Consider the following 72,089-nt stretch of genomic DNA (forward strand, 5'->3'; position numbering starts at 1 on the left):
AATCAGCAAACCTGTTTTTATCATGTTGTGTTTGACAGATGATGACAAAACTACACATACACAGTACTTTGTCTTACTTACACATGTGAAAATCTGTTATAACGATCAATTATTATGTTATTTCATTGCTGAACACACTCAACATGAAGAGAGAATATTTAAGCTGCACTTTGATAAAACCTCAACAATCTACACAGACGAAACTTTCCTGTAAATGGACATTTTTCCATCCTAAATATCCTATTTTTCTATGGCCGGCAAAGACAGCTTTGTTGCATAATACATCAACCATTGCCCTATATGTACCGCACTGGAGGGCAGTATTTTCAAACGCGGGTAAGCACTTTGTATGCCAACATGCGAATGCGATCAGTACTCGAACTCCACGCTTTGAGGTTATACATTTATTTATTTATTTCGCCTTCCATAAATGTGCTCCTTCATCTTGTATTGCAGGGACATAATATTATTTTTTCCCCCTCCTGTGCAGATTTTTTTTTCCAAACCTCCTGCACTTTTTTTGATGATGCATTGGGTCTAAAGTTGCATCTCGCACACTCAGTAATGGTTGGGATTCGAGAGGGCTCCACCTGTGCTTTTTTTCTCTGCGCAAGAGAAGATGAGAGGAGAGGCGAGGGGGAAGCAGAGATGGAGGGAGCGAGGGAAGGGTGGAAAGATAATCCAGTTAGGTGTAGCGCGGTGGAGAGAGTGAGAGAGAAAGTGAGAGAGAGAGAGAGAGAGAGAGAGTGAGAGACTGTGGCATTAGCGATGGCGCAGCGAGGCCCCAGGGCCAGAGGCTCTCTAGCCACTCCAGGCGGCTTAGGCAGCGCTAAGGAGATGAGGGTGCCGCGGCGGACCTCGTTACACAAATTAGATGGATCAGGAAGTAAACACAACTGGCTTTTATTTGATCCTGCTCTGCACATGGAGGGGTGGGGGTTTGGAGGTGGCTGGTGGTTATGCGGTTGGAGTTGTGGAGGACGTGGGGGTGGGGTAGAGTTCAGAGTGGAGAAGGTGGGGTGGGAATTCCGCCTTTAATTACTTCATGGGTCAGTTCTTCTGTGGTTGGTGTCAAAATCCAACACTTCTGATCTGAGGGGAGCAAGGAAGGTAGAGCAAGAGAGAGAGGGGGGAGAGAGAGACAGAGAGGGGGAAGAGAGAGAGAGAGAGAAGGGGAGGCTGTGGTGGTGAGGTTGTCAAGAACGTGCAAGGGCACTGGGGATGACACAGATTTGATGCGGAGTGGCAGTGACCTCAAATGACCTTTCTGTAAAGGCTGGAATGCGAGGAGAAAAGTGGTTCGAAAATGGCGCTCAGACTCAGATACTCAGATACTGAGGTAAAACAAGCACTTATCATTTTATTAAGATTCTCTTTTGAATGGAGGTGATTGCAAGAACTCGAACCATGTTGGGAGATGTGCGGGGAAATGTAGAACAGCGCGAGTAATCACGGAATGCCTTTCAGACATCTCGGCTTGGGTTACTTTTCCTGTGTGGCAATAAAACAAAGGTGTTAGATTTGTTCTCAAATCCAGGATTAAAACTACCGCATGCGCTGGCTATAATGAAATAAACAAAGAACACTCGATACTTCCTTCACCGCATGCTCTTGTGTCTAGGCCAAGGAAATGCACATAATAAAACAAACAAACACCTTTTCCGTTCTAAAATGGGGTGTGGATGTTTACAATGACGGGTGTCTCTGGAATATCTCGTATTAAAATCAGGGAAGGCTCTGAGGGCAGAACCTCCCTGACTATTCCCAGTCAGATCGACATTCCCAGTGTTGCTTCTTTGACTTGGGAATGACCAAAAAGACAGATGGTTTTAGTTATGACTACAGTTATAGAATGTCACAGTTTGAAACTCTACATTCACTTTTTTTTATTCATTTTATCCCGAGCTATTTTCGGGGTGGCTATGTTTTGGTTGCCTGCTGTTGTGTCTGGTGGTGTGTGTATCTGTGTGTGTGTGTTGTGAGTGAGGGAGTGTGTGTGTGTGTGTTTTGACTGCGGGAGTGTGTGTGTGTGTGTGTGTGTGTGTGTGTGTTGTGAGGGAGTGTGTGTGTTGTGAGTGCGGGAGTGTGTGTGTGTGTGTGTGTGTGTGTGTGTGTGTGTGTGTGTGTCAGCACTACTGATGGCCCTCCATTCATCAAGCTGGGTGACTGCTGGATAGCGCAGCTTCAGAGCCCAGCTGAGGGTCCCCTACTAATGCCGCATTAGGAGAGGATAGGCTCGGACACACTCCATCTCCTTCCTCACAGCGGGCCCTGTGTGTGTGTGTGTGTGTGTGTGTGAGATAGGAGGCCACAGGTCTGCTATGTACCAAACACACACAAATACACACACACACACACACACACACACACACACTCACTCACACACAAACACAGACACACACAAATGCATGACACACACACACACACACACTCAGACACAGAGCATTATGGTTAAGCCATTGAAGGGGAGAGCAAAAATGTTACATGTGCCCACTGGTCTGGAAGGGAAGCACAGACGCTTCCACACCGCTGGCCCCATCTATGTAAAAAGCATTTGATGTCGATAAAAATGACCTCCTATTCTTTTTGGGCGCTGGGATCTGCGCTGGATGTTCACTTTGGCACGCTAGCGCACTAGATGAGGTGGAACCCTGCTCAGGGTAGTAGTGCTGTAATGCACTCAAGTTATTTTTTTCTGTTAGCTGGATCCCACCAAACACAAAACAACAGTCCAAGGACAACAGCAACCTGTGTGCGCTAGTACAAGTGCTACTGAACACAGCAGTGCAGCTGCATGGAATATGAAATATGCCTCTCAAATATGTCTTGCACACAGATAAGCTTCGATGCCAAAATGCCAAAATCATACCAAAACAACCCAGCCTACGAAACTGCCTGCAAAATATCCAGGCTCCCACCTGATATGAACGGTTTGGCCTATAACAGATACAACTTGGAGGGAGAAGGGTATGCCACAGTATCTCAGTGTCATGAAGAAATTACCAATGCCATCGTCCCTCTACAGCAGCCTCCTCTGTCTCTGGTTTGAGAGGAACATGCAGTCTCCTGAAGCACACTACAGGGCTTTCATTTCACTCTTCCTTCGCTCTGTTCCATTAGTACGACTGTGGGCTGCCTGCCCACCTCAAATGGATTATGTGTGTGTGTGTGTGTGTGTGTGTGTGTGTGTGTGTGCTTGTGTGTGTGTGTGTATGCTGAATCGTATAGGTGCACATGTATGTGTGTGTGTGTGTGAATGTGTCTGTTCACCTGTGTGTGTGTGTGTGTGTGTGTGTGTGTGTGCGAGTGTGTGTGCATGTTCTATGTCTGTATGCGTGCACATGTGTGTATCTGTGAGTGTGTGTGTACATGTGTGTTTGTGTGTGTACATGTATCTGTTCATGTGTGTGTGGTGGCAGAGAGAGAGAGAGAGAGAGAGAGAGAGGTGGTGGTGGTGGTCCTCTCTCTAGCCAGATTGAGGGTGATTTGTTGAAAGTGAATATGTGTACATGTGTGTGTGTGTGTGTGTGTGTGTGTGTGTGTGTGTGTGTGTGTGTGTATGTGTGTGGTGTCTCAGAGTAGAGAGTGGTGGCGTTGGTGGTGGTGGTCCTTTCTCCAGCCAGATTGAGGGTGATTTGTTCTAAGTGAATATGTTTCACTTCCCCCTCAGTGAAGCAGCCATGCCCCCGGGTCCCTATTTACTCCTGATTTGTGGGCTGGCTCTGTCAAGCCCAGCATGGCTCAGCTGGGAAGACACGGAGAGACCTCCTGAAACTGCACACAAACACACACACATACACGCACACACTTACACATATGCACAAACACACTCACACACTCACTCACTCACTCACTCACATGCATGCATTCAGACAAACACATAAAGACACTATTTATTGACACACACATGTACATTTAGGACACTGACAAAATGCAAACATTACACCGACGATTCCAATATGTGTGTTTGTGTGAGTGGATGACTTAAGTATACACATACACATGTATGTTTGAATATATGTGTGAATGTGTAAGAGTAAGAATGTGTGCATTTCTATATACAGTTTGTATGTGTGTCAGGGATGGGTGTGAGGATTGAGGGGTGGGTAGCCACTACATCTCTTCATGCGTGTGTGTTTTGTATGTGCATCAGGTCCTGTGAGAGTATGCAAGTGTCTGTGGGTTTGAAACATATCTGCTGTCCTTCCATTAAAGAAAAAGGATAATGCTAGCTGGCTTGGTAGTTCCACATTTGTGGAGTAAAACCAACAATTAACAGCAAAAAAAAAAAACATGAAGAGAACTGCCAGACTGCTAGAGCAGAAGTTTTGTGACAGACGGCAGCCATTTTGGGTTTCAATTAGGTGTAAAGCCACATACATTCAGTCGATATCTGCCTGTATGTTCTTTAACAAAGTACCACGTGGAGAGGTCTGTTTGAGTGTTGGAGAAGTTTGTTTTCTTTTTTAAAAGAGAAAGCGAGGAGAAAGAGAGAGAGAGAGAGCGGGAGCGAAAGGTACAAACAGATGGAGCTCCCTAAGGCAATGGCTTTTAAGCCCTGGTCTCTTGGGGCCACTGGGATTTTCATTTCAATGGACCCTAAATATTCATCACTTTCCACTCCGCACTCTACCTTTTCACCCTTATGGGCCCTGTTTGAGGCCTGCTACCAGAGGGAAGAAAGAGAGAGAGAGAGAGAGAGAGAGAGAGAAAGCGAGGGAGAGGAGAGAGAGAGATTCAGCCCCTTTTAGCCTTATGGGTCCTGTTTGAGGCTTGCAACTGCAGGGAAGGGGGAGAGGGAGAAAGAGAGAGTATGAGAGAGGGACAGAGAGAGAGAGAGAGAGCGAAAGAGAGAATATGAGTGGACCATTGAACAGCAGATACAACAACGTGCCATTGTTTCAACGGCTCCTCCATTCAATCAAATATGGGGAGTCTCTTTCAAGCGGGTCCCGCTTTGGCCGTTAACGCACTCCTAATTTCCCTCTCAGCTGCTCTCCGTAACACAACGTCAAGAGAAGCCCTTGACATCTACGGATTAACATACATTACTGGGGTTAAATGGAAACAAAATCATTGTGGTTAAACTGAAGAGGCATGTGGCCCATTCAACCACCCACTCCAAGCCCTGAATGGGACACATTGGTGTTGTCTATATGGCAAAGCCTCAGTAAAAGGAGTATCCTCAGAAAAGGGGTATCTCCGAGAAAAAAAGCACGAGGGACTAATGGGGCAGTTTTTTCCACGGATGAAGTCTTTTTCAAATAACATTTTTCTCTTTCCTTCATTTCATCTAGTTTTGAACAATGTTACACTTTAATTCACATTCAACACTGTCTCATAAAAAAAAATAAAAATAATAATCATCCTCCTAAATGAATAACAGGCAGGGACAGAGGATATAGGGACAGACAGGAATATTGTGGGAAACAGGTTGGATCATGGGAAAAAATGTGGAGCGGGTCTCCTGTTCCCTTCCTGGTCTCCCCACCCCTCCCCCCTGCCCTGGGCAGATTATCCTGTCTGACCTTGACACTTGCAGATATTAATCCCCCCCCCCCTCCCCACCTCAATGGAGTCTAGGTGAGCTGCCTAACAATATATATTACTGGCTAATCTCCTTTTTTCTTTTGGGGGGGGGGGGGGGGGGGGTTGTTGAATGGAGGGGAGGGGGTGGGGTCTGGTTGGATGGCGCTGAAATTTTGGATGGCTCAGCAGCCCCTACCCAGATGCTTGACAGCCGTAAGTCATTACAGAGGCCCTCCATATGTGAAGTTTGGAGGGCCATAAAGATGGATTACCGAGCTCCCCGGCTGAAAAATAACACCTAGCATACGGCTCAGCATAGGCATGCAAACACCATTAGGGCCCCGTATGCAAACAGCGTCACATAAATCTAATGAAGGGCTCTGATGTGCCGCTATCGGGCATCCGCCGAGCACGGTGACTGCGGCAAACAGTGGCACAACAGCAACAGCAGGCGTGTAAGCGTCTTCAAATGCGTGTCTCACTTATTTGTTGTACACATTGACAAATGCGTGCACAGACACACACACACACACGTACACGCATACACACAGAAAGATGAGAAAGAGAGGATGTGAGTGATTTTTACGGTGAACATCAAGCATGCATCAGGCTTGTAGCCATTGTGTGTGTGTGTGTGTGGAGGACATCAATAATTGTGCATGTCTGCTGAGCACCGGGCTGAGCTCACACTGAGCGAGGGCCTACTGAAGTCAGCTTAGTCCCAGACAGACAGACAGACAGATAGACAAACACAAAGTCCCAGACAGACAGACAGACAGACAGACAGACAGACTCGGCCGACACGACCCGTCAGCGCACTCACTGCTCGTCCTCCTCGACCCCGGCTTCTCCTCTCATGAAGCCTCGGCGCTCGGCCGTCTGTCTCTCACCCTGCCAGTCCTCTGAGGATCTGACGACTGGAGCACAGACAGCTCCGCCGTATAAATATTTAAGTCTGTTTAAATTAGCACAGCCATTCCTGTATGAAAAAATCCTCTGGTGCCTCTATTAATTCACACGGGCTGAAGAAGAAGAAGAAGAAGAAGAAGAAGAAGCCAGTCCACGTGACAAATCTTCAGATGACCTTGTGGAAGCCGGGCACATAGGGCCTGAGTGATGTCATCATGAGGGGTCATCATAGTCATTTGGAGATGAGTAAATAGATGGTGACAACAAGCTCCCCTCACTTAATACTGTGGGATCAGGGGGGCACAAACAGCATTATTTACTTTTCCTAATTACATGATAAGGGTCATTTTGCCAAAATGTTGTCCAGTTTTTTGAGAGTAAGTAGTAATATGCTAACGCATTCTCCGCATATGTGGTCATGCATTTACTTGTCTTGTCACCTCGCCCCTGTCCACTGCCATTATATGTGCTCCCAGTATTTTTACACTGAGTTCATGATGTATAGACAGTCCTAGTGGTGACATGCAGTAGTTACTCTGCATAATAATGTGTCTGCTGCTTTACAAAAACAAGTCCTCATGAGATAAAGACACTTTTATCTCCCAGGTTTCACCGCTGGCATGCCTTACCTATGCGTATGTCAGCTGGCAGACAGACAACAAACAACCAACACACACACACTCACTCAATATTGAATTAGCCGTGTGTCTTAACAATGCCATAACATATGGTTGAGAAGGAGGTGGATGGGGGTTATAGGAGTGTATGTGTGTGCGTGTGTGCATGTGTGTGTGTGTGTGTGTGTGTGTGTAGCGGTGGAGGGTAGGTTGTGTTGGGGGTGTTGAAGGACAGGAGTGATGGGAGAAAGGGCTCCCGTCTTCTGGATGCCGCTCAGCCTTGTCAGGCAGGCGTTGATGCTGATGAGAGCAAACTGAAGAAGAGAGATGGGGGGGGGGGGGGGGGGGGAGAGGAGACGCCTCAGTCCAGTCACCTCCAGTCCGCCATCCGTCGTTACGCCTGCTCAGCTTTTGATCATCAGCGCGCTGCTTGAGCTCTCTATCTGCCACACTCCCCCTATCTCTCCCTCTTTCTCTCTCTCTCTCTGAGCCGTCAAACACATGGACAGACACGCTGCGGCTGCCATGCAGAGTGACACACAGAGACACACACACACACACACACACACACACACACACACTGTTCCAGCTCTCTGTCCTCCCTCTCTTCTATCTCACTGACCTGGCACCACTCGACAACATTCTTTCTTCTTCTTCTTCTTCTTCTTCTTCATTTTTGTATTCATGTCTGCTACTGACAGAAGGGGAGAAGGAAACATACGCTGTGGTAATGACTTGAGTGTTCACACTCAACCTTGAGAGACAGACAGAAAGCGAGGGACAGCGAGGGAGAGAGAGAGAGAGAGAGACAAATGGAGAGAGACAGTGGTAATGAGAGGCAGACAGAAAGAGGGAGAGAGAGGGAGACAGATAGAGAGAGAGACAGAGAGAGGGAGTAGGATATGGCAGAGGCCGTGGCCTTGACACCTGAGCACATGTGGAGAGCGAGTAGGCCTCTGTGGAGCAATATGTTCCTCATTAGATAAGATCAGAACTACACAGGATCACCTGACTGAATGGATGAATGAATGAGTGCTTGGACGGCTAAATAAACCCATGAAAAAAAAAAGAAACGACACACTATTTTGGGGTTGGCCTGCATGGTGCGAACCATTGACCTTTGCTCTGTAACCTTATCAGGCTGACATCATGGCTGTGACTCGGCAGCCACTGTCTTCACAAGGTGCCGTGGTGAAGAGGGAGCAGATGGTTAGTCATGCCCAGGGTGGGCCGGTAATATCTCAGCTTTTTGAAGCGGCCGCAGAAGACAAAAGAGGTTTTTACCGCAGTCAGAAGTGTAACAATTAGATGAGGGTGATCTGTGAGAACGCTCCCATTGTGCAGGACTTGGGTGACAGTACATCACCTGTGTCATTCCATCACAGTCCCCCACATGGATCCAAACGTATGCGTGAGATACTCCACAAAGAAAAGCAATTTCCTGTCAGGCCAATTATGTGTCGTTTGAAGTGCTCGTTTTTTTTTTTAAATTGCATCAGGAGTTTCTGAAGACTCAAAATGAAATGTTGACATAAGAATTCAGCCCTTTTTTTGTTTGCATTAGTTCATTTGTTTTTTCTCCTCCTCCACCCTTCACAGGCAGTTACTGAGAAAGATCTCCTCAGTTAGAACTCGTAAAATGCACAGCTTTGTGATCAGTGGCTGGCGTCCCCTCTTTGGTTCCCCTAGTAAATGCTTGGGATTTTTGACTGATCCGGGATTATTCTGATGAAACCCCCTCAGGAACCTCCGACTGATCCTTCTGTAAACACGGTTAGCTAAAAATCATGCCAACCTTATTAACCCATCATATTACCCTGTTTGTACAACCATACCATTAGCATCAACAACAGTTTCTTATCCAGCTGAGTGTTATGTACCCCGACAAAAGGCTTCATTCAACAATTTCTAAGTGCCGCAATTTACTAAATTACCAGAAATCGCCCCCTGAGCCTTTCTTGACTCCTGCTTCTCACTCTCTTTTTCTAAAGCCCCCTGTTTGGGTTTGTTGTCAAAATATTTGCGCAACGATAGCCATCTGACCGACAGTAATCTATATCAGATTTGATTTGGGGCTCGTTGATCGTTGTCTGTTACGTAATAAGGCTGAAGCCAGTATTCTGCAGAGGCAGAGAAGGAGAGGGGATGAGCAAAGGGCAAGATAGGCAGTAGCAGGGCCAAACTCCTGGTGGTAAATTATAGCTTATGAGTGAGTGAATGAGTGAGAGTTTAAATGACCCATCTTAGGTTAATATACTAGCAATGTCCAGAAAAGGTCTGACAATAGTCTGAGCTGACCTCACAGCCTTATTCTTGGACTATATTAGTAACAAAGATCTTTTAAAGTGCATAGATTTGGAAGTATGGAATTTGACTGAAACAGCTTTTTTAATCAAATATATCAAAAGTATTAAAGAACAATACATATTTCCCAGTCAGAAACAAACCCAATCATATGGGACGGTGAGCGCATGTTTAAGCGGGAGCTAAGCACACAGTGGTTTGGTTTGTCGGCGAGCATTAGAGAGAATAGCACAGAGATAATGAGCTGGTATATGTGGAGAAGATCAATAGCAGAATATGCAGTGTGGGACTACAGCATAGGCGGTAACTGGGGAATTGACAATGCTGTACACACACACACACACACACACAAAAGAAGAAAAGGGACTCCACAAAACCGCCTATTTCATTGAATATATATGTATGAAAAAGAATATATATGCATGAAAATGCGTGTGTATTAGGGGCTAATGCTACATTTCCAATTGATATATAATAGCCAGTTCATCCATATGGATATGCAGCTGACTGGCCAGGTAAAATCACCTGCACTGGGGGTATTTAAGGTTCATCAAACAGGGAGAGTGAGGTGAAAACAATGGGCTTGGGTCCAATCAACCTGATCCTTCCGGCACTTTCTCAACCTCCCGGCAGGAAGCCCCTGTGCTGAGTATCCACGGAAACGGCGGTGTGACAACACTCGGGTCACATGACCCGGCTTTACGGCAGATGAGGAAGTGTTGACAGGAGACACCCTCCTCCTCCTCTTCCTCCTCCACGTCCCACGAAAGCCAATACCTTGTGAAACTCGTTGCTGTTGGATGTTCACCCTCCTCATTTTGATTCATTAATGGGTGGGGATGGGGGGGGGGGGGGGGGGGGGGGGGGGGGGGGTTGGTTGGGGGGGGGGGGGGAATATAGACAGAAAGCTAAATATATGCTCTTTTTGAGTGGAAGAAAAAAGAGAGAGCGAGAAAGAAAAGGGGGCGGGGGGAGGATGGACTCCTGTCCTGGAGCCATTTTTTCTCCCCCAGTGGTGCGAGTCCTCCTCTGGTCCCAGCGGTCTGTGGAAGTGGAATCCCAGCCCAAAGCCATGCCCCCAGACACACACACAATGATGAGTAGCAGCCAGGCAGGCTTACCCACCAGGCCCCAGGGAATACACACACACACACACACACACACACACACACACACACACACACACCACCCAAACTGACATTTAAACACAAACATAGACCTGGTGGTGGCAGAAGCCAGCACTGGAGCAGTGCTTGCAGACACAGAGTGACAGTGAGAGGGGCAGTCTGACTGTCTGCTGATGGAGAGAGGTGCGGAGGATCGGGGCTTCTGAGTGTGCAAAGTCAAATATACATACTCTCTTAAATGTAAATATAGTATCTCTCCCCCTCTCTCTGCGTCAAATACACACACTCTGACATGCGCATTAACACGCACACTTAAACACACCCACACAGACATCCATTGTGTATCTTTAACACACACACACAGACACACCCTTATACACACAAACTGACAAACACACACCCACATACACTTATACTGTGTGTCTTTAACATGCACACACACACACACACACACTTATACACACAAACTTACACCCACACAGGGATCATGTATCTTTAACACACACACACACAGACATCATGTCCTTTTAACACACACGCACACACACACACACACACACACACAGATAGCCATAACACACAGCCCATCTCACCTCACCTCTGCTCTGCTCTGGCCGCCTCTCTCGCCTTTCGGGCACACACCTGCTACTACACCCAGAGGCTGCGGGGGACCCCCAAAAAGGCTCCTGGGACGCCCGTCCGCCTTCGCATAGCTGTCACTCAAAGGCCTTTTTGTCACGGAGATGCCAATATGGCTAACCAATACACAGCAGGCATTAAAAAACAGCACCCTAGCCACTGCAATTAATTTCTAATATTGCGCATAGGATGCTGGCTTATCACTGGCAGTCAATTTTCAGTTGCTAATGAGATTGGAACAACACTGTCAGTCAAGACTGGTGCATCTCTCAGTGCTAAATAATTCCCATTATTTTGCCTTTCCTAATCTAATCATTCGTTTACTAATATGAAATGCTATTAGGTTGAATAAATGGCAGCCATCTTTAATTACCTATGGCGGTATAATAGTCTGTTTCACTGGAAAATAAACAGTCGTTACATATTAAGGTCTATAAATGGATTGATTAAAACACAGCAGAGTTTAATTTTAATGTGACGGAAATGAGCTTTTAGTGCATTTATTTTTCAGGCCATACCTGTCAAAGTCTAAGTACATGCTATTTGTTGATTCTGGATGTCATAACTATCAATCCATAAGTCACCTGCTCCATTTAGCAGTGGATACTGAATGATACAGCTATTGTTCCACACCAGCAGTATGGTTGCTCTTTAAACCATTACACAAGAGGGCCTTTTTTAGACATTATTTTGTCACTGATCCACAGTGCTCTAACTACCGAAGTGTTAATTAACACTTATACTACACTTGTCATAAGTGCACAGGCAAAAGCATGGCCACAGGAGCCACTGGAGAGGTCAGTGTGAGTATGTCACCTTGAGGGTAGGTGAGGCTCGACTGGGGAGAGGTGGTGTGTGTGTGTGTGTGTGTGTGTGTTTGTGCTGTGGAGATGGCCAGGAGAGGGCAGGCACACTTTGTTTCACCTCATTTGAATTTCATTTGGTGCGAACAAGTCTCTCCATTCAATATCGAGCAACAATAATGCACAGATGAGTGTGTATGTCGGAGAGAGAGAGAGAGGAGGGGGGGGGTGTAGGTGTGTGTGTTTGGGGTTGTGAATGACTGTAGGTGTGAGTGCCGGTGATAGGGTGAGAGAATGTGTATGTCTTTGTGAAAGAGAGACAAACACACTATGAATGTGTGAGTGCATGTGTAAGTGTGTGGCTAAGAGAAAGACAGAGAGCAAGAGAGAGAAAGAGAGAGAAATAACGCTAGAGAGAGAGAGACAGAGTGTGTGATTGAGGAGAAAGAGGTGAGCATTTAGGCCATCCATTTAAGGGCAGAGACTAACTAGGCCCTCCACTGTGACACAATTAGCACTGTGGGTTTGGTGCCATAAACATGCAGTGATAATACTGATACCTGCTAAAGAGTGATGTTTAGTAAGCTAAACACGGAAACCACACTGCCTTTGCAGAGCATAACCTGACCCAGTTTCCCTGAGCAATATGTCTGACTTTACTGAAGAAACAAAAACAATATCTCACAGTAAGACTACAGGCTGTTTGAGCTTTGCCAGAATTGTAACCCATAAGCAATGTGGTTTTTGGTTTTGCTACATAGTTTAGCTTGCAAACTGTGATAGTGTAAACTGTTTCAGAAGTGTATGGAGGGTATGATGTGATTAATAGATTTTGAAGTCACACTGACAGACTAGGACACACACACACACACACACACACACACACACACACACACACACACACAGATATTGGGTGTTGGTGGTACAGGGGTTAGTGTTGCAGTAAACTCTTGTAACCAAGCTGTTTTTGTAAGTCGCTTTGGATAAAAGTGTGAGCTTAGTACTTTACCTTCCACACAAATATACAGATTTACAGACACACACATACAGGGTTACAGGATACGGCTAATTCCTTCTCCAAATACACTAATACACAAACACACACACACACACAAAAGATGTGTATCTTATCCTATCACAATATTGTCCCCTCTCTCTACAACTACCTTCAGCCATCTATTCCTGTTGGCTTCAGTGATGGACAAACCTCACTCTCTGCTAGGACGACTGTGTGTGTGAGTGTCTGTGTATGTGAGTGTGTGTGTGTGTGTGTGTGTGTACGCATGTGGCACCAAGCCAGGCTCTGCTGTCTTCCCAATGCTAGATATGCCATGCTGGGCGAAGGCACTCAGCCAACATGTATGCTAACACTGTCAGCACCTCTCGTGTCCACTCCTGATGCGTTAACCTTGCTGTGACATGACTGTCTGTCTGTTTGAAGGGTGTGTGTGTGTGTGTGTGAATTTGTACATGTGTGCTTTGGATCTTTGTGCGAAGATATATTGTGGGAGTGGGTATGTGTGTGTATTGTATATGTGCTTGAGTGTGTAATTGGCCCTGTTTTTCTTTCTGTCTCTGGTTGTGAGTGCGGTGTGTATGTGTGTGTGTCTGTGTTTGTATGCATGTGTGTGTGTGTGTGTGTGTGTGTGTGTATGCATGTGTGTGCACAAAGAGGACATATGAGGATAAGCCATGTAGCCATCCAGCTGAGACCACACTCTCAGCAGCACTGGTTTCTCTCAGAGCCAGAAGCACACTTTATTAGATATTGATTTGAATCCCTTCTCTTTAATCTAATCCAAGCGAGGAGTCTTTTCTTTCCAGTGCCTTCCAGACCCCATCAACACAACAAAACACTCCACCCAACACCGCCCTTTTTACCCCCCCATACTAATCCACAGTAACAAGCCAATAACAGGCTAGCGCTAACCGCTAACAGCCAGCCGCTAATCGCTAACAGGGTGATGAAATGCAAATGGGCAGTAATGAATACATTGGAAGCCGCTGGAGGGAGCCAGGTCGGCCGCAACGGATCCCTTGATCCCCCGATCACCCTCTCTTAACTGTATCCTCTGGCTCGCCACTGGGTCAGCCTGACACCCAGGGACTACCCAGGGCTCTGGCAAAAGGCATGCCCAGTGGGGATGATGCCTGGCTGGGGGGACCATTGCCACTGCCACCCCTGATGACTGGGGCCTTACTAGCTCCAACAGGTCCATTAATTACTCCCAACCCTTAGAGGAAATTCAGAGGCAAATTTAATAATAGGATGGGGGGATATGGGGGGTGTTTTGGTGGAAGTGAGGGGGATGGGAGCTCAGCTGTCCATACACCCATGTGTTACTTCTGCCTAGATACAAAATGAGTGAAGGGGTGGGGGGTGGGTGGTCTCCAAGCTTGTTAGCCGTCCTCAGCTGATGGTTGTTCAGAAACAAGGTCAAGGTGCTTTTAAAGTCACACAAAAGGAAGTAGTGTGTGTGACTTCGCCTTTTGAGCACCTCAATCTCAGAGGAGGCAGGGTCCCTGCCACAATCCAAATAGCAGAGCCTTCAGTAGGAGGTCCGTTAACTTTCTATTGGAAATCGTAATGAAGCATTTAAGATATAGAGAGTGGTTTTAATATAGCTCAATTAAAAGAATAATTGCCTAGGCGTAATGGCTTACATGCACTTAAGCCATATGGCTCTTTTACAATGATACAAAATAAACTAGATGCTACAATGCAGGGAGATCTCATTGGTTATGTTTCCAAGCCTACATACTCACTTCAAAAAACAATCCCAGTGTGGTTAGATAAATCACCATTAACCACAACTGAAGAGCAGTCCTCCTTGTGGCTCTAGTCTATTTTTTATTTTCAAAGCACCTTCTCCTCAGGATTCGCACCTCGTTTAGATGCTTCAGTCGATAGACATGCCGTTAGCCTGATGGCTAGGCTAACCGAATTAACCAAGCGTGAGTTAGCGAGTTTACAGTTCTGTGGCCCACTTCTCTCGCTCTTTCTTGTCGACAGCTGAGCTCACCGGTGCTCTCTCTCTCTCTCTCCCTCTCTCTTTTTCCCCTCTCGTCTCCCAGGGTTCTAGCTGAGCTCCTCCACAAGGTATTGCAGACTATCAAAGTGCGGCTCTTTAAGTTTTGTATCTTGCAGGTTCTCTTTGTTCTCCTTTCCCCGACTCTCCTGGGTCCAGTGAATGGAGTCTCAGGGAGCCGTGCATAGCTGTGGGCGAAACTGAAGCAATCTTTAGGGAAAAGGATGCTTTCAAATTGAAGGGAGCGGATGGCCAGAAGAGGGAGGAGGGGCATTTAGTGGTTGGAGTGATATGAGAGGTGTTCTTCAGGAGGAGAGGGGGTAAAAAGAGTGAAACCCAGTCGAGTGCGGTCATTAGAATTCTGTTCTGTAATGTCTTATATTACACACCACAACACCTCCCCCCACCGCCGACATACACAGAATTAGAGATGGTCACAGTCACACAACACAAGGGTTAGCACATCTATGACGAAATATAAAGTACAGTCGAAAGTACACACTATACACACATACATACACACAGGTTTTTTTTTTATTAACATGCACATACATATACACACAGATACACGCACACACACACACACAGAAAAATACACACATTGCCACCACCACCCAAAAAAATTCCAGACCTCAAAGCCTTTGGGATGATTTGATTTGCAGTGATATCTGAAAACGGCCTCATCGTGCTAACAAGATTAAGCTGAGCTCTTGTCTGTTTCTTGCACTGCAAATTTGCGAGGTGATTAAAACTGTCTCTCTGCTGGAGCAAGAGCTGGCCAGTGGGATGGTTGCCAGGTAACAAGACATGACTCCTGTTTGATATCGCTACATAGGCAAAAGGCTCGCCGCGGAACTCTCTCACCCTGGCAAAGAGGCAACAAAAGAACATGCATGTTTCCCTGTATCCCTGTCTGGCCTGCACACGACACACACTCAAACAAAGCAGTCAAGCCAGACAGGGTTATGGAAAAACGGGGGGAAATTAAGTTGGACTTCAAATGAATGCCTTGAAAGCATGCAAATTTATATAATTACCAAGGCCCGCCGAGGAGCTTTATGTTTGGTTTGAAGGAATTCAGACGTGGGTTTACAAATACAGAGGCTTAAGTCCCAAATAGGATGCCTAACGTAGTCATCAGAGAGAGCCCCTACATGCGGGATACACTTACCCAAAAACTTAATGTTTACCAGAGGAAAAGCTTGGTATTAATCCTTCATTCCTACGCCATATTTATTCAATTGGATTATGCATGCACATGACGGCTAATGAGGACTTAAAAATGCAATTATTGCTTAAGCAAAAAAATGCGTCTTTTTGATAAATGTTTCTATTAGCTAATAAATGGAGAATCAACAGACTTAGAAAACTGCTTTATTCAGGGCTTGAAATTAGCCCATCAATCATCTGGGAGTTTGTTAACTATTTTTCTAGACTCTTCCACCACACCCTCACCCCCCTCCCTTATCCACACTTCCTCACTGGAGGTCTGGAAATATGCAAAAATCATTACAGAAGGGAAGACAGGGGAAAAAAAGAAACAAAGGACAAATTGGGTGCGATAACACTGCCACAACGCTCAGGATGTAAAATATCAAATGAGATTCTTAGGATTTTTTCTCAGGATTCGTTTTTTAAACAAAGAAGGAAACGAAGGTATTCTCAGGTCTGGGGAGGACTGAAGAGTGCGCGGACAATCATTATCAATCATGTTCATTATTCATAAAGGCAGGACACAGGTCAGAGGATGGCGATCGGGACAAGGTTAATCAAGACTTTCTGGGGTCAGTGTGTATCAACAATAGCTTTGTATTTTTCATGAGCTTATTGATTATATTCTCACAAGTATGAATGTGACATGATGGGGTCTTCAGTGGTTAAAATTGCTGCATTGATTCCAGCCAGCTGTCCTTATAACAGGAATCCCCATAAGCAGCGTTTAATAAAGTTGCCAATGGTTCCTTTATAGTAGCAGAGACAATAATGTCAGGCATCACTCACTGAGGTAGATGTGTGATAAATTAGTCAACATATGATGGTCTTTAGAGAACATTATAAGCCTTTTTGGAGTTACCATAAAATATGTATTTGAAGGAGATGTTTTATGTTTATGTTTAATGTTATTTATTGGATCATGATTCACTGAAATTTATAATTCCATCAACCCACCAAGTTTGGAATGTACTGGATTCTATTAACTATACCTTGGGCATCACCTGAATGTAAACTACAGTATTGCCATTAAAACAAAGCATCAGAATCAATTCAGCAGCTATTGCAGAAACATAATGCATATTTATCACCTTATTGTTGGCTATTTCTGGTCAAGGAAAAACTACTAACAGCCTAAAACAAATGACACACAGCCTCCCATCTGATTTAATCTTATATAAAACATCGCCTCAAATACTATTCATCGAGATGGGCTTGACAAACACTTAACCGCTGTTAGATTTCAATCAACAACCTCATTCACCACTCCGCTGCCTGCTCTACCCCTTGGCCAGAGCCTGAGCTAGTGTCAATAGCTGATTGAGAGCCTGTGCTTTTCCTCTGGCCATCCCTGTGCCCCCACCCCTGCCGCCCTGTGAGCTCACGTGAGCCCGTGCGTTACAACGCCGCGACACCATGCCGCTGCTGCTCTTGGCTCACTACAAGCGTTCTAATTGGCTCCCAAATCGTGTTTTTATTTTGCTACTGAGTTTTTGAAATATAATCAGTTTGCCTAATTTTATTGCGTTTCCTAATGATGCTTGCCTTGAGCAATTGTACTGTGTTCCTTAGCAAACAGCCCATGTCAAGCAGCTAGATTAATCTTGATTACTTTAGCCCTTGATGAAGTAGGGCTACAATAATGCTCTAATTGGGGAATATTGCGGCGTTAGAAAAGAGTGATAGATAGACAGAGAGATAGATGTTTGGGTCCCGCTCCTGTGGTAATTGTCATACTATTTATGTGATTAGAGTGCATGAATGGCACAATGGTGGGCAAAATATAGAAACAAACAAATAAACACAGATTGATGGGCCATTCCATTACCTGGTTATTTCAGCCCACTCAAGGCCTGGCACTCTGCCTGCGCTGCCTGTCTGGCCCAATCAAACCGTTAAGGCCTAAAGAGCCAACAGTCCCAATGAGCTAAAACAAGCGGTCTGTCTGTTACTTACGGCGACAGTGTCACGAGAGTCGTTATTTATTTATCCCCTGCTTACCATTGTGGCAGGCTGGATTAACATTTATTTACAGCTATAAGCACAGAGGATTCATACACAGCAGATGTGAGCTTTGTGAACCTGTGGAGATTTTAAAAGGTGGAAGGCATATGAAAAGGACGGCATGATCAAATGGATCAAATACACACTGATTGGATGGCCGCCTGTGGAGGTGTTCAACAGCAAGTAGACATATGCTGAGGCTGGTGTTTTTTCTCTCTCTCCCTCCGTCTCTCTCTCTCTCTCTCTCGCCGTCTCTTTTTGCTTTTTGTGCTGACTATCTCTCCGATGCCTCGGAGGTTTGCTGAGTTTCATTTCGTTGCTGTTGGGGGGGATCCTGAACCCCTCTGACTGTTAGCGTTATGTGGAGTGTGTGTCTGTGTAACTTCCGAGTGTGTGAGAGTGTGAGTGTGTGTATATGTGTGTGTGTGTGTGTGTGTTTGTCTGTCTAAATGTGGAGACAGGCAGTGCCCTACAGATGCCCTCTAAGGAGCAGAGCAGAGGCTGTGACCACCACCCCACCCCACCCCACCCACCCCTCGCCTCAGTCAGCACAATGACTCAATTTGACATCAGACATAGCACATCTAAGGAGCCTCATCTCTAGTTTCTCACCTCTGCGTCGTCACCTTTTCCCTCACGTACTGCAAATGACCAAACGCCACCACGATGTGGTCTCGTCAAGAAGACACAAGGTAAATGGTATAAGGTGTTATGGTATACAGTATGTTCCTGAACAGTACAATATTGAAAGGTCATCATTAAATAAAATTACATATTTGTATGTACTTTGAATATTATGCTGTAAAGTGGTACACTCTGATTTTTGAACACCATTTGTTTTTTTTCACATATATCTTTAAGTAAGGGTGTTTCAAACATAGTGAAAACAGCAACATACAGCGACACCAAACAGATCACATAAGCACGGCATCATATTTCACATGAAATCCTAAAACCAACCCATTCTGTATGTTTACTCTCTATATGACACATCCCAAGATGTCAGTGTTGTTTTAAAATATATTTGCACCATACTGTGTGTAGTTTTTTTTTTTTGGGGGGGGGGGGGAGGAGGAAAAGAAACAAGAAAAGAAAAAAAAGATTGCAGCATTATTTTGGTTCCACTAACTGTGGGTGGGTGAGGCAGTGTTCCCCTGGTGCTGTGGCTGAGGGAGCCTGTGTGCGCGGCTGGGCATACGAAGCGACTGTAAATACGGCCGCTTGTCACAATAATGACAGAGTCGGCTCCATTCTGTTCTTTTGAGTTTATTTCTTTGATTTGCCACCGCAGACTTTGGCCCGGGCCGATCTCCAAGGTTACTGTCAGGATGAATTTGATGTCCTTGGCTTTTGTGTCTTTCTGCAGGGCTGTCACATTCGCTCAACTCTGAGTCCTGTACCAGCCGAGACCTCTGGCATACTGTGTATTAATAGAATATTGATACAGCCAAAATAGTGTGTGTGTGTGTGTGTGTGTGTGTGTGTGTGCTACTGGTGATTTCCTTTTTTGAGTTTTGTAATTTTTCTTTTCTTCTCTTCACTTTCCTCTTTTTTTTTTACGGAAAATCATTGTATCACTGCTCCTGTGATCAAGAACGGTTTAATTAGCCATTTTCTACTACCTTGGTGTCTCGTTAAATTAATTATTAATTAAGCAAAATATAGGCGGGTTTAATGCCTCAATTATCTGAGAGGCTTTATTATGGCAAAAGGGGTTGAGCTGCTAAAAGATGGGTATAACGATGCTTCTTCTTCTCTCTCTCTCTTTGTCTCCCTCTTTCTTTCTCTCTCCCTTCGTCTCTTCCCTAATATGTCTCTCTTTTATTTACTCTAAATATGTGCGCCACCAATGCAAGTAGCTTCTTGCCTCTTGGAAATTTTTGGCGAGGCAGTAAAAAACTGAAGTGACTGTGGTTGCTCTGCCACTAAAGAACTGGGACCACATCCAATGTTTGGCTTAGCGATCCTGAGGACACGTCTTGGCACGGTGTGCCATCTCTCCGCTCAAGTAATATTATGTGGGGCGACGCCTCGTGCTGATACCTGCTTCCTTTATTCATGACCCCTCCCCAGAGGAATCTTTGTTTGGGTTATGTTGTGTGTTGTGTCTTCATAAGCATTGTTGCAACGCAACACCACTGCATGCTACAGTGACTGCCTGCTAACACCAATCTATGGCAAAGATAGCTGGCAATTACCAAAAAAAAATCATCAAAGTAGCAGATCTGGGGAAAAAAATGAATGAAATAACGTAAACAGACCCATGAGACAGATAAAACAGCCCTTAAGAGACAAGTGCAGGGAGAATCCAGAGTTCTTTCGACAGAGCCTCTCCCCTCAGTTGCACAGAGGGCCTATGACAAATGGCAATTTATGAACAAGCACATTGATTTTGATATAAACATAATTATCATCGAAGCCTGTGCAAATTGGAATGATGAGATGGTGAGTTCATTATCTGAGAACCCACATGGGAAGTGTAATACTCTAATTAATTCTCTTTAATGAAGCCTGTGTTTTTGTGCAGTGTTGGATTACTTCTATGATGCATTGTTTACAAAGGCAGATTGTCAACGCCTCGCCGGGTAGCACTGCACACTACAAAGCCCAGAGACTATTAAGTCTTTCTTACTGTATAACATTTTAATCATAGCAAAGCGCCAAGGAAAGACGGATACATCTATGACAACCACATACAGTAGGTATATGTATGAAAATAAATCAGCAAAATCAAAACACTAAATTGGGAACAATGGAGTTATGCGAGTAATTGAACGTGTGTCAAGGTGTTTTCAAATACAATATGCCCTGTTGTAATCGATTTTTACTGTAGACAGAGGTCTGTGGAATGCTAACCCTTTTAAGCCTTTGACAAAACTAAATCTTCAGGGAGTGCTTGTCCTTTCGAAAATATGATACCTCTGAGTGTTTTTGCTTTTGATGGACATTGAAACTTTCCCCTCCAGATCTGGGGGCCTGTGTGCACTTCACGTTCTTGAAGGCATCCAAAACTATTTTCAATAATTGATTCTGTACTTTAATTGAACAGCACGACTGAATGACATAGCTCATTACTTTCCTCATTAGTTAATTATCGGAGAAGTAGGACAAGTCAATAAAACTGAAGGCAGTAAATTTCAATGCTAATTAGTGGCGTTTCCTCTGAGACATATTTAAAGGCAGATTAGTTACCTGAATGTCCCGTGACGGAATGGGTGGAAGGAAGAGACGAGAGCAGGCAAAGGTTAGCTGCTCGTCGTCATTAAAGCATGAATTATTAGAGTTGCAGCGCTGTTAAATAACCAGCTAAAGAGGCGCCCTCCTTATTAACATGCCTTTGGGTGAGCTTTGCTTATAAACAAGGGTGTCTATGGAGAGGGGACTGCAGAACTGTACAGTGACAAAACTTTACACTCAAAAATTGTCTGAGAAAAAAAGACAAAAAAACGTACGTATTAATCAATAAAAGTTCAATTCAATTCAATTCAATTCAATTCAATTCAAGTTGCATATTCAAATGTACTGAGTTAAATTCAAGTTAATATATAAACTTAAGTGAATATAAAGAAAAGTACTTGCAAATGATAATGTGTCTAGTGTTTGTTTGAAAATTATAGGTGTCATCCTACTTTAATTAATTTATGTGTATTTGTTTTGTAATATAACCATGACAATGGATGCTTTCATTTATGGAAATGTCTCTCAAAAGATGTTAATTGAAGTAGATTACTGATCAAATTGATCATGGTTTGTTTTTGTTTGGCTGCGGGACGGTGTTAATGGTGTGTTTTTTGACAAACGGTCTGGTTGTGAAAGGCTGATGGCTGGTGCGTGGGTGCGAGGCGGGAGGCTGTGACACGCACTCACCCCGCCGCTGCCATGCACCCCGAGAGAGGCGTGGAGAAAAGGGGCCGCGTTGGCCCACACAAACATGTCTTTTTGACATGCAAATGAGCCAATGAGATACTTAACACCTGACATGGACCATGACTGTTCTATTCACCCGATCTAATCAAAGTCCTCACCCCTCCTCCTGTGTTACTCTTGGCCTCTTTCCTTACTTCCCTCCCTCTGTCTCTCTCTCTCCATCTTCACTTCACTGTTTTATCACGCCTCCCCCTCATTGATCCAAACAGACCCTGCTTTTTGTAGAGTGTGTGTCTATGTGTGTGTGTGTGTGTGTGTGTACGTGTGTTTGTGTGTGTGTGTGTGTTTGTGTTTGTGTGAATGTGTGTGTGGGGTGCAGCAGTCACTGCAGACCCAGGAGAGGAAGTGACAGAAGGCTGCTTTTTTCCCCCTCCGCCTCACCGTGTCATCTGCTTAATCACGAGGCTAATCGACAACACCGTCTCCCTGCACTCCCCCGGCCGGACAATGGCACCTCATTCATATTTAACACAAAAGCAGCGTTTAAGTCATTGCACGCGTCTGAAGGGGGATATTGTGTCTCATTGTTGTAACTCTCCAAGGAGATTTTTTGGGGGTGGGGGGGGTTGAAGGGCCCCCCCGTCCCCCAAAACAAGCATATGCTTTTCACTTCTGGTGTTAAGCAGCTGGACTTGGGAGGGTCAAAACCGAGGCATTAATTCACATGATTAATTCAAATGCTTAATTCAGCATTATTGTGGGCTCAGATATAAAATTACCAAGACAAATATGTACTCCACTGAATAATGAACTACGGGGGTAAATTTAATTATGCAACAGGGCGTATAATAGGGGCCTCTTTCTTTGGACTAATCTCCCCTTCACCTCCACTTGAAGTGTGGTGTCAAATTCTGCCCAGTGTTTAGTCTGTGTTTTGTTAGCCCGCCTCCAAAAAGAGGGATTATTTAATCATGACTTAAACAGTCTCTTTCCAGTCTCCTGAGTGTATAACCAAATGCTCTCCATGTGGCAAAAGAGACTGCAGTTAAACATATTAACAGTTCACTTCTTTGTGAGTCACATAGTCACAAAGCTGTGCTAGCCGTGGCTAACGCCTTAATTTGCCTCTCAATGATTATTATGTTACAAACTGTATTGACAGTGATTGCATAAGAGACATATTAGGCACAAGACTGCGCTGGTGCTGAGCTGCTCCTGGTGCTTCTCCCTAGTCTCGTCTCGGTTTCTCTGAAAGATTAAACAGGGTCATTAAGGACACTCTGAGGTTCATTTCGCTGTTATGAGCCCTGAATTAATCATTAGGGATGCCATTTAATGACATACTTGGTGGGCTGATTACTTGTGTTCTTGTTAATTACAATGGTTAACTACAGTGCACCTATGAAGGTCCTTTTGGTATTTGGCCTTAAATTTCTCACTCCTCACCACACACACACACACACACACACACACACACACACACACGCACACACACACACACACACACACACACACACAAGAGAGAGAGAGACTGACACTCACATCCACTTTATTTTCTCCTTGAAGCAAATTAAAGAGCATAAAAGAAACAGCTGTGTATTGCTCAGACAAAGCCATTACCCCTTTATCCCCTAGTGCTGAGGAAGGAACTTAGTGGTGTCCTACAACATTAAAAAATGGCCACCATTCACCACACTACTGGGGTGGTAGTAAGTGTCAATCTATCTGCAAGAAGCAAATGACACCGACTGACAGACACACACACACACATCAGAAAAAGGCTGATACCATTAAAACAATGCCATTAAAGACCACCTCTATTTCCCTCTCAATAAAGGAGAAGTCGGTGGTAAAAAGGGTCTGGGTGCTTGGCCCTAACGTGGTTAGCATTAGGGGACCGACGGGGGCAAAGGGAGGTCAAGCTGGACACATCCCTGTTTGGCGGGACGTCATCCGTCAGGCTAAAAAACGCAGCGGTTAGCATCGGGGGCAACGGCCTGGGGTGACAGAGGGAGGGAGCGAGTGACTCCTCACACTCCTAGAACCAGAGACGCACATAATAGGGTTAAGGCCCTGATGGCTATCAGGGACAAAAAGAAAAACTCATTCCTCTGCCAACCCCCCCATCCTGCCACTTGAAGACCCCCCTTTCCAACCGGTCTTAAACAGTGATTGGGGAGGGGTGTTGTGAGGGTGGGGGGTCACGTCCAGTTATTCCACAGAGATCTCTAAATGAAGATAGGACACAGCATGAATGGGCTCTGCTCCCTTTGTGGTGGCTGCCAATATTATTTGTGGAAAGGGGCTTGTCCAAACACTGAGCTGGGCCAACGTCTTCACAAATCGTAAGATGGGAGAGGTTTATTTTCTCAAGATTAAAGTTAAGGGGTTGCGTTTGAAAGATACAGGCCTCATAGCGGGATCGGCTTCTATTTTTTTCCGCCTATCGCCCTGTCCCGTGATTAAATCATCAAGAGAGCTTTGAAGCAATTATGAGTCCACTTTGGGTGTAATAAATTTATTTATTTCTCATTACATTTTTATCAGCATTTATTTTTCTAGAGAACTTTTGTGTGATTGTTATCGAACAAAAAAAGTTTTTCATCCTCACTCATCGCTTAGCTTGTTCATACGATGAAATAAACCCACTCCAAATGGGAAATAAGTGTGAGCAGGCCAGCAATGAAGAGCACACTTTCTGGAACGTGATTTTATTATCTTCTTTCCTTGTGAACAACAGTGGATTAATTCAGTTCCACATCTTGCCCTCCTTGTCTTGTTCCTTTGGTCCAATGACAATGACAATGCTTTGATCCCCCCCCCCCCCCCCTCATCCCATACAGGGTAGGCTTAAATGTTTTCTTGAAAAGGTCTTTAGAAAACCAGCAGAACTGAGATAACTACTTGTGAGGATTCAAGTTTCTGCTTTCCCTCCCTCTCTCTCTCTTTCTCCCTTTTTTCTCTCTCTCTCTCTCGTTCTCTCTGTTTTACAATCTCATTAAAATGGCCCTTTGTTTTGCCACTTTATATGCTCTGATCTCGCGCTTAGGACCAGTCAAGAGGCTGAGAGAGTTTGAAAAGGCCCCTGATGTCACAAAGAGGCAGCTTGTTCTGCGATTGTAATAAGCCGACCCCTCTCCCCCTCGTTTTTTTGGCATTCTTTTGGAACACAACAAAACCGAACGCAGGAAAGGTCACAGGCTGGTGAGATATCGTGAGAACTTAATGAAAGTTTTATAACTCTTGAAATGTTTATGACCCTTACACTCACCAGCTTGTCTGTCCAATTAATAGGCGACTCCGGGAGGCCACATGGGCACCGTCTGGGGCAGAACCCAGGTGAGGGGCGACGGGAACCTGAACTCTGGGATCAGACTAACTCCTCTGGCCCGCAGGGAACTTAGGAAACTCATAGACCTGCGTCATGTTCATGTCATGTACACTATGTGAGGAAAAAAAGGTTCTTTATTTTTTTCAATACTAATACGTTTTCAATAGAATGTTTAGCATGTAAAGGACCCTTTGTATGCAAAGAGCTGTTCTTCTGAATAGTTATTCACAGCAGATATGAAGCTTAAAAATAAAAACATTCTGAAAAGAGCATTTAAATAATCTTCAGTGGTGAATATAAGATTTACATTTTAGCAGTCTTTTTTCCATCAACACTTCCTTAAGAAACTTTAGTTTTCTTCTGCTGGAAATCTGTGCTTCAATACTAATATGATGCAGTGGATCGGATCAGATGTGATCAGTTTGATTTCAGCCCCAATAAAATACGTCTTTTTGTGTTACAGACATGTAAATTCAAATGTGAATACATATAGCTTGACGACAAGTGCAAATCTGAACATCACCACCTCTTCCAAGCGTTAGCACTCTGGGCTCATAGAATATTCACGATGAAGATCCGCATCTCCGTCAGTCTCGAAAAAACTGCCCTTGATGATGTGATCAAGCGAGACAGCCAGGCAATTTCAGCCGCAATCGGTTCGCTCACCTGCTAAAATGAGTATTAGCTCGGCCGATCGTTACACGTGACAGTGCTTATTGAATTACCCCTCCTGCGGAGTCTGGTGGGGATCCATCTTAAGAGTATGGACGACCTGTCGTCATGTGCCTGAGAAGACATCAGGGCCCAACTGAAACAAATGACAGAATCTATCGCCCCAAGGCACATACCTCCCCGCCATCCTACCACCACTACCCCCCCTGCCCGTTTCACTCCTGATTTCTCCCTCTTTAACAGCTAAGATGGGGAAAGCCACTGCTGTCCACAGAATATGATCAAGCCCACGCCGTAATAGGATTCATAAACATGGCTAAATACAATTTGGTGAAATGTATTTCAGGAAAAAGACAATCATTTACAACTTCTGAGGGGGATTTAGAATAAGTATGTTTGTATGCAAATCCGCAACACGTTTTATGTACTCTGCTCCCGCAGTTCATGAAAGCGTATTAGATTTATGGCAGTGCCTGTGCATAATTGTGCAGGGTGGGGGACAGGAGTGTTGGGATTTATAGAAGGTCCTCTTTGGCAGCCTTGATTATAGAGAAAGGAGCTCTGCTTTCACGCCTCTGACACAACAACAATCCTATTGGGCATGACTGCTGGGGCTCGCTAACGTTGCCCGACCAGTGCGTCGAACATGGGACGTCGCCAGCTCCTGTGATCTGACATATTCTTCAGGCATTAAATAAACACCCTTCCTGAAAGATACCCATCCGCCCCCCCCCCCCCCCCCCCAAAAAACAAAAGGCAAGAGCTACTACCCCCCCCCCCCCCCCCAACACCCACTGAATGTGAACCTCCTATGGCAACTCTTTTAGTTTAAGTTTAGGCATACATTTGAAGAGTATACTAAAAAACACAAAAGCAAATATTAATTGTCTGATTGAATAACTGAATACAACATTTTTAAGCTACTATTCAGTGCCAAACACCAAAGAACGTATGAAGATTCAAACGATTGATTGAGTCAGAACAGTCAGTACGTGACATCAGGTATACTGTGATATTTAAATAGTTTTATGAGCTATGTAAAAATAAATACTGTGGATTTAGGGGAAATGCCACTGAATGTTTAGGGGTTTTGGGTCCTTTACTTAGACCTTTATGGGTAAGGCCATACTTACAGCCTCATCAAAGTCCAGTAAAGAAAACAGTGAAATGTGAACAGGCATCAATAAAGACACACTGGTCATTGAGAAGGACAGAAAAAAAAGAAAGCCAATGAACAACTCACTAATATGTCTAAGCTGGTCCAATCTAAACAGTTGAGAGTTTTAATGTAATAAAATCCAATTTACAAACTCATTTATTACCAATTTATTACCTATAAACGAGCACGGAGCACCTGCTTCGCAGTCCCTTTAACTCTGATTGAGTTTGGTCTGGTGTCCCCCAACCACTCTCTTTCTTCCTCACCAGAGCTGAGTATTTCCCCCACAATGTGGAATGAATTTGGGGCGTCTGAGACGTCGGCCTCCATATTTTTCTTGTGACCCCTAAATGAGGAGGTGGGAGTGTTTTTTTTCTTGGGCAGAAGAGAATGAGGCAGTTCAAAGGAACTCCCTGCAGCTTACATAAACCACACTCAATTGGCACAAAGAGGAAACTCAATTTGCAGGGAGCTGTGTTGTATACTTTTTATAGGGGACCTTTTAGTCATTAGGGCCAGAGACTTAGGCCTGGCTCAAAGAGCAGGGGTGTAAAATAATGAAGAGAGACACACACACACACACACAAATGCATACTCCATGCAGGACATTTTTTTTAATCTTGAATGGGACAATCAGAAGAAAAACACAAAACTATTTCTAGTGCTCAACTACACTAGGCTTCTCTTCAACATGTAACACATTTGTTGTATTTATTGTTCATTCTGCATGGAATAAAAGTCCATGTCCAAAGTCTTGACATTCCGCAGAGCTCAACTACTTTGTTCCTTGAAGGCCAAGGGTGACATGATGGGAAGGAGAACATTCCTTCCTTCCTTCCTTCCTTCCACCTAAAAGGCCCTAATGGGCCAGCCGTTGGGTGGCTCTTGGGGAGCCAAGGCGTGTCGGTATCCTGTGACAACCACAGGTGTATTTGAACCCTTCCTCAACGAAAATCTGCTTAGGAGGTGTAATCCTGTCCAATCTGCATATTCCCGTCTCCAGGCGGGGATGTGTGGAGGGAGGAGAACAGCCCAAAGATGCTGAATCAAATTAAAACACACTAACACGCACTGGTGCCAGGGACAGAGAGAGTGGTCCACACGGCTGGGACGAATGTGTCTTACGATTTAGGGGGGACAGTGCCAAAAAAAAAAAAAATCCTTCTTTCAGGCTGTCATATCCAGTTTATTTAAAACGGATTTCCAACAATAATAAAGAAGAAGCTGCTGTTACTAAAAGAGATATATCCATCATGTGCTGATGTGTGGACTGGGTGTACGCTCTTACTGAGTTGGTCTTAAATCACATAATAGTATAATGCTACACCCACAAAACTACAATGCCATATTTATTTCACACTAACACACGAGGATAATAACCTTTTGAATCGACTACAAACATCATTCTAGAGCACTGTTTAAAATTGTTCTGTAATGTCCAGTGTTGCCTCACACGCACGAAACACGCACAGGTGAACTTTTGCCTCCTCTCTCTCGCCCGCCTTTGCAGATATCTCCCCCATGCCTTTGTATCCTCCAGTGCTCCTCCTTTCCTCTCTTCATCTCTCTTTCTCTCTCATTCTCTCTATGTATGGCAGATTAATGACACCTAATAATATCGGATGTTCCTGGACATTGTGCCGTAATGAGAGACATTCCCAGTGGGTTGCTGAGGTGTCACCACTAACAAATTCTCCACTGTAGCGTGCAATTAGCCAGTTAAAGGGAGGGAAAGGTGCCCTGCACTATATCCGCATCAGGGGGAAAGACAAATGGAAGGAGACAAAAGAAAAAATGTCCTCAAACATTGGGACATGTTTGTGTGTTAATGAGTGTGTGTGATATATACAAAACTGGTGTGTGTGTCTGTGTGTGTTTTTTTTTGCAAGGATGGTGTAGTACACCAGTTGTGTGTAGCAGCGAATGCTAGTAAGTATGCTGTTTGTGAGCACATGCTTGTTATGTATGGGATGCTGAGAGTTTGACTGGAAGACATTATGCTTGCTTGTGTGTGTCCAACGTGAGCTTAGCTAGTGTGTTTATGAGGAACAGGAACAGAATATGCAAGTATGTGTGTGTATGTGTGTGTGTTTAATGTGAACACGGAATAATGTATGTGTGAAAAGGAGAGGATGAGCACGCTAGCATGTGTGTGAGTGTGTGTGTAAGGCAATGAGGGTGGGTGGGTGTGTGTGTGTGTGAGTGGGTGCGTGTGTGAGGGTATGTGTATGCATACACGCTCCAAGGGCTAGCTTTGCTGCTTCCACTCTTCCCACTGTGATGAGCATTTGGCAGGGTTACCTTTATGGCAACATTATTCCTCGGCTGGCTCCTGGCAGGATTTCATTACACCTTCACCAACGTTGAAATATTTTCTGCAAAATGTCAGCGTATGTAAATGAGGCGCCGCTCCCATTCCCATGTCATGTTTTGCTGAAAGTTGTCGCAACCTTTCTCTTTAACTCGACTCCCCGCGGATCACACGGTTTTATATTACTTACAGAAACTTACAGGGCCCTCCCTCCCTCCCTGGACAAACTTCAGGGACGCAATCAGAGCAATCAGAGAATGAATCAATATATTGATTGACCTCCCTCTCCTGGAAGCTGTTACAAGTTTGCTTTTCCCTTGACTTCCTGTGGTTCACACATTCGTAGAATAGCAAGCTACAAAACACTCACTGCGAACCCTCCATTCTAGTCCAGTGAATTCAACTCAAGACAGTCCAGATTTCATACAAGCAATCTGTTGATTTATCAATAGATCCATTTACCTCCCTCTCACATTCAAGTGTTCTTTATAAACCTCGAATCCTTGTGTGACTACTTACAAACACAAAGCAGGCCCTCCATCCCAGTTCAGACCTCAGACATACAATCAATGAGTTCATCAATCGACCACATTACTCATCTGCTGAAAAGCAATCAATGAATGAATCAATGGATCAATATGGTTTAATTCAGTACAACTCATCCCATAATGGAGCAACCGGGGAAGGCATGGCAGAGCTCTTGGTTGCCACGGAGGAGTGGAACTGCATTATGATAATAGGTAATGATATCACTGTGAGAACGCTACAGCTGTGGTTTGATGTGATTCCTGTGCTCTGAGTGAGAGTGTGTGATGTTCTCTCACTTCCACTGTCAGCCAGAGAAAGGCCTGAAGCCACGAAAAAGCTAAGGGCCTCTCTCTCTCCCATTCTCTCTCTCTCCCTCTCCCCCTCTCTTTCTCACTCCATCTCTCTCTTCTCCTCTGTCCCTCTTTGTCTCTGTATCCCTTCAGATGCCCAGTGGCAGCATGGGAGAGGACCAGTCGGCCAGTCAGCCCTAATGTGACAGTCGGGGCAGCCAGCGAGTGTCTGCCTGGTATCGCTGCACCATCACATCCCATCCACTCAACGCCCTCCAATCACACTCCAACAACAGAGGAGAAGCAGACGATGAGCAGACACTGGATTAAACATGTCTCACTTGAATAGTGCACGGGTGTCTGCATCCAGCGTAAAGACAAAAAGACCAGAGAAGAATTTCCTCACTCAGAGAGTTTTTGAGAGAGACGAGTGGAGACAAGAGAAGATGAGATTACTCATGTTTTTCGATCTGCGCCATGGTTAGAGGGGGGGAAAAGAACACAATAGGCCGGTGTTGGTAGACAACAGAGGAACAGGAAGAGGGAAACTGGTAGGCTGGTATGCCATGATGGAGGCAGTCAGATTAATTCTGAAGAGGAGAGGGGCCTTGGCGCTCCCGGGTGCCACGGGGTTGCCCCCCCAATCACACACACACTTTCACACACACACACACACAGATATTCTTGATATCATGGCAGTAAAAATTACATACCCACTTACAGCCTCACCGTCTCGATGCTTTGCATTATGCAACAGATGAGAATTGGGGCTGGAATGTCGAAAGTAGAACTGCATCTCTCAAACATGAGCACACTGAGAAATATATGGAGAGAACTTGTGTGTGTGTGTGTGTGTGTGTGTGTGTGTGTGTGTGTGTGTGCCTGGTTAAGTTTCATAGATTTAAAACTGGCGTTGAAGAGAGCACTGTGCGTATGCACTTTTAGAAGTTCTGCTTGCAAGGAGAGAAAGAAATCATTGTAATGATGCTTTTAAAAAGTCACCAAACTGAACAGTACAATTCCTGGATCACCAGAGGACTTGCCTCAGAATTCATCTTTAAACGGTATAAGTTAAAGTAATTTACTTCATTCTCATAACCAGGCTCCTTTCTGTCATTTATTATGAGCTAAATGTGTGCAATAATATAAGAAATCAGGTTAAGAGGTGGGGTGTGATTATTATCCATTTGCATGTAGATTTGGGTGCCTGCCCGAAACAGATCTAGAATATTGCAATGCAAAGGAAGGGAAAAATTCAATTATCATGTGGGGTGGAATAATCATAATGTTATTGGAAACTCAATTACCCAGGCAACCCATGTCTGGAAATTAGCAGAAGTTAGCTAAGGCAAGTCAGCCTTGAATTCATCAAATATGGATTATCACAATATTACATGTTCACTTTGATTCTGTCCGAAGACAAACATCTACAGTCACTGTGTGTGTGTGTGTGTGTGTGTATTATTCATGAACAGCGGCCTGATCTATTATATATACAAAACTGATTCTGAGCACTTGGCCGGAGGCTACCAGGCACAGACATAGAATTAATTTTATTATATAAACATGCATGATAATTGTGTGATTCGGTCAAATGACAAGGTATTTCCCAAAGTGTATGATCAAACTGTAATAATAATAATAATAATAATAGTAATAATAATAATAAAAATTAAATTTATAATAATAATTACTATTATTTCATGTCCTTAGGGTTTTTTTTAGATGAATGTGAGGACCCTACACTAACATAAATCATTTCTTACATTGGAGGAGGCCATGACATTAATACATGAATGGTATGCTCATATATAAAGGAAATTACTTTGGAATTAAATACCAGTCCACAGGTCAGACAGGGGCAGGGAGATAAGCGTAAAAGTTCATTAAAAATATTAATGAAATATCTTTGCATGCTATTTGGCGAACGTATAGACGACAGTGTGCTTGAATATCACACTAATACAGAAGTTCCTACGGCTCAAATGCGTGGAGATTTGTTCACAGTGTGAATGCTTCCAGACAAGGCTTTAGTTTCCATAGTATCTCCTTGCTGGGCACGATATATCTGACTGGTACTCATAAACTCACTTAGCATGATGCCTATGACATAGGCCAACTGGCTTTTACACACCTACACCCACACACGTCGTGTAAACAAATATGTATGCACACACTAACACATAGACACAGACACACACACACACACACACACACACACACACTCTCTCACACACACACACACACACACTAACTCGCATGGTGTGTGCAATGTGTGCGGCAGGTCGATAGCATTTGTGCTGCATAAGGCTGAAAAAGACCCCTTCCACTGATGCTGCAGTGCGCTCTAGCACTGAGCATACCACGTTTCTCCTCCCCTGTTACAGCGGCAACATTGCCAAGCCAAGTTGGGAGCAGCCCGTGAGACGACTTCAATTCCACTTTATCAGGGGAGCGCACATTGCTTCTCACAAGGGTTTAATTTATTTGTGCCTGTTTCAGCCCAAGATTAAAGTTTAATTGGTACTGACTGGCAGCTCCCAAGTTTTGACTAATTCTCCTTATCGGGAGTCCTTACTGACTTGCTAAGGGCGATGTGAGGGCCTGTGTGCGGTAGCCGTGCCCACACACACACACACACAAAGTCAACACTGTAATCTGTAATCCTTTTTTTTTTTTTTACATTGGCCCAATATGTCGAATACCTGGGACTTGCAACACTGTGGGTTAGCTCTCTCTCTCCTTCTCTCTCTCTATCTCTCTCTCCTTCTCTCTCTCTCTCTCTCTCTCTTTCTTCTGCTTCTCCCTCTTTCTGCCAGGGTCCTTTCAACCCTATGGATTGAAAGCACTGTAATTAGACTCGCATCAGAGTATTTACCGCATAACTTAATTGATTCATACAGGAAGAGACCTTCTGTGTCAGACTGAGTAACCACACTTTTCCTTCACAAGCTGTTTTGTACAAAAGTAGTGCACACATTCAGTACAAACCACACATGAAGACACATTTGCAAGACAAAAACACATTCCTCTCAGTTACTTTTTTTGAGATGGCATTTCCTGATATTTCTTTTCTTGCAAAACAACAACTGGACCACATACAATTAAGAAGATCACAGACTCACATGTGCCAAAGTGTAATCCAAGCATGGGTAACCCAGATGATTAACTACTGTTTTATCCTAATCCTAATCTGAATTGGAACAGCTATTAAAAGGCTAAGTTGAAATTGAGGGAATGCGTTTGGGCCAGGACTGGGCTGTGCAGGAAGCTCTGTGCCTTAGCTTGTAAGTAATGTCTCTAATTAGATGCATTGGTGCACTGATGCTGGCTAAAATGGGACACATTGGATTACATGGATCTCTGGGGAATCAAGGCAGCCTGCTGAGTGAACATATTAGCACATACAGTATATAGCCAAAGCAACTGAACAAGTTCACTGGCACGCCATTTGGTTAGTGTAGTGCACCATTCATTATGCCTTATAAAGCCTGTATGAAAACTGGTTCATTCATCACAGGTTTCAAGAAAGGTGTAACAGAAATGTGTTAATTGCATGCTTTTTCTGGCTCGCAGACACCCAGGGTGAAAAGGTAGCGTTTTTAGTTCCCCCTCCTTGCTTGAGCTGTAAGCACGTGCTAAAGTGCATGCATGTGAGGTGTGAGGCAATTCTCACTGAGGCAGGTGTGTCTGTGTGTGTGTGTGTGTGTGTGTGGGGGGGGGGGGGGGGGGGGGGTAAAGGGGTTATGGGGGGGTGGGGGTGGGGGGATTGGTTGTAGGGGCACAGCCAGTGTCATCCGAACCAGTTTCTCACCTGCCACAGCAAATCTGGGATTATGCCCAACTCACAGGTAGCCTGGGCCCAGTGCACCCAGCTGGGGCCACCGCACTCTCCTAATGCAAATGGCGTGTTAATACGCAGTCCCCAAGCACATTATGTGTGCGTGAAAGCTGCCACTACTAGCGACACCTGTGGGAACGGAATTCGAGGGAGAGTGGGTGGGAAAAAAAACAAACACATACACACATGAGGAAAAAAACAAAAAGACCACACGGATCCCTTTGAGCTTGTGCTGATGTTATTTCACACAGGCACTTTAGGGGACGCCTCGACGGGAACGGGGGTCATTTCCACACCGTTGGACACTTCCAGGGAGCGTGTGTATTAGCCAATTACGCCAGTCTGATATGTCTGGGTGACAACTCAAGCTGAATGATGCAAGTGAATGGGGACACAATCCCTTTGGGGACGAGCTAGGATGTGTTTGTGAGCTGGTGGCAGAGAAGAGTTGTCCTCAATGGCTGTGGCAGTGCTGTGTGAGTGTCTGTGTGTGTCTGACTTTGTGTGTGTTGTGAATGCAATGTCCCCCCCCCCCCCCCCCCCCCTCCCTGAAGCACAATCTACGGTGAGCCGTGAAGTCCACAAGAGGCAGGGCTGTTTTTTAATTTGAGCCTCAGATTTGAGTTGGGGACTCGGGGGGCAGATGTGTGAAGCCCCTGTCATTCCTCACACTCATTTCCCCTAATGAAGGATGGGGAGGGGGGGGGGGGTGGTGGTGGCCCTCTCTGGGGCCTTCCCTGACTCGCACTAATTTTACCTGACACTGCCGAGAACCCGCGCCATCCATCAGATTACATCTGACTCAATCAGAGTGGCCGTGAGACGTGCCCTGCCATCCGCCATCACCAACACACCGCTCCCACCCAACCATCCACCAACCCCCCCCAGCTCCCACCAGACACTCTCCCCAAATGAAGGAACCTCATCTGGGAGGGGAGATCCACTGACACCCCCCCTGCCCTAAACACCTATCCAAAGAGCCTTCTCCGGGTGACAGGAGGTCTAAGTCCTAAGTCAACCCTGTCATAGTACCTGAGGTAGATCAGATTAGATCACCATTATGATGCCTAACGTGCATAAATTGCATTAGTCATTAATGCCATTCAACTACATACCTGCCCTATATGCTACAATGGGTTATAGTTTTTTAATAGATAAAACAAAGTACTGGCTAAAGTTTATTTAGTGTTTATAAACAAACGAATGTACTAAGATAGTTTATGTGTTATCCCCTGATGACTAAAGATGCCTAACCAAGCAGGGCTCATGTTGGCTGATAAGAAACCAATTTTTAGAGGTCAGGCCTTCTGCAACAGATGGTATCAGATTGCAGTGATGAGTTGAATAGTGAAGCCAAACATGCTGTTGCCAGTTATGGTAAAAAAAAAAGCGGCTTCTCTGCATACAGACACTACTTTACTTGGCTGAAATTTGTTGCTTCTATCTACATTGATGATACCTATTGGCTGGGTGGAGTAGTCATATGTGGCTATGTGACATGATTCTTCACAAGCTGGCATCACTGATGTTTCTATTTTATTTTCATTTTTTTCTCCATTCAGATGTAAAAACATATTTTTGCCCCATATGTGCACACATTTCTCTATTTTTCAGTCTTTTTTTTCTTTTGCTTTCAATACTCTGCTCTTGCTGTCCAAGAAACAACAGTGTCTTTGACTGTCAATATGAAGACAACTCAGGCATGTTTTGTCTAGTGAGTGTTGTGTTTGCTCAGTAAAAAAACAGTTTTGTTTTGACTCTAGTTCGGCTAATGTTGCTCATTGAGATCCAATTTGCTTGGAGCCAAAGCACACCATCACTTGGTTTATTCATCCGGCGCTCGGGCTTAGCCAAAGAGTCATGCTTGAACATATTCAAATGTGTAAAGCTATTAAATGTTCATTTGCACAACAGATGAGAGGCACGTGCTGCTTAATCAAAGACTGCTATGCTTCGATGTCTTTCAATAAGGAACATTCCAGCAGTGTTGACCAGGTTCAGGTTCGGGTAAACACATTAGACATATTTAATGGGAGAATGTTTTTTAAACATTGTTGTAAAACCAAAATCACAAATGTCCCCTGAGGACACATTAAGGTTGGGATTTTAACTTTCATGAAATTAACCAAATTAATAATTTCCCACAGGGTCTAGCAGACTGCTTAGATACAAACTGCCATGTCAATCATCATACACTGAGCAGTTCTTCCATTTTTTCTTGCCAGTGAAACAAAATCATTAACAATCAGGTTTATTTACAGCGCACTGCAGCCAAAATATACTGTGTATCACACCTGCCAGCGACTTGAGGGTGAATTACAGAGTATTAAACAAAATAATGAAATTAAAATGTTTAGGAGCACAAACATCCGAAGCGCTTTACAAGGAGGGACTTGCTGTTGTAAAGCACTGCGTGTCCAGGAGAGGCCGTTTGATAAGAACCAATGGCGAGGATGAATTAGGGAGTAATCATCCAGGCAGATGGGCTGAGCATTAGAAGGGGGCCTCGTTTGCGCAATGACCGTCTCCTGAGCTCGCCATACGGCTGTGGGGCCGCATGTGTCCACGGCGCTGGGGACGGTGGAGCCATGGGACGCTGGGTAAATGAAGCGCATCCAGACTGTCTGCCATCTCGCCCGGGCGCTAGACATGGAAGTTCTGTAGAGCTTAGACTGAGAGTTATAGTATCGTTACAAAAACACGAATCCTAAGATTTGAGCTGAATGTGTAAAATTGTAGAGGGTGTACACGCTCTTCTATGGATAACCTGCAATATACTGTATTTAGAGAGACTGTTAAAGAGACAATGTAGAAAAAACCAAGATAGTCTCAAGTCTGTTTAGTTCAGAGACTACGTCACACATAAGTCACACATATCCTTACAAGGCTTACAAATGTAATTTATGATATGACTTGTATTTTGTATTTATTGCAGGTAATGTCTTGTATATTTGAAATATGATTTCCATGTATTATTTAGTAATACTTGAAGATACGTGAGAACTTAAAAAAACAGATGATTGCGATCGCTGACAAAGTAAATATTATAAGAATTTTACTTCGGGGACAGTCTCCATCAAAAGAGCAGCCACTAGCCATGGGTGCTCTCCACTGTTGTTCAGCTCCAGCTATGCCTTACCTCAGGCTCACAGTCCCCTACCCCACCACCACTGCTGCCCCTGCCCCCAGACCTCCCTTCAGGTTAGCTTCACGACGCTGCACCTCCACACCGGGAGCCTGTTGCCATCTTGACTCAGTCATAACCGCAGCCCTTGTCAGAAAGCGTTTTTGACGGAGAGCCCTGTGGAGGGCGTGTGGGCGGGAGGATAGCTGGGGCTGGGGGGGGGGGGGGGGGTCATCTCGGCACCCAGGCTGCAATGGAGACTCGTGTGTGGCATCAACCAGCAGCCATCCACACACGTGTTGCTGAGCTGATGCTGCCTGACACAGTCAAAACACGGCCCATTGTCCACGCTTAGGGGAGCGCCTCGGATGCGCGGCACGTGCACATCATACCCCACCTGCGCGGACGTGAGCGCACCGAGCGTGGCTCACAAACGCTGTCTGACCGGGCAAACCTGCTCTGTGTCAGTGGTGGTCACGTTACAGCTCGGGCTGGGGGTAGAGGTAGAGTCGCGGCTTAGGTTCAAGAGAGCATGGTTAAGTCATGGATGTATGTCTCTGCTGTTCAATTGCACAGAGGGAAAGAAAGAAAGAAAAAAATACCGTGTAGAGCCTAGCTGATGCACATCCCAAAGGTAAAGGAAGGGCTGCACGGTGGAGGGCTTAAACATGGGTGGGGACAATTAGAGGATTAACTCAATTTGAGATTTCTAAAGCCGTCTAATGCCTTGTGGCATCAGACCAGAACTCAGTGCAGTGGCATTGGTTCATACAGAGAAGTAGGTACACTGGTATATGGTATTTCTGTCAAGTTGTGAAGCTTTTAGAAGCTTTACGCAAGTTATGCTTGTCTGCAGTGAGCAACTGACCAACCCACTACCAAAATTTCAAGTTTTTCCCAAACGTGTACTTTCATTATAGAGTGCCACACTCACATTTGGGCCTGCACATTTTTTTTTTTTTTTTTTTTTAAACGCCATTCACTAGAAGTGTCACAGAATTTCATTTATATATATTTTTTCTATCTACATGAATGCAGTGATGTGTTTTGCTGGAGCATCTGCGGTCATGGGAAACCAGAAGAGAGCCTGAGCTTTTTGAGGTCATCGGGGGCAGGCCGTGCAGCGGGTGCAGAATGGTGTTGGCACTTACGTCCTCCGTCTAAAGCTCCTGGAACTGAAAGCTGGGGTCATGCGAAGGCTATAAATGAGAAGTGATGGTTCCGTTGTTCTGTGCCATCCTCCTTATTCCACGCTTTGCCGTTTCTATTTTTTATCCGACCGGGTCCGGATAAAGCAGCGTCCGCTCTGCGATGTCCACATTATCTGCGTGTACACAGTACGCACAAAAGGGATGCAGGAAGCTCAAATAGAGGGATGGAGTACACGAGTATCCATTAAGACACAAGCTTCACTTCTTTCACACAATGCAATGTGGCACAGGCCCATTTAGCCTTATTTCATCTACGCTGCAGAGTGCTTTTATGTGTCTGTGTGTGTGTGGGGGACCTGCTTTAGCACACCAGACAGATTGCTTTTCTTTTTGTCCATCTTCTCTATTGTACATCGCAACAATTCGGCTTAATCATCAGAGACCTGAAAGCACTAGTTGCCCTCAATTCCCCCTCTCTCTCTCTCTCTCTTGCTCGCTCTCTCTCTCTCCCTCTCTCTCTCTCACTTTTGCTATATTGGGGATTTTTCTATTTAGGAGCGCATTGTTTTAATGCAAATTATAACCATAAAACCCAATACCCCATTCTGTTAAATTAATAGAATTACGAAAAAAATGTAATGATAGCAATTAAGTCTTGAAAATGCAAATTTTATAGTCAAGGACGATTAGCTCATTTATAGCGCGATGCTGGAATGATGCCAGCTGAAGGTAATTTAGATCCCAGTTGCTCACGGTTACATCATGATGAATCTGTGTTTTGCAGCACAACTGTGCACCTACAACCAGAGAACTTCAAATGAGGAGCAGGAAGAGGCAGGAGGAGAGATTGCTGACTTCTCCGTTTTAGGCCAAACACAGCAACAAAGTTTTTCTGGACGAGTGATTGTTTGAATAAAGTTCTGAATTTCTTCCTCAGAAAATGGATGGCATCTCAACATGTACGTTCCATTATATTTCACTATAAAAATGTAGAGTATAAATTGTATTAAGATTCATGTTTCTGAAATATATGTGATAATACAAAAAAAAGTCTATATGGCCAAATCTCATCCTATCTTGTGCACTGCTGTCACATTAGTGACAACTCGTAATAATAAAGATCACTCTGTATTAAAAATTTACATCAAAACTAAAGGTAAGGGTGACATTTAAATGCCTGGATTTCAGAAGGCTAACATCGTTTGGCCATGTAAAGCACTCACATTAATTATTGGCAAAAAAGAGCAAAGTACTAATGAAATGACTCTAATGGGCCTGCCAAGGCCTATGCTTCCTAATGGCTTAACATTTTCATTAAGCCTTTTTACTCCGACCACTGTGGTATTACATCGCAAAATGACCCGGCCATCATCGCGAGCTTCATCATTTGTCCTGGGTCATGGTCACAAAGAGAGTGTATTCTTTGTGCTAATGGAAGGCCTAGTCTGGATTCTAACAGTGCTGGAAAAAAAACACACACACACACACACACACACAGTGTCGACTGCCACAGGATGATATAGCGAGACTATTATGGTAGAGTTGTAAACCTCACCACACTCAACACACTATCATAATAGAATATTGATTATATCAGAAGCCGGGCCTCTGCCTCTCCTGGTTGCGGAGCACCAAAGGTCATTTGGTGTGAAAATATAATGGAGCGAGAGGAGAGGTGTTGGGAAAAGGTATAGGATTTTCCAGGGTTGGTCTTACTATTGGGGGTTATTTTAGTCCTGGGAAAAAAGTAGACCTTGATTTCTGATGGTTGACACGGTTTACCTGGCATAAAAAATGTTTTTGTGGGATATTTTAGATGCTGTGAAATATCTGATCATAATAATTGATGACTCTTTGTATTGCATTTCAAGATATTATCTTCGTTTTCATGAACAGTTTTTCACTGTTGTGCATCATAGTAATTTTGAGTGTCAAAGAGAATGAGTGTCTTTGAGATACACTACCCCCCATAGTAAGTATTTACTTCAAACTTCTTAATTGTTATTATTTCTTTGAAGACAGCCCATCTGCCTAATCCACTATGAGTAACGGGCAATTTGGAATATTAAATGTTGATCAGTTGGATAAAAGCGCTACAGGAAAAGTAATGATAAATAACCACCCACCATGCGAGCACACGCACAAATTACACACCGAGCGCCAGACATTTATGCTTGATTGGAGCAATTTAATGCTTTCTTTAGAGAGGCTGGGAAAAAAGAGAAAGAAATGCAAATCCTGGGAGGACAGTTAAGAAAATGACTTTTTAATCATGTAAGAAGCCCCAGCGACTCGTGTCTCCTGACGGCTCCTTAAAAGGTTGCGGTCATTAAGGAAAGATGTCCTCAACTTCGGCTGAGTGACTTTGATGTCTGTCCTACTCACTCTGGAGTCCACAATGAAAAAGAAGAAGAAGAAAAAGATGAAGAGGGAAAAAAACCTCCTAACCCCACCTCTCAACTCTCCATAAAAAGTATGCATCATAAGTGACCATGACACGCACAATATATTAGAAGATTGACTAATCCCCATGGTGACATTACAGGGCTGTGAAAACTTAATGATGAATTCCGTTTTTTCCGGGCCTTTGGAAATATATTCATGAAATTTCAATGTCCAATGAAACAAGCCATCTTTTAAACCAGAACACAACAATGACATTCCATTCCTCATGTCTCTTTAAAGCAATGCATTACTTTTGGCAAATAAATAGTCATCTATCTCCCCCCCCCCCCCCCTCCCTGCCCCCCACCTACCCTCCTACTACCCTACCCACTCTAGTCACCTAATTGAACAGCAGTTATTGTTCAGGCCTTTTGTTTCAGAGCAAATGAAACTGCCATTTTAGCATCAGAAATAATCAATTGGATGAGTCTTGTATATACTCGGTACTCTAAGTAATGCAGTATTGATTTGCTATCGCAATGTAGCACAGCTCCCACCGAGAGAATTATTATTGGCCTCTGACGTATTTCCATGTAATGTGTTTTTTTTTCTTCTCTCTGTATTTCTCTCTCTCTGACTCTCCTTCCTACCCTGTCACCACACTAGTTCGTACACTACGATTAAACTTCAAAACCTTTCCTGGTGACATTACATCACACTTAACAGTGGCAGTATTTTCCACCCTTTTCCGGTAACAACAGTCGTATCCAAAATAGCAGTTCAATCAGACACAAGGCTCGATTCAGCCTCCCCACAACAAAAGTTACAAGTAATAACCCACCGTGACAGTATTTGCATTCAGAATTCATGTTATTTGCATGCCACTGTTAGACACATGCCACACGTGCGGGGGGGGAAATATCGTGCTGCCTTATTACTAGTCAGGTTATTGTGTGTGAGCAAGTGTGAGTATGTGTGTGTGTGTGTATATGTGTGTGTGTGTGTGTGTGTAGGTTTTGTTGGATTCGTTGCACCACAACTAATAAATTATTTAAATCCATATCAAGCCCTTCTGTCTCTGCTGGTTATGGACGACGATAAAGCCAACTCAGCCCTGAATCAAAGTGACACAGAACAAAGCAATCACGTCTGAGCGGCGGGCTGGCGATGGCGATGGGGCAGCGCCGGTGATGATGCATGGCAGAGGAGGGCCGGGCCCAGATCACCTCAGTCCGTATTGATTAGTGTGTATAATAAAGAGAGGGAGACGCACAGGCCCCTCCGTGGACATGGTTCACTCCACAAGGGCCTTACCCAGGGCCAGAGGCACTATGGAGGAGAGCTGCACACACGGAGCATGTGCAGTGTGTGTGTGTGTGTGTGTGTGAGAGAGAGAAAGTAAAGTGTGTGTGCGTGTATAAAAGACTGAAGAAGAAAGAAACTGTGTGTGTTTGGTAAGGGGGGGGGGAAGGTGTGTCTGGGTCTGGCTGTGTGTATGTGATAGGATCTTGTGTGATTGTGTACGTGGGAGATCTAAAACAACTAAATATGCCGATGTGTGATTTTTTTTTGTAGGTCTGTGCCTATGGGTGTCTGCAAGCATAAATAAATGAGTGTGTCCATGCGTGTTTGTGTGTGTGTTTGTTGCGAGTGTGTACATGTGTGTGCTGCAGGCAGCCCTTCCTTCTGTGGCATCCACATGAAAACACCTCGTGCACATAAGGGGTTTGCACATGGAAAAATCAATAGGCTAGTGATAGAAATATGCTCAACCCATTCCCCAGGTGAAAGATTGATCCGAGCCCTACTGAGGCTCTGTCGAAATTCCAAATAATGGTTAGGGGCCACCGACCCCAAAATCTTACCAGGAAAAAAACACACACACACACACACACATACATTCATTCGATAATTATAGCATTACATGACTGAAACAAAGCTTTAAATAGATGGTGCAAAGGCATTGTGCACCCGTTTTTAGACACAGAGATTTTTTGCGAGACGTATGAAGTCTCCGAATCAATGTGAAGGTAGTGTGCTGTGAAGGGATATTGTTTAACATCAGCTCGGCTGAAACGCTGAACCTCTTTGTCTTCCTGGAAGCCTCATTTCTGGGCTGCTGCTGCTAGGTCTGTGTTCTTTCACTTTCAATTTCTAGGCACAGGGGATGAGAGCACCCAAGCAGTCTTGGCAGAGAGGGAGAACCACGTCAGGGCAATATTTTCAGCCCGACATACTGCATATGACATTACCTGATTGTGCTTTTGAATTATTTAAGGTCATGCAGCTCACCCAAGTAGAAATATATATTAGAGAAAAAAAACACACGTTGCAATAAATATTCAAGATCATGGCGTTTCGTATCAAAATATGATGAGTACATATGAGTATAGCTAGTTTGTTTCTGGTGAGAAGTAGGAATGAATGAGGGAGACGAACCCTATGAGTCAAGGTTAATCATTCTCACGCTAGGAGAGGAAAGCACAAAGGAGATTAAAAAGACCCTTAAACACGCCAGTTTTTCCCACCGAGCGCAAACTAGAGGTTACAAAATCTCCACGCGCCTAGCATTTCAGTAAAACACCCACATTTTGAGTAAAGCACACACATTTTGAGTGATGACTTTCCTACAGGAACTAACAGCTGTATGTGCAAATCATGCATATAAATCAATTACCAGGCCCTATGTACTTTAAATGCACCCATTAATTAAGCAATGTCAGATACAATGAACCATGAAGTTCATTACATTTTTAGCATTCAAACGTAGGATTATTTGAGGAGGAGATGGCTTTACCTAATGATTAAAGCAACACAAAGTCGGGTGTCTGCCAGCCTTTACCCAATGAGATACACACGGGAGCAGGAACACAAACAGCTATTATGGAGAGAGATGGCGGATCTGACGAGCTGCCGAGAAAAATAACAGCAACCTTTACAGCTTAAGGAATGATCTGCAAACATCCCTCTTTGTGACACAATGATGGTGTTTATTAAGATGTGTTCTCTGTGTGTGTCTGTGTGTATCTGCGGCTGTGTGTGTGTGTGTGTACGTCTGGCATTGTGCTGGGGAGCCAAGTCTTGCCCCTGCTATTTTTGTGCCAGGCTGCAGTTCTGTTAAAGTTGTGCTGAAATGACAGGGAGAGAGACTAGTGAGAGAAAGAGAGAGAATGGCAAAGAAAGAGGAGACAGAAAGAGTGGCGAAAAAGAAAAAGGGGAACTGAGTGAACGAGAGTGTGAGAGAGAGAGAGAGAGAGCACATGAAAAAGAGCAGGACTGATAGAGAGCGCGAGAGAGAGCGAGACAGAGAGAGAGAAAAGGAATGAAAGGAGGGAAACATGGTCCCAGCTGCCCGCATTAAGCAATGACCTCTGCATAATGAAATATGGCGAGAATATTTCCCAGTCATTACAAGATTCCACGTTGTGACATGATTTGCATATTCATAACCCCTCCCCCCCCTCTCCTCACGCACCCCTCCACCCCCTTCTCTCACAAATTATTTTTCCTGTGAGCAGGACATCTGCCTCTGCCACTCCGGGAAAAATAAATAAATAAACAAACAAATCAACAAGAAAAACGCACATGATCCATCCAGATGCTTACACGGGGGGAGGCTGACATTTGTTCCCCTTTCTGCGTATTAAAGTACTACAGACGTGGACATGGGGGTTCAACTAAGCAGACCCCATCAGGCACCAAGGGCCAATAAGAAAGGGCCACACTTGTGTGTACATTCTCCTGCAGTAAGAATTAGCGATGGTTGGAACGCCCTCGCGTAGAAAGCCTCCATTGTGCTAGATGGGTATTTGCGATTATTCCTCTGTTTGCAGCTGAATGTTCTTCAGTTGAATGAACTAACTGTTTGATTGACAGCTGCATAATTAAGGATTATATGCTGAGGTATGTGTCTCCACAAAGAAGGCAATGAAGCCTCCAGTTCTTTTTCTCTTTTTTAATGTTGAGGAGGAAGAAAATTGTGGTTTGTTCTTCCCTTTGGTGGAGAACGTCCTCAAGAAAAAAAATTATAAAAAAAAAAAAAAAACTTTCATCTCTTCATAACCCAAGGAGAGAGGGAGAAAACGAGATCTTTAAGAAATTACTTGAGAGAATATTTTGTGTTTGTTTTGATTTCTAAGTGCCTCTGCAGTTCAATAAGCAAAGGTGTAACTAATGGTATGAACTAGTTTACATGGTGAATATTAGATGAAATTGAATTCGCCCTGAATGATTGCTGAAGGATGTTCTGATTCATTAATGTTATGCAGAAACATCCTCAAGAACTCTGCATTACTATTGCATTAAGGTTTAGATTCCTTGCATGAAATTTATACATTGAAAGATTTAATAAATATACCTACAGATCATTGGGCACTGGATAAATGAATGTCACAGTTTGTTGAAAATATCAATTTAAAAACAACAAAATAATCATGTATTATAATGCGCAAGTTCTTCAAAAGGTTTAGTCTTTTTTTGTTTACTTCAGCAAGTAGCCACCACAGGAGGGGTTGGGCAAACACCTTGGCGGTAGAGAGTCTGAATTTGCTTTGCATGAATCACTTTTATTTCGTTTAATTCAAATGAACGCAGAAGAGCCCGGCGACACTGCCTGCAGTGACCCCCCCATCACCACCACCACCTCCATCTCACTGCGCTTGGTAACGATCACCACTGAAGTTCAGAACACAGGAAGGCTTTATGCGAATACCACAAGCTGAGGGCTACATAAATATAGTATTAGACAAAGCGTTATTTCTTTTTTATGTATTTTTCTCACCCGCTCGCCTCCCCCGACTAGTAACATCCCCAGGTTTTGGACTATGCAGATGCAGGAGCCTACTTCAAAAAGTTGCAGCTCCCATATGATAGCTCGGCAAAAAAGGGCTTTCTTTTAACTTAAATCAGCAAATGCGCACAGAGGGACCCAGAGGCGTCGTTTTTAGAAATAACTGCTCCCAGCGATCGATTTGAAATTTAAATTGTGTTGGAACGGTGTTTGTCATTAGCAATCAAATATTTGAACCGTTGGAATACCTTTTTTTCGGAAATGCACACGAGGCACACTAGTTTGTTGATGCAAGGGGGGAATAGGAGAGGGAAAACTTCACTTTTAGGTCATCATCATACATAAAAGTCAACGGCACAGTCAATGGGAATGCGAGGAAGACCAGAGGCACTCAGAATCCATACCAATTTGGCTCGCTAAAATTAAGAATGTGTTTATTTAAGCAAAACTGAGACTTGACAAAATACAAATAAAAATGTCACCAGGAAAAGTTAAGATAATATTTGACCGTGTTAAAAAGACTTGAGGGACAATGAGGGACAATACACAAACCTTGGACCAAGACTCAAAACATGGAATTTTACATCACTCAGAAGATGCCATTTGTGTCCACTGCGCAGTGCTTTTCTTTTTGAACTCTAACTTTAGCTTTAGCTTTAACAAGCTTTTTACCGGATAGCTTTGTGAAATGTGTTGTGCAAACACAATGGCCCAATATGTGCACAGTTGGCCCACTGCTTGTGTGCCACATTTACCATTAATAAACCATGAGCCACAATTCTGAGCAAATGCGATTTAGTAACAGCAAACCCGCACAGCGCTGGGCTCTGGAGCCCAGGGTATTGAAGGTGTGGGTGTGTGGATCTGACATGAAGGTAAAGCCGGCGTGTCTGTTCTCTCCGCAGAGCCCCTGCAGCCACGTCTGTGATGCTTTATACATCGCACAGGGGGGACCGGCTTCAGTGGCCTTACGTGCACCAGTAATGAGCACTCCGGGTGGCATCCCAAAAGACACCACGGCTCCTCAGAACTTTTCCTGAGCCGTAATGGCTGCCCCATAAAGTGGAATCATCATCAATGAAAATGACAGGTTATTAAGATCCAATATTAACCAATGGCGTTTAATATGATAGGTTATCTATAAAACCTTTACAGCCGGGCTCCCGTGCGAACAGATTCCGGCCCTGAGCCCGGTGTCATAGACACATGTTAATAAGCCCACAACCTTTAATTAAGCAATATGTATAAGCAGGTCCCCATTAGCAAGTGATTTGTGGGCCAGTTCATTACGTCAAGCACCAGCTAGCAGACACATATTCAATACAAATCAAGGCCGCCTGAATATTATCCCCCTTTAATGTGGACCTGATATTGATATTTTATCACTGGGCTCTGATTAGTGACTTTTAAAATCTTCATTTTTCATGGCGTTGGGGCAGCAGGGAGGACCTAATGGTCTCTATTCATTTTGCCACCGAATCATTACTTTACATTGTTTATTGAGCTATGAATGGCAGGGTAGCCTGTATTTATGGAGCCTGGGTAGTACCCAAGTACTGTATATATGTCCAATCATGTCTTTGACATTCCCTTACGTGTGAATCCACAGATATCTCTTTAGCATGTCAGCAGCAGGTCAATGAGATACAGTCTGCACAGTTAGTGCTTTGTGTTAAGTATGCAAGGATGCAAGGTGCAGTTCAGTGCTGATATAATGTTAGAATGTAAGGAAGGAAGGTAGCCTATTGCTATTTCTCTACTACCTTCAATAAAACTATGCATTCAGCATCACTTTACAGGCTAAGGTGTTGTAACAACCGATGTACGAAGCATTTTAACCAAGAGCTGATGCAGTTTCTGAGTAATAACCTACTGCAATGAGACTATATTTAATCAGAGGCCGTTATTTACAGTACATTAACAGTTCACCTGCTTCTTTGGGTGTCAGGAGGGCCTGATAGTGGGAGGGTAAATGCAGAGTCTGAGTAGGATCAGCGAGGGAGATCTTTCAGCGTAGAGTCAGAGACACTTCCTCCAGCAGGCTCAACTCTGTGAGAGCCTATGAAGCAATGGTGGTAAGAAAGGGAACAATGTTTAGTTAAGTTTTACTATACAACAGTTAGATCTGGTCAAACTATTTATTCATTTCTGACTGGACAAGAGCCATGCCGTGAGAACAACCTAGAACCTAGGACAACCTCACTTGGACTCTTCTAGTAATCACTCTACATTTTATATACTTTAACCGTTGAATTGTAAGATGTCAACATTCCATTTATTCAAAGCGAGAGAGCAGAATGACAGGCAGCAATTTAATAACATTCCATCTGATGAAATGGAGCACATGGAGTAGGGGGGAATGGACAAATTAACGTCTGACCTGAAGACAGGTGAGTGTACAAATGAATGTGCACAAACAGCCTCTCTGACTCAACTTCGCTGCAGGTTGGGACTATTTTTTGGAGCGTAGAATGAATAATCAAAATGGAAATAAACATAAAAGTCAAAATCTGGTGTCATCAAACTCAATTAGTTGGTAGTAGAAATGTTGCATAAAAGCAAAATGACACTTGTGTTCGTAGGGTTGGTAAAAGAGGCCTCCGGTGTCGTGCCTAAGGCTGAATCACAGCGGTGAGAATATCCTTCACCGTTCCCACTCTCACTCGTGTCACATTGCTTAAATATGACATGTCATGTATTGAGTTGTAGCGGTCATATTAGGAGAAGGTACTGTATGCTAATACTACTCATATGAGAGTGTGTAACTGTAACTGCCTCCTTGCTAGCATGCCTATCTCCCGTGCCCGAGGTTGCGAGTTCGAGTCCAGTGTGGGATTGTGCTTGTCTACGGAAAACACAGGTTACATAACCAAGATAACGATCCATTCTAACGTCAGAGGAACATCGGAATTCGTGCAAGGAGGTGTTGATACACATTAACAAAACGATGTTCTTCAAAAACAGCCGATAGTGTTAGACTCACGGAAAAAGGGCTTCTTCCTTTTCCTCTCTCTGAGCTGTTGTGAGGAGCAGGCTCCATTTTCCTCTTCCTCCTCCTTGTCCATCCTGTGCCCAGGCTGAGACGTTTCATCCTCCAAATGAGTGACACCATCAATGTCACCAATCACCTACACACAGTACAGAGGCAGGTAATAGAATAATAATGTTGCTGACTTCTTATCTGTTTCTGTGCACGTACTTGGGGCTCACTCAGATCATTCAAAATATCCAAAGACTGTTGAACGGCAATGCGTATTTTTTAGCAAATAAAACGATACATGTCATACTGAGCAGATGTCTTACAGTAAAAATTATGTATTTGCCACAAAGTTGCAGGACAATTAGTGTCTTCAGACTGACCTATTCATACCTTAGAGGTACTCCAGCTTGCCATTAATCTCAAAGTATGCAACATAAAAACCCAAGGGCACAGAAAAAAACAAGTCGCATTCCTCTCACTAAGTAAACCATAGTCTCAATCAACCACGAGGAGGAACAATCAGAGGCAGGAGGGAGTGAGGAAAAACAGATGCAGTTTCTCAATCGCTGCAAGGCGCTCTCTGTAAAGGTTAACTTCACTCATAATCCAAATGCTGAACTGGGTTGATGTTGGTGAAGTGTGGCTTTTGTTAGCCTATCTAAGCACACTGACTCATGGAAAGATAGGACATGGATGGAAGCTAGCGAAAGCTCTGGTGAGTTATTAGTCCAGGAAAGAGCACACTGTTTAAATGGCACTGTCCTCTTGGCTCATCCAATCAGCTAGAGGCTAAGACAACTCATCTGAGGAAATCCCTCTTGGTTAGATTTCATAATACTACTACTACTACTACTAATAATAATAATACTAATAATAAAAATAGTAATAATAACATATTATTATTTAGATTGTAAATGTATTTTAAGACTTTTCAAATTGTATCGTTTTGTGGCTAACAAATAATGTAGAGGTTAACACGATTTGAGGTACAAAACCTTGTCAACATGCATGTTGTTTTAGTAACATGCAAACAATGTTTTAAACATTATAATAAGAATTTGAAATACTGGGTAAAAACACAATGACACAGTATGTAACAATGTGCCAGAAAGAATGTATGTATGAACACAAAGCGGTCCATCCAAGCAAAGCCAGTCTTATCACCTGAGACATGGTAAACCAACTGATAAATGCAGACACAGAGATGGCTGTATTTACTGCGCATCAGCGGCGATCATCAGCATTTCTTCAAAGCATAAATAATTTGCACAGAGGTAATAAACAAGCTGTTGGAGCGTTAGTTGTGCATTTTTAATGGAACTTTTACAGAAGTCGAGCCAGGCTTCGCATATGCTGCTCATCGTATATGGGGGATGGGGGCGAGATGATACAACACAGTTGGCTAGACCCGCATTTTTAGGGCCGAGGACATTTCACTGGTAGCCCGAGAGAAAAAGCCACAGACACATATAAAGCCAACGCCGTTTTACTATGGAGGGTAATGAACACGCCTGCGTTTATGTCCCATGCCATCTTGTTTCCACAGATGAAGCTGTTTTGCTGGCCGTCTTTGAAGTTAGCAGTGTCGCATTATCCAGAAACTGTTATCCATTGTCATTTGGAACCGGATAACACATCTGTTTAAATAAACTTTGAGCATTTCCAAGTTCCTCAGTCTTCTGTGACTTATTTTCCACATCCGTCGGCAGTCAGAGGATTGCTTTTGATTACACCATTCCTGCCATTTATGTATTTTTCTGAGACGGCATATTCTCTCTTGATGGAGGTTTTAGGCTGTCTCTTAAATCACATTTGTCTAGTCTTGTATGTTTACAATTCCACACCATTTGCTCTTGATTGCAGTTTGGAAAAGCACTATCATACTTCTGCAAAAGCAAAGTGGCATGGGCTTGTGTTTTGGTAGATGTGATCCATTAGTCAATACATGCCCACAAGACAAAAGGACAACCACTTTAGTAGATACATTAATCCTTAACACATCCTTAAGACATAGATAAGCGTTTGGCTGAACACTTGATTCTCATCCTTCAGATAAACAACACAAATACTGGACCTGTGAGAATTTTTCCATCAATGCTGACAAAAAATCACTACCATAATATTACATTTTTGAAATTTTCGAACAGAAAACAACAAAAAAATGATTAGCCATGAAGTGTTTTTTTTTTCTCTTTTAAGGTAATGTGTTGTCCTAACATCCCACAGCCTAGATTCTTTTTTTGGTTAAGGGGCATTACTGCCTCAGTACAAGTCCTCTCCTAGGAGCTGTCACCTTGAATCTGTGGCCCAGTTTGTATACAGACCCTCATAGCACCACACAGCATATTGCTTGCAGAATTATAGAAAACATTAATAAAATCATCTCAAGTGTGCTCCTGAGTGTTGGGGATGCCCTTTGGATATTCTTAGATGTATCGCTCTACCTGAAAACAGTATGTCTATAGATATGTAAAGGCATGGAAAGAAATTAGTTTAAATATGTAAAGAGGTCTGGCTGTATATCACCATATAAAGGAAGTGGGCGTTCTCTGTGTTTGTGTGTGAGTGTGTATGTGTGTGTGTGCTGTGAGTGAGTGAGTCTATGCCGGCATTACTGTCACCGTCGCTCGGGGTGCGCAGACACGGCTGCCATCAGCGTCTTTCACGCGTCACCCCGCGTTGCGGCGCTCTCCCGTCACGCCAGCCTTGACACCGCGTGACATTCCACACTGCTGAGCGCCGCAGAAATGACACTGTTTTACAGCCGAGGCCCGACGGAGGCTACGCAGATAGCATGGCAGCCCAATGTTTCACTTTTTACATTTCAGCGGATATGAGATTCCTCCACACGAAACGCAGGACACACAGTGAATAAATCAGAATGACAAAGGATGCTGGGGGTTGATGAATCGAAGGCGTCGACTCTTCTGGGTGTGTGTTTTTACACTCTAGGCCTGTTTCTTAGCCCATTAACAACAAAATCACCTTGTTTTGAAATGAGAGTGTGCGCCACACTTGCGGGTAGAATCCGTATGCCGCCCATCTTGTGACTGATAAATATGCTGTGTGTTCAGACCACTGCTCATCAGTCAAACAACAAGCTTGAGTTGCCATTAGGTAACGGCTCTGCCTGGGAGCTAGCCGTTGACGTGCTCTGTACAAATCTGTGTTTTTTTCCCCGTTGTTTTTGACGTGGAAGTTTAAAATATTAATTTTGTTGGGACAATCCAGGTTGCTCTCGGGGGATGGGAGTTAATTCATGTGCTAGCAGTTGTTAGCGCGCGAAATCAGTGGTACATTTAATTAGACGGCAATCTGGGCAGCAGTCTGCTGCAGTCTGCCTGACTGCATGCGGTAATGTGTGAAGCGGCAGGCAGGGGGAACACAGTGAGCATTAGCGAACGCATCCCAGTTAAGATTTCCTAGACGAAGCAAAAAAGAGAGTGGGAATCAGTGTGAGGATGTGTGTGAGGATCACCATTGGAGTGAACTGTGCTTCTCCTTGCTGGCCGTGGGAGAAGTGCCTCAGGAAACGGAGGGAGTCTGTGTGTCTGGGATTCTTTTTATGTGTGTGTATGTGTGTGTATGTATGTGTGTGTGCAGTAGGACATGTACAGTTGTATCTGCGTCTTCCTGTCCTTGTGGGTCTGGTTGTTTGTCAACCCTCTAGTTTGCAACAGCCTCTGGGTTGGATCAAGCCCTTAGTCGGGGCCAAATCAGGGCCAGATCTGATGTTGATAGTTCCTCTGCATGCATCACGGACTGTGCTATTGTCTGTCTATGGTCATGATCCTTCTGTCTTACATACAATAGTTCAACTAAATTGCTTAAAAACATGAATATCTTTGATACTGCTTATTTACATTATAAGCTGATTCTTAGCTTTACTAATATTTGTAAGAACAGAACAAGATAAAGGCAAAGAAGGCATAGGTTTAAACAAACAAAGACCGAGGGATGACAAATAATGACAAATAAAAGAGAAATAGATGGAGGGGCACTGAGAGCAAGGCAGATTTAAAGACAGCGAGACTGAGGGTTGAGAGCAAAGAAGAAACACACCGTACCATGGAACAATGGTAGAAATAAGGGGGGGGTAGATATAGTGGTAGACAGACAGACGGACGGGCGGATGTATGGACAGACAGACAGACAGACAGACAGACAGACAGACAGACAGACAGATAGATAATAAAGAGAGAAACAGCAAAACGAAGCTGCCCAACCTCCACGATGGCTCCGTTGGGCTGTCTAAGGAAGTGCCTGTAGCGCTGTCTCAGGCCGCTCAGGTGCAGTGTGGAGATGGACACATGGGTGCTGCGCTCGCCGCCGCCGCCGCCTTCTCCTGCAGGCATACCCCCGGGGGGGTCCGCCCCCACCCTCACTGCTCCAGGCTCCTCCTCCGTCCAGATGTAGTCGTACACTGCCACCTAGTGAGACAGACATCCCGCCGCCCACCCATTACATCACATTACATTAACACAACCACTAGCCACCATCCTCTCAGACCCACCTCCTCCCATCCCAACCCAACACACACACAGCAATTTAATGAGCTAATGGAGCCTGTCAACACCCAGACAGGGAAAGAGAGGCTAAAACAGAGGCATCGTGCGTGTGTGCATGTGCATGTGATCTGTGTGTTTGTGTTTCTGTATGTGTGTGTGAGTGTGTGTGTGTGTGTGTGTGTGTGTGTGTGTGTGTGTGTGTGTGTGTGTTACTGTGACTGAAAGGGTACAGGGATGAAGGGAGGAAGAGAAAAAGAGAAATAGGACAGAGAGAGAGAAGCTCATAATAACGTGTGTGTGTGTGTGTGTGTGTGTGTGTGTGTGTGTGTGTGTGTGTGTGTGTGTGTGTGAGTGTCTGGGTGCAAAGGGTGGGTGTTCACTCCTGTGATTAAAAGGCAGCACTAGCGTTAGCACTGCATATTTGCACAAATGCTCACTTCGACGCAATTACCTGGCCCTACCTACGACCACAGCTTAGCACTCTCAAAGAATCAAACCAAAACAGTTGACAGTAATCCTCTTTAATTTGCCCTGCACTTTAGCATTTCTGGCTGAACTCACTTTAGTAAAAAGTCAAGAATGCAGGGGATCAAATTTCTGAATTATTCACCCCTCGCTGACCTTTTCCAAAGCACTCTGGCATTCTTAGGCTTGTCCTGAGCTCCATTAATAAAAAGCTCATGATTATGGGCTCACTGGAAGAACACCCCCAAAAAAGGAAAACTGGTGACCCATCTATCTTGTGAGCGCTGACTTAAAACTAATATGGAGTAACGTTGCAGCAGGTAAGAGATCAGGTTGCGTTGGCGGGCGGTGTTGTTGTTTATGCATGCCGGCGCTCACACTGTACCTGTAATGCAGTGCCTCGCTCTATTGGGAGAACACAGGAGGCAAGCGGAGCGTGTAACATGTTATATAGGTCATGGAATGCAGAGGCATCGATGTGTGAAGATCGCGGTGCCTCTGCCCGATATGTCGAGGCTGGGGCTGCTTTCAGAGGCCAGCGCGGTGCCAGTTCCATCACGAGCGCACACTCCGCAGTCACTCTGACCTCTAGCCAGGTGCAGCGAAAAACACATGCAAATGCAGCAGACATGCACGCACGGACGCACACACACACACACAAACACATGCACACACATACACATGCACATGCACATGCACGCAACAGCCTAGTGAATATGCATGAGCCGCATTAGAACACGGTGCGGACACAGTCTTAATCACGAAATGTGCCACATGAAGACAGACATGCATGATGAGAGAGAGAGAAAGCGAGAGCGAGAGAGAGACCGAGAAATAGGGAGAGAGATAGAGAAGTTCTTGTGATCCTGATTTGAACAGACTTAGCAGCAATTAAAAATAAACACAGAGTGCAAAGAACAGGCCAGGACCACTGACTATCCTGGCCAGTCTAAAATAACTCATCCTGAGAGACCTGGGGTCTTCAAGGCCTACAAAAACCAAGGAGAGATTTATACGGGACGCCGGTGCCTGAACACCAAAAAAGCACCCAGATAACAACTGCCTCTTGAAAGGATGTGGCCCTGAGCTGGCAGAGCCTCGCCCGATCGGGCCCAGATGCGCTCCACAGCCAGTCTCAACTGGGATGGGACTCATCCTCTGAGATGGGAAACAGATTTTTTGGGGGGCCTGCCTCCATGATCGAGGAGGAAGCAAGCAAGCAGGCAGGCAGGACAGGGCAGGCCCAGCCTCTGCCAGGAACAGGGTAGGGACCTAATTACAGCATGATTCACTCTCTCTCTCTCTCTCTCTCTCTCTCTCTCTCCGTGTGTTACTGCCTCCGACAGGTTCAGTCTGGGTGAAAGGCACCAGGAAGTTTTTCAGGCCGCAGCCGAGTTTATAAACTCAAGGTGACCCCCTAATTGGTTCCGTAATTACGATTCGTCTGGAAAAACAAAGCCAGCTCAATGAGGGGGGAAGGCTATGAGGCAGGGTCACGGTGAAGGAGAGACTTAATTTTTGTGTATACCCCGTGTCGTGATTTCTTTAACTACTTAGACTGTTGGCTAAACACAACTCGCGGTCGTTAAAGAGCACGAGAGCCATTACAGCACGTAATTAGACACTTCTTGAATACAGACAGCCTCGAGTGAAGGACTTCTTTGTGAGTCGTCAAAGGAGAGCTGAGAAGCCATCACAAAGAAATCATGAAAGATTTTCCTACCTCCACTTGACCTAATAGCATGAGTACATTTTGACTAGTGTGATTTGCTCTCGTGAAATACACAGCTTTCCCTAACTCCACTTAACCTAATACTACTTCATCGCTAATAGCTTGAGTACATTTTGACTAGTGTGGTTTGCTCTCTTAGACACAGCATTACGCATATCGGCACCACAAAAACGAGATTATTTAAGATGAGCACTTATGCAATGGTGGTTCAGTAAATGTAACAGGTGTTGCCTAATGAGTGTCATCCCCCTTTTCTGCACATGCTAAATCTGCTCTTGTGGTTGTTTTTCAGCAAGCTAGTTACACACTAATCTGCATGTGAAATTTCTTTGACGAAAATGAGACAAATGCATAAACAGGGTTCCGTGACAACGATGCGCCATTTTGAGATAACATTTCATACATTGCATCATGGCTCTCCTTTTGAATCATTTATGAAATGCAATGAGGAAATAAAAGAAGCCTTGGTCGGGTGTTTGCCTGGCTCTCCTGAGCGCGACTGAGTGCTTTCTTTGCCCCATTGTTCCATCGGATAGCACTAAGTGACTGATTTAGATTCAATGCCTGGGTGTTCTCAGGGAGACCAGCTGTGGGTTAAGCTGATAGCATTCAAAGTGAGCTAACCTAATTCCAACCAATCTAGCCCCGATTTATTGTTGACGTCTGTATTTAGAAATCTGATATAGTCCATATCAGTCTCTTTACTTGCATCAGGAGAGACAACCATTACCTTTTTTCGAGGACTATAAACATCAAACCATGTCTCCCAGCCCGGACATAAATTCAGGATTTGCAGACGTTACGGCAAACGCACAGACAGGCCAAGATCCAGGAAGTGCGGATCAACCAGAAGCCACCGCACCAGTGCTTTTCAAGCGAGTGTGTGCCTGCATGAAAGCAAATGTGATTACACGTCTCCATGTTTGCAAAAATGGATATCCGAAATTCGATAAGCGCAATATTTAAGTGTGGGTGTGCACCAGCGCTCCATGCTTTCTTAATGTAACAGAGAGAGCTTGTTTGTTTCAAAATGGAGTACTATGCATTGGTGTATTAATACCAGGAACTGTTATAGCTAAACATCCAAATGGGTTGGAGCTGTAGACTGAAAGCAGAAAGACTACAGGGGTTGATAGTGAAAAGATATCGTGTCTGCTGCGTCTGTGTCATTTAAAAAACTGACCCACATACTTATCTAAAAAAAGAATAAAAACGTACAACTAATAACCAAAAAAGAGGGCAATCACACTCTAAAGTAATAGATACCTTCCAAAGGATAATAGTCTACTCTGTGTTCAGAGCTCAAAATGCAACTGTATGCAACTGACCTTGACTGTTACATACTGAACATCCTGTTTATTTTTGCTGCCAGTTCCTCACAGCCACTTATAAGCTAGACAAAATAAACACCATAACAGCCACATATCACATATCATGTATAGGCACTGAAGGCCAAATCTGTCCTTATTGGGCCCTACGACTGTAAGATTACATATGTGGCTGGGTTAGATCTATCTCAGTATATTAGGCTCACTGTATGTTATGTCATGCTTACGACATTGGGGCTATAATGGTAACAGATGACATGTTACTAAACAACACTGCCAGAGAGAAGGCAAAAGAGAAAAGAGATAAATGAGAAAGAGGGGGAGAGAGAGAGAAACCGAGACGGAGGGACAGGAGAGCCTATGCGCCGATGTAGCAGGCCAAATCAGCTGTGTGATTGATCCAGACGAGAGTGAGCGCCATCATTACCAAGCAGACTCATCCAGATCCAGCTCTCCCTTTTCACTCTAATTTTACCTTCCATTTGCATGCTCCTTTGGACTAATTAAATCTCTCTCTCTGTCTCTCTATTTCTCTCTCCTTGCCTTTCTCAAGTCACTGAGATGACAAATAATGCAAGGCAATTTTGGCACATTATTATGTATGAAATGTGAAATGTATTCCACTTGGCTGAATATCTTGTGTGTAATGAACAACAGCCAAGTCAACTGTGTGTGTGTGTGTGTGTGTGTGTGTGTGTGTGTGTGTGTGTGTGTGTGTGTGTGTGTGTGTGTGTGTGTGTGTGCGTGTATGCCTATGTGCATGTGCCGCCTGTGCCTGTATGAGATCTTCACCTCTGCCTCCACCTCCCTTTTCTTATCTGCTTTTTTTTTTACTCCCCAGTTTTTCTTTTCATCAAGACAAAAAGCTGCTGACCTTCCTGTTCAGTACCACCCACCCGCTTCCTCCTCCCCGAACGCAATTTATATAGAGCTGCTGCCTTTCCACCGCGGATCCTTTGGGTTTTCAGCTTTCTGTCCCACTTGGCTTTAATTTACAGTGGGAAAATAATTACAATCTCACTTTTTGCAAAGAGTGGAGTGAAAATGTAAACAATGCTTCCCTGCGGGCGAGTGCTTCATCACGTTGACAGGTGCATTTGAATTTACCTGGGTGGCGGACAGCCTGGGTTATTTATGTGTCAGTCGCACATGGAAGCCCCGGCCCAGGGAAGATGGGCAGCAGCAACAGTGCCGGAGCAGCTAGGCAGCGGTGGCAGCTTGCGCCCCTCTAATCCCAGGGTCCAAGGAGCCCCAACACACACACACACACACACACACACACACACACACACACACACACAGGGCTCTGAGATGGCTGAGAGAGGGCCAAACTAGTAACAAGGGCACATTCACACACACAAACACACTCACACATGTTCACAAGCACACATAGGCGTACACGCGCACACACACACCACACACACACACACAGAACATAGCCCATAACAGAAACTAGTGACACACACACACACTCACACGTATTTTCAGACACAGGCACCCAACGAAGACCCACGTGTAGTAAATATACACACACACATATACCATGTAAATATACATATATACACAATATATACCATGGACCACAAACAGTCATGCAGACTGCTGTGAGGGCATACACACACACACACATAAACGAAGCTTACAAATTAGGGGCCACACAATTTACCTGCAGTGGTGTTTCCCCAAAGAATACATAAACAAGAACAAATGCATTCGCATATACATAAACACATAAACACACACACACAAACATACACAGACACACACAGACACAGACACACACTCTCACACACACACACACACACACAATCTGCCACCCCCCCCCCACACACACACACACACACACACAAACATACACAGACACACACTCTCACACACACACACAGACACAGACATGCATCCACACAGACGCTCTGGACACACTCATATTGCCTGCGGGCATCTGTGACTGGGTAGGGAAGCCTCCTCAGTGGCTGTCTGTGCAGTGGCCGGTCACACACACACACATGGATGTACACACACATATGCAGGCACACACACACACACACACACACACACACACACACACACACACACACACACACACACACACACACACACACACACACACACACACACACACACAGCTCAGTCAGCCACACTCAAGCACAGTTCAGCAAGCAGCACATGTGCACACATGCGCATACACACACACACACACACACAAACACACACACACACACACAGCTGGCTGCATTTCAAGGCCTGTTCCTGTCTGAGAGGCAGCAGTGTGCACAGGGACAGACCAGCGTGTGCTGCCGTGTGCTGCAACCCCCCCCCCCCCCCCCTATCGCCGGCGCGCCAACAACGCATGGCTACGCGGGACAAGCTAAGCCAAGCCAAGCCATTAAAATGGAAATAGATCTGCTATTATTGTATCGTCTCCACGCACACGAGCGAGAGGACGTTGAGCATGTTGCTCGTGCACAATTAGGACAGCCTGAAGATGGCCCGAATTACGTCTCCATTGTGACTTCGGAACGTTTTGGCCTCTGCTCGGCCACATATCTGCCCATGGTACGGAGGCGGGAACGACAGTCAACTGTTTCGAATTACAGCTGGGTAACAAATCGCTGTTTACTGCAGGTCAAATATTCCTGTTACAGTCTGCTCTGCCTCGTTATGATAAGAGCGGTAATGTTAAACTCCTGTATATGACTCATATCTCTTTTAGTAGGATAATTGGAGTACAAAAGAAATTTAACAGCAATATATATATATTTGGCAGTTAAGATGGCCGTTTTTGACGGTGATTCCCAGAGGGGGTGGAGGGGAAGCAAACAAACAAGGCCAAGTATTTACAGTAAAAATAAATAGGATGACTTGGGAGTTTAACTGGCGATGGTATCTCGCGTTAGATAATCTTGTAAGGGAATCTGCATAATTTGCTGTCACTAATCTTCCTTTATCCACTGCAAATAAGCCAATTTAATCCATAAGCAACTCTGAAGAATGGATCCTTCACTTTGTACGGCGCGTGAACCACTGATGCCTCGAAGAGATCCGTTTTTTCGAGGTTTGTTTTGAGGGGCTGAGGGCTAAGGCTTAAGATCTGGAGTTCTCTCTTCAACCATTGTGTTCCCGATCTCAGATCTCCGCCCGGCCTGCTGAGACACAAGTGGCTTCAGGATCTAAATTACAAGTTAATTTAGCAAAGGCCTGCTGGGCAGTACTTTCTTAGAAAAAGTTTTAGAAGGTTCCATAGGTTCTTTAAAAATACCTAAAGGGTCTATAGGGAACGTTTTCCTCAAGAAAAAAAAAACTTTGTTAGTGGAAAAGATTTCAAATTTGAAGTGATAAAGCTGACATAAAATAGTCTTTGTCAAAATTCTACTGTTAATAGAACAGGGACTTCTCTTAAGAGAAAAACCACAGAGAGGATTCTCAATTATATATATTTTCCTTGAGGTGAACTAGTAAAAAAAAAAACATAATATAATTAAAAGAATGAAAAAGAAGCAGTTGTTCTTCCCTTACAATTTTTCAATAATGCTCCTAGTGTTCTTTATTAAGCATGCTACAGAGATAAAAATATACTGTACATTTACTTACAGATGTTGTAATGCTAAGCCACTTACTTACATGCTAAGAGTTATTTATTCAAGACCATAAGCTTTTGCCATCTGATGTAAAATGGAGATGGACTATTTGTTTGACCTTTCTTAATATCAGGCTATCTGTAAGGTCATGATAGTGATAAGATTAAAAACCTCATCTACTGCTCCTTGGCATGTCACCCATTCAAGACGTGACACCTGTCACAATCAACAGTCCTGTCCCTTCGGGCATTGCATTGAGCCAAGGTCACAAACTCTAAGGGTCAGTGAAGGAGTGAATGAAAAAGACGAAGAGATTGGGTGGATAAGGAGTTCGATGTATGGTATGTAGGTGTTGCTTCGCGGGAAGACTAACCAAAAGCTGATGTTTTATACACTAGTGAATGTTATCCATCAACAAGCTTGGGCACAAACAGCTGCGGCTAAGAAGTGAGGTAATACAGATCTGAATTCAGATAGAAAGTGTTGTTGCTGTTGCTGCTGTTGTTGTTGTTGTTGTTGAACTGTAAGAATGAAGAATGGTTGTTGGGAATAGCTCTCATGTTACGGCTCAGATTTTTGTCTCACACACATTACTGTGAGCATTAGGCCTTAAGAACTCCAACATCCTGTGTTGTCCCTAATCTGTGCTGAATCACCAGGAATCTCTCTGCTCTGATGATGGTGGAACGGCACTGGGGCAGTGTTTGCACCCTTGGATTTAGGTTAATTACTGTAAGACACAGGATGCAATCCACCGCATTTACCTCTGTCAGCCGCCATTGGTTAAACATCATTTCCCCTTTGCTCAAAATTTGAGCCCAAGTGGATGTAGTTGCATTAAGCTGAAAAAAAAGAACTGGGGGGAAAAAAAACACAGGGAGCAAGATGTATTCTCTTTAAAAAATCTCATTTGCTCGACGAGCCACTAAAAAACTGCTCACTTACTGGTCGACAGTCCAATTTGTACCTTCTGTTTTGCATTACAGATGGCAAGTGAAAAGCACCGGGAATCCATAGGAGACGGGGTGCAAAAGAGCAGGCCTTTGCTCGGAGAAACATGTGGACCCAATTTTGTGGCTTCCAGCTGGATGTGTTTTGACAGCTGACAAGGCATGCAACATATTACGATGAAATTAAAAGAAAAGTCCCATCGTCCCTTTTTCGCGCGCATGTATAAGAATGGAGGGAGAGCAACAGCGAGAGAAAGAAGGAAAAAAAGAAGCAGAGAGAGGGAAGAAAAGTAAAACACCACATCGGAAAACAATCAGTTGGACGATATTTTCATTCTTCTCCGCATGTGACACTCAGAGGCCCGTTGTGAATCAAAGGGTGCTTCCTCTGCGCTCTTGGCCTCTCTCCAGGGCTGGGGTGTGGAGAAGGGGAGGTGAGGTCCCACTAACTACTGATCCAAGATCAGAATCTCCTCCCCAGGCTAATCTGATTATCATTATGGGCTAAAATATGAATTAATATGAATGTGATATGTGTGTATCTATCTATCTATCTATGTACATATCTATCTATCTATGTATCTGTCTATTTAAAATCACCCACCTGATCCCAGTTTGAGCTCCATCCTCGATAGGGGTTTTACAGTAATATCCTGTTCCTGGATTAAAAAGTGAAGGACAGAATGGCCAGGCCCCTGACACTCCCTGTAATTATATGTCCATACAATCCTGTGAATGTGCTACGCTGCAGCTGAAGGGATTCTATAGCCATCAGCTGTTCTTTTTTTGTAATCTATATTTTCTTTGAGATGAGAGATTATGTATGTTAAGTATATAACAGGCTATAATCCTAGGACCTTGGACAAGTGAGTAGTTTACTTTGTACAAAACTCCATGGAGTGAATTACCTAATGCATGTTCATGCAGGACAGATGTTGTTGTGTTAACACTGTGTTAATATATTTCAAACAATGCGCGTGTTACAGTGGATAACATGCCATATCGAAATCATTCCTAACTATTACATTAAGTATTTTGATGAAGTTGCATCCATATCAACAATTCATTTGTTCTGATCATCTCTGACTAAAAGGCAATGAAAAGCCTTATTTCCAACAATGCACCGAGAAAATCTCTTCACCTGTGACCTCCGTGAGCAGGTTGCCCTGCGGAGGGCCCGGGGGTCACTGAGGTGCTAACAAAGGCCGACAGGTCTGCCTCAACCTGAGAGGGGGGGGGGGGGGGTAACGACTACTACCCCCCCCCCCCAACCCCATTTTTAACCACGGTGTGCCATCACAGCTTTCACACATTACTGCCCACCAAAAAGTCTGTGACCTTTTCACCAACCCAGGCCTGTCCCCTTCGCAGTCAAATCTCATATTGAGCTCCCTAATGCGGCCACGGCTCTCCCCATGCCTGTAGCCCCGGGCCATGCCATTCAGGCTTACTGCACTGTCCACTAATAGCCCCCTGTAATTGAAGAAGCTGCTCCCGTTTCTAATGTGTCCGCACACAACCCCCTCACATGCAACACAGCAGGGTTGGAGTGTGGAAGTAGTGGTGTGTGTGTGTGTGTGTGTGTGTGTGTGTGTGTGTGTGTGTGTGTGTGTGTGTGTGTGTGTATGTGTGTGTGTGTGACTGTGAGTGTGTGTGTGAGCAAGTGGTGGGGGGGTGATGGGTTATGCAGGTGCCACCCTCCCCTGACCCCCTCTGTTAGGGGAAGCAGTCCCACCCCTGTGTTTGGGTTCCTGTTTTGGGTTCCTGTTGTTCATGGGGGCTTTTAGGTCCATTGTTTTCCCTTGACAGGGTCATCCCGTCATGGGGTGTGAGCCCTCCTGGAAACTGGTCTCCCGTGGTGGTGATGGAGTCACTCATAGGGAATCACTCTCTTGGAGTGTTAGCATATGCTACCGGTGCACACACGTTCCCCACCTACAGGGTAAATGTGTAAATGTAGGTGAGAAATAGTTTACAACTATCATACCCTTACTACCAGGTCTAGCTACACAGGTAACGATAAGGAAACACTATGTGGGAATATGTCCATTGCCCACTAGTCGTGTTGATGGGAAGAAATGTTTTCTCTGTATAATAGAATAGATAGATAGATAGTAACATCTAACGTAAAAATATTGGCAGTGTAGACACAGACTAATAGTAGAGTCTATTGTTCCCTTCGCAGACAACAGCGATGATGAACGAGAAAGTGGAAAAAAAGAAGAGAGGGAACAAGAAAGAAAAAGGAAGAAGAAACAAAAAAAAATGAAAGTGCTGAGGCTTCTTGGGGGAAAAGAAAATGAGCCCACACAGCCTGCACATCATTAGAGTCCCAATCTGTGACCCCCCCCCCCCCCTGTAATGCCCCCCGCGACAGGTTTGCCGCCTGTCAGTTTTTTATTTTTTTCCATTTTTTTTTTTTTTTTTTTTAATCGAAGCACCTTGGGTGTTCCCAAATTTTGCCCTGTGGTCACACATTATGGAGACACGTGGCGGTGGCAGCAGTGGTGGGGAGACAAACGGTTCGACGGCGCACAAATCTCAACGCGATCTCCATTGCGAAAACATCTCCGGGGCCAACGGGCTCCCATTAACGCAATGTCACCCAAACTTCCCGTGAATTACGGCGAAGATTACTGCTAACCAGCCCCCTCTTCTGTCACTGTCACGGCCCTCTGACAAAACAGTTTGCATACCTGCTTAAGTATTACAGCAATGAACACCTCCCTTCCAGGTACAGTAATCAAGGAGGTGATGGCAGACAATTAATTAGGTCCATCTGCATCACTGCCTCTACATAATTAATGTGCTCATTACAAGGACCCTGTATGATTTGGTACCTCCAACTCTTTTCGCTTAAGCTCAGCAGTTCATGCTAAACGCAAGTTGTGAAAGCTAAAATGAAACAGGAGTAGCATAGATCATCTCAACTTGTGTCCCTTTCAAACCAGATGAGAGGCATATCCATTTAACTTTGACTACGTGTAACTCCAGAAGGCATGCTGTGGCACATTTGAAATATAATTCCATAGCCACCGAAACAAAGACATGCCAAATGTTTTGGTAAAAAAAAGAATTATAGAACCTGACAGATAAATGCACAATATTATTACAAGTCGTTGGTTTCAACACTGCTCGATGGGATGTTAAAGCTACCTGCAACAGCACTCATCACATGGCCTGGGAGATAGTGAGCCATAATGTAAAGTTAATTGGAGAAGGGAGAAAGAAATCAGATTAGGATTTACGCTAGCCCTGTGAAATTCACAAGTTTGACAATAATAGACCATTTGGAGATGTGTTATTGAATGTAGAATCCTCCTTTTTTATTGTATTGTTCTTCGGCTTGAGGGAAACAAATGCATCAGGCTCAAGTAGTGGGAGATACCGCAGGATGAGAATAGTTTCGGCACATGCTGTGCTCTACGACTCTCATTACCTTCACACATGTAGAGGCTTAAGGAAACAAAGACAAAATATATGGCCCTAGGATTTTAGATCTGAACACCCCATTCCCAAATGTTCCGTAGGGATATGCACACAGGTCTTCTCTTTGATCTTTTGTACATGTCAGTCGCTTGCATTTCCAGGAGGGTTAAATAGTTGCTTTCATTAAAACACATAGTTCTGTACAGTACCTTGGAGTCTAATGTGAAGCTAACACTATAGAAACTTATAAGACGAGTTAAGGCACAGACTGCTTGAAAACTAACACTGACAACATGAACAGGTATTCATAGAATCAACAAACACTGTTCTCACTGTCTCACAGGCAACTAGGTATAATCATTAAGACTGAATATTTTAGCCCGTATGTCAAAACTATTTTTTAACTGTGTCCCTGGTCAGTGAAATAAGACTTGCATTCCCTGTAATATATTCATAAGCGTGAAACATGTTTCTCAAGAACTTGCATCATCTACTGATAGCCAGTGCTACTTGATCTGTGGACTTAGTTGTTGACTTCACAGACAAAACATGGTCCTGCTGTTTGACTACAAGTCTGGTTGGTCTATACAGGTGGACTACACATGTTGGGAAGGTGCTAACGTCCTTCACTACATGAGTAAGTGTGGCTTTGTTTTTGTCCTAATTCTTCTCCCCCTTCTCCTTTGGTTAATGAAAGCCTTGTGGCCCATTGTTATGAAAATTATGCCTTTCTCTCCTATATTAATTGGGTCCATAATAAGGAGTTCATCAGACTCATTATTTAATTGCAAGGGCACATTTGGAATACAGTTTCTGAAATGTATTTTTAATGAAAAACACTACATCCTGACCTAATCATATCAACCTTATTCTATCTAATTAAGGATGCAAAAAATCATTAGAGTTGCAAAATATTAGTTTCAGCTCTGCTCTCCTTGCTTTCATGAATACATTTTTTTCATGTCTAATGATAAATAGTTAATGAGGTAAAAATGACAAAAATTTGCATGTAGGCAAATTAGTTTAATAGGGATACGTCTTTGCTGAGTTAGGAAAGTGACCCTCTTTTGCATGGAAAAATTGCTACAATAATTATGAAATAATGGCAGAGCCCATCTTATTTAAATGAAAAATTGCCTGCCTGAATAATGTAAAAATCATAAAATGCAATAACCCTACATTTTCATCACAGTGGCAAATGTGTTTAATGTGTTAGCGTTTTATCAGTTTAATAAAGGCAAATTAGGGACAATATGAAGTAAGCACTGATTGTTGTAATACTGTGAAAGTACAGTTATGCGGGCATGATTAAGATGTGGGGGACAACTGTGAGAAGCTATCAGCTAAATGAACCATGTTCTTAATCAGAAACTTCAGGGGCTATTCCTTTTAAAAGTCCTCCACGGAATGGCGAGCTAAATCTCCCCACAGTAAACAACCTCGTCCAATTAAAGAGTCGCTTCCCACTGCTGGGTGCAGTGCATTGGGGCTCTAGTTTAAGTTCGGTAGAGATTGGTCAAGTATGAAGCAAGAACATTCCAGAGACATCACCGCCACTTGACTGTTACACAGTAAAACAGCATACTTTCACTGGTCTACAACAACCCAGGTGTGTTTTCCCCAAAGAAATCTCAGTAACAAACAGAGAGACAACTATTTAACTAAACTGACATCAGAATACCTAAATTGTGACCTTTCGCATGAGTGGGCCGTTGAGAATTCCCTGAATTGGTGTCCATAAATATTTTTGCGTTGAGCAGTAAAAGATCTTTGGAAATTCTCACACTAATCAAGCAACCACTAGCTGTGTCTGTTTGGGTAATTATGTGGTACTAATTAGAATGAACTAATGACCTCTGAGATGAATTCTTCACTTCCTGAAATGTAACTAATGACAATATAATATGAACGTATGGCTATTTAATGTATCTATGTCAGTACACTGCAGTTCAGACGGGTATGACGCCAACAAGCAGATACTAAGCGGATATACATAATGATATATAAAGCCCAAAGAAAGCACACAAAAAATTCCCCTGTTTAGCCATACATTACAGTAAGCACTTTCAACAACTGTATTCCCAACCAGATAGGAAAAAACATTGTCTAAATCAAAGACGGGGTCCTCACCTTACGCCTCTCTCCGTTGAAGCCCCTCCACTGCTCGGCTTTCTTGATGATGTAGTTCAGTTCCTGGTTGGAAACTTCCAGATCTTGAGGGACGAAGAAAGACCCTTCAGAACTGTGGAGGCGTTGGTAGACGTCCAAAACACGGCCATCATTGTGAAGCCTGGAGAAAAAGAAAAAGAGAGGAGGACACAGACTGTATCTTTATTTGAGGTCGTTGACTGTGTAATTGGAAGGGTTTGGTTGTGATCGGGATGTCTTAAACTGAGGCCTGTGAGTGGTTTAGAACAAATGTTAATTGGAGGTAACTACCAGCCCCACCACTGAAATTGCAGAAAAACCATGTTGTCTCCCTGTTAACATACCAGTGAAATTGTCCTTGTCGACCTGCTGAATGACTCAGAACACCTACTGTAAAAGGGAGCTTCCAAATAGCTGAAGCACATCCTTTCAGACTTTGAAGAAGGTCAATAGACTTTCCGATCTCTAACTTTTTTTTTCCTGAGAAGACCTGGATTTCTTGGTTAGTTTTAGTGTCATATTTCATTCTAGTGGCTGCCACGATTATTAACCTCCTAATAGGTGTGCTGACCTTTATCTCAAAGCCTCATTTTGATGAGCAGTAAAGGAGAGAAAGAGGTCTCACTTTTTTTATGTTATTTGAGGTTGGACTTTCCCTTCCAGATCCTACAAGTAGCGCCCATGTCCATGAATGGCTGCAAATTCACATTCATGGGCCCAACCACCTTCTTGTTGTGCCCTTTGTTTGTTTGTAATGTGAATGTTATCTGAACGGATAAATAAACATACGAGGACCATATATGAGTAGGAGGTTTCTTTTTGTTTGTTAAAAAAAATAAATAGATTCAGACGTCAATCTGAGATCTGAGAGACTTCCTCGGCTGCTAAGGAGCGAGTGTTTAAACTGAGCAAACTGTTTCATGAGTTGGGACTGAGTCACGCAGCCACTCCAGCTTCCGTATCGATCGCCGTCTTGATGTTCGCTGTGCATCAGAAGACGCTTTCATCCTCTGCCGGTGCGCATTGACGATGTGGATCTCAAACACCCGTAAAGCAGATGCGTTAGCCTCTCTTCAAAACTCAGAGCCCTGTTGACCTAACATTGGGAATCTCCGCAGTCAGAGGGTAATCAAGTCTCAAATAAAGCTTGCATCAGTGATGTAGACTTTTAAGATGCATGCTCTGTGAAGCCTGCTGTTAAGCATCCCTCTCAATGCCACAGGGAGAGCGCTGAGTGATGCCTCTTTGGCTACAGTATGTAAAATATGACCCCACTTTCACACACACACACACACACACACACACACACACACACACACACACACACACACTTACACGCACACGCACACGCACACGCACACACACACACACATACACACACACACACACAGATACACACTTATGCATACAAGATTCTTGATAATACAAGTTTAGTTCATTCATCAATACACATAAAAGAAACACACTTTTTCAAAGGCATGGCTGTAAAAATAAGCATTCATGCAAGACAAAAAATATTTCTGACGGTTAGTCAACCAATGAGCTTTTGTTTCTTTTAAAACACATTATAGATATGCAATCTACTGTACAGACAACAAAGTCAGTGCAGCTAGCACTACCATGTTGACCACTAGTTAGGGTAAAAAAAGGGTGTCATACACAAATCCCATCACAAGTCTCCCTCACAGTCCATCTTCCATGGAGCCCTTTTCTCGTTATGGGGTTTTTAGGATCATGAGTGTGAGTAGGCCCAGAGAGAGCTGGCTCATTGTCCCCTCTACCTTCCTCTCTCTCTTTCTCTCTTCTCTCTCTCTTTATCTGTCTCTCTCTCTCTCTCCCCCCCCCCCCCCCTCTCTCTCTCTCTCTCTGCCCCAAAGCCTGCTGAACGCGGCGCGGTCTGCTGGATCCAACCCCACAACCCCACTCAAAAGGCTGGGGAGACCAGTCTCACTTCAATACCCTTACAAAATGGAGGATCTCTTTTTTTTCCTACACAATCTTTTTCCCCCCTCTCTTTCTCTCTGTCTCTCGCTGTCTCTCTTCTCACCCCATCTCATTTACTGTGCAATAATTCAATGCAACACCTTTGCCACTGATCCATTATCAGGTTTTTTTCCCTTCTATTTGCGACTGTTTTTTAAGGTATTACGAAAAGATGTACAAAAAAATAAAGGAAAGGAAGAAGGGGGGGAAAAACAGTCAAATATTTTGCTGCAAATGAGTCAGGGCTGCCTAAAATGTAATTAAAAAAGGATAACAGTTCATTCTATCTATACATATAGCCCCGGGCTCTATTTTAGAAATAGGTCATGGGCTATGTCAGTACCACTCCTCTGTCAGCCAATAGGAATTTGTAACCCATAAAATTATCAACCCTCCACAGCCTCCTGCCCTACATTCGCTTCCATCCACACGGATGTGAGTGGCAGAAGTCATTATTCCTCGCTGCTGTTTTAATATTGCCCATTTAGAAGAAGGCCTGATAAGCGGCGCTTACCGAAAATGAGATGGTAGCCCCCTTTCCCTTACTCCCGATTCCACAAAGCGATTAATTCAATAAGAGGTTTGCTACAATTTGCACCCTCATTGATCTATTTTTCTTTTTTTTCATTTCATTCCTCTAGTCATGTGCTCAAAAAAATACACGTTGCATAAAAATGTGTTATTACTACAGAGGATATTTCTGCCGTATGCTGTCTGTAAGGCGTTACATCAGGTGAGTTTCCTCCAGTATTTGGAGCGGCTATGACATTACCGCTGTGATTGTGATGAAATATACTCCAGACATACAGAGATACTGATGAAGAAAAATGATGAATGACCTCAAGAATGACAAGTATCTACTCTGGACGAGGTATATCACATTCCTAAATAAAACTGCAGAGATATTAGAAAAACAAGTTCATGTTCATGTCATGAAAACAACACCCCCCAAAAGACATTTTAAAACCTTTTTTCTTCAACACACGGTAGTTCCCATTGCTTTGGCTCATTAGATCAAAACCAATTAGATCAGCATTGCCTCGGCAGCCAGCGAGGAACCAGGGACTCCCGATGAGACACATGCATGATGCGTGTGTTAGCTCGTGGACAGAACACCAGCACTTCACCTCATTGGCACAGCATTCCCCATGGCTACCCGCTCCCAAAAATACCCAGCGATAAATTTTAATTCTGGGGAGTCTCTGCTCCTCGCACGCTGCAGTGTTGTGACACTTTTCAGCCACCAGGAAGGTCGGGAGGGGAAAAAAAAAACTCCCCAAGTTTGACAGGAAAGAGCAAAATGACAGTGAAGGAGCTCTTGCTGGAGTGGAATGGCGAAGGGCAGGGGGGCTTCTAGGAACAGAGACGGGATGGGGTTTGTGGAGAGCATATGACACATCTCAATAACACTAAATCACACATGCAGAAGAGAGACACTGGAAAATATAGACTGCTGTGGAACTAAGGGCTGGGAGAGGAAATATGGTATTTTGAACCTTGACAGGTGCTTTCCCTTGTCTCAAGGGAACATTTCTGGGTTTGAGGACAAACTCAAGACCCCTAAAGTGTTATAGCTTCTTCAAGGTTCTCTAAGGACATGCTAAAACAACCAAAAGCTCTAAATAACACGTTAGGTAAGAGAACCATAAACATGTTACACTAATGTGTATTGATCCTATAAATAAGAACAATTCTGGATATTAGGCATATAAGACAGGGCGACAGTGGTACAGGGGGTAGAAAAGTCGTTTAGTAATCAGAAGGTTGCTAGTTCGATTCCCTGTCGAAGTGTCCTTGAGCAAGACACTGAACCCCTAATTGCTCCTGATGTGCAGTGTGCCATCAGTGTAAATGTAAAATGTGTATACATGTGTAAGTCGCTTTGGATAAAAGCGTCTGCTAAATGACTAAATGTAAATGTAAAGTGTTGTCTCCTTCAATGGTCTTTGAAATAAGCTGAGTATGTGAACAGTGTTGTGTGTTAACTTATAACTATACTACTTTGTACTACATCTATGTAGTTGTATTTAAATGGGAAATTTGTGAAGATTTAAAAGGGGAAACTGGGCAAGATGGCTGCCCAAAATATGTGCAAACAAGTATGTGATAAAAAAAGAAAACAAGCTGTGGCTTCATCTAAAACTGGTAATTTAGGCCTCATAGGAGCTCACCTGATAAAATATACGTAGAGGATGGTGAGGGAGAACAGGAAATGAACGGTGTAGAGGAAGAGGGTGACGACGATTCCTGCCGCCCCAGACTGCTCTCTCCTGAGGATGTGCCAGTAGAGCTTGGCAGCGTCACCCACTGGATCCTCAGCACTGGAGGCCAGACGCTGCCAGAGCGTTGCACACACACACACACACACACACACACACACACACACACACAGACGCAAACAGATGGACCCACACACGGAAACAGGTAAAAGGTGTTACATGTCCAAATGCAACCACAAGGTTACCTCACACACACAGACAGTAGAGCGTACCATGATATATAGATACAGACAGACATGTGTAAAAGGTATAATGCAAACACACACACATGCACATTATGCTACGTATACTGACATGGAGGGCGCTAAGAAAGCCACTGCCTTATGAGGTGTATGAGATGTAAATGGGTGTATACCTTTATGCCTCAGTTTTAATGACTCTAACTAAAATGAGAATGTGTCTGTGTGTGTGTGTGCGTGTGTGTGTGTGTGTGTGTGTGTGTGTGTATGCGTACACTGACATGTATCTGTGGAAAATGTCATGAAAATAACGTTAATCAAAACATAATAACTATATTTAATTTATCAATTAAAGTAAATTCAGTTCACTTCAAACTTATGGATGAAAACTGCTGGAAAATAGCCTGCATCAACTCTGAGCAGCCTCACAGATATCATAAAAAATACATCCACAAAACATAATTAATGTGCCCTGCTTGAAGCGCCTTATCTGCTGTGGCTGAAGTGATATTAAATTCTGCTCTATCTGTGTGTGCCACGCGCACAGAGTTCTCAAACATAATCACCCATCCATAAAAATAAAAAAATCAAGAGCCAAGTATGTAATCTAACCTTGCTCATTTATTCTCTCCTTTATCCGTTTTATTTTGTTTTTATTTTTCCTAAAGTCACTTTGCCAAGATAATGCGGTGAAACTTCTATTTAAAGTGGCGCCAGTGTCCAAGTTATTTTAAGTGACTTACCCCCAGGATGGCATCCACTACAAAGACTGCCAGAGGGTCGAGCAGTGTCCACACTGCCAGGGCCATGATAAACTTTGACAAGAGGGATGGCAGTGAGGCAAACAGCAGTTGACAGCCCCATCTGATCAGCAGCAGAAGCAACGTAACCGCGCTCAAGGTCAGAGGT

At 44.0% G+C, this 72,089-nt stretch overlaps 1 protein-coding gene across 1 annotated transcript; it reads right to left on the minus strand.

Annotated features, from left to right (window-relative positions):
- Positions 1–45,882: 45,882 nt before the first annotated feature.
- ofcc1 (orofacial cleft 1 candidate 1) lies at positions 45,883–53,119 on the minus strand. The gene is made up of 3 exons (XM_031584370.2): positions 52,828–53,119; positions 48,605–48,749; positions 45,883–47,680 (listed from the first exon to the last, which is right to left on the minus strand). The coding sequence occupies exons 1-3, from the start codon at positions 52,954–52,956 to the stop codon at positions 47,613–47,615; spliced, it is 342 nt and encodes a 113-aa protein (XP_031440230.1). The 5' UTR covers positions 52,957–53,119; the 3' UTR covers positions 45,883–47,612.
- Positions 53,120–72,089: the final 18,970 nt, after the last annotated feature.

This window comes from Clupea harengus, chromosome 17, assembly GCF_900700415.2.
Source record: "Clupea harengus chromosome 17, Ch_v2.0.2, whole genome shotgun sequence".
Lineage (NCBI taxonomy): Eukaryota > Metazoa > Chordata > Actinopteri > Clupeiformes > Clupeidae > Clupea > Clupea harengus.

What these genes read in the sequence shown, in the direction of transcription:
- ofcc1 (XM_031584370.2), bottom strand. Translation starts at nt 52,956, where the DNA reads ATGCCTGCAGGAGAAGGCGGCGGCGGCGGCGAGCGCAGCACCCATGTG. An exon ending in CCAACGGAGCCATCGTGGAG is followed by an intron (nt 48,750 to 52,827) that starts GTTGGGCAGCTT and finishes TACTGTGTGTAG; the next exon opens with GTGATTGGTGACATTGATGG. An exon ending in AAGGAAGAAGCCCTTTTTCC is followed by an intron (nt 47,681 to 48,604) that starts GTGAGTCTAACA and finishes ATTGCTTCATAG; the next exon opens with GCTCTCACAGAGTTGAGCCT.